The sequence below is a fragment of the Homo sapiens genome, chromosome 2 (genome assembly GCF_000001405.40).
Source record: "Homo sapiens chromosome 2, GRCh38.p14 Primary Assembly".
In the NCBI taxonomy this organism is placed as follows: Eukaryota; Metazoa; Chordata; class Mammalia; order Primates; family Hominidae; genus Homo; species Homo sapiens.
The window spans coordinates 138,264,588-138,336,676 of NC_000002.12; the positions used below are offsets into that span (position 1 = coordinate 138,264,588).

At 37.6% G+C, this 72,089-nt stretch overlaps 3 pseudogenes, besides 3 other annotated features; 2 read left to right on the forward strand and 1 right to left on the reverse strand.

The window, feature by feature from the left end:
• Positions 2,011-3,210: an enhancer, noted in NCBI's record as "P300/CBP strongly-dependent group 1 enhancer chr2:139024168-139025367 (GRCh37/hg19 assembly coordinates)". NCBI's record gives its function as "activates an origin of replication core promoter dependent on BRD2, BRD4, P300/CBP, MED14 and CDK7 cofactors, with strong dependence on P300/CBP, by STARR-seq in HCT116 cells {active_cell/tissue: HCT116}" and the evidence as "EXISTENCE:reporter gene assay evidence [ECO:0000049][PMID:35650434]".
• Positions 6,727-7,400: an enhancer, noted in NCBI's record as "OCT4-NANOG-H3K27ac hESC enhancer chr2:139028884-139029557 (GRCh37/hg19 assembly coordinates)". NCBI's record gives its function as "activates a minimal SCP1, AML or CMV promoter by ChIP-STARR-seq in naive H9 embryonic stem cells {active_cell/tissue: H9 hESC(naive)}" and the evidence as "EXISTENCE:reporter gene assay evidence [ECO:0000049][PMID:30033119]".
• Positions 13,935-14,960, forward strand: RPL15P5 (ribosomal protein L15 pseudogene 5; annotated as a pseudogene).
• Positions 22,542-24,293, reverse strand: YWHAEP5 (tyrosine 3-monooxygenase/tryptophan 5-monooxygenase activation protein epsilon pseudogene 5; annotated as a pseudogene).
• On the forward strand, positions 42,682-43,586 carry IDI1P1 (IDI1 pseudogene 1; annotated as a pseudogene).
• Positions 69,329-69,428: an enhancer, noted in NCBI's record as "active region_16593". NCBI's record gives its function as "activates an Ori minimal core promoter by ATAC-STARR-seq in GM12878 lymphoblastoid cells {active_cell/tissue: GM12878}" and the evidence as "EXISTENCE:reporter gene assay evidence [ECO:0000049][PMID:35858748]".

Below are 72,089 nucleotides of genomic sequence, written 5' to 3' on the forward strand. Positions count from 1 at the left end.
AGATATAGTAACCAAAGCAGCACATACTGGCATATAAACAGATATGCAGACCAAAGGAACAGAATGGAGACCCCAGAAATAAATCCATGCATCTACACTGAACTTATTTTTGACAAAGGTGCTAAGACCATACATTGGAGAAAGGACAGTGTCTTCAATAAATCGTGCTGGGAAATTGAATATTCACATGCAGAATAATGACACTAGATCCCTATCTCTCACCATATACAAAAATCAAATTAAAATAGAACAAATATTTAAATCTAAGACCTCAAACTATGAAACTACTACAAGAAGACATTGGGGAAAATCTCTAGGACATTGTTCTGGGCAAAGATTGCTCGAGTAACACCCCCAAAACACAGACAACCAAAGCAAAAATGGACAAACAGGATAAAATCAAGTCAGAAAGCTTCTGCATAGCAAAGAAAACAACCAGCACAATGAAGTGATAACTCACAGGACGGGAGAAAATATTTGCAAGCTATCTATCTGATGAGGGACTAATAACCAGAATATATAAGGAGCTCAAACAACTCAGTTGGAAAAAATCTAAAAATCTGATTTAAAAATGGGCAAAATATCTGAATAGACATTTCTTAAAAGAAGACATACGAATGGCAAACAGGTTTATGAAAAGGTGCTCAACATCATTGATCATCAGAGAAATGCAAATCAAAACTACAATGTGGCCTCATCATACCTCAGTTAAAATGGCTTTTATCAAAAAGACAGGCAATAACAAATGCCAGCAAGGATATGGAGAAAAGGGAACTCATCCACTGTTAGTGAGAATGTAAATATAGTACAACCACTATAGAGCACGGTTTGGAGGTTCCTCAAAAAACTAAAAATAGAGCTGCCATATGTTCTGCAATCCCACTGCTAGGTATGTACCCAAATAAAGGGAAATCATTATATCAAGGAGATATAATGCACTCTCATGTTTGTTGCAGCACTGTAAACAACAGCCAAGATTGGGAAGTAACCTAAATGTCCATCACTTAGGTACATACACACAATGGATTACTATTCAGCCATAAAAAAAGAATGAGATCCTGTCATTTGCAGCAACAGGGCTGGAATTGAAGGCCATCATGTTAAGTAAAATAAGCCAGGCACAGAAAGACAAACTTTGCATGTTCTCACTTTTTTCTGGGAGCTAAAAATTAAAACAATTGAACTCTTGTTGATAGAGAGTAGAATAACAGTTACCAGAGGCTGAGCAGGGTAGGGATAGGGGGAAGTGGGGATGGTTAATGAATACAAAAATATAGTTAGAATGATTAAGAACTAGTATTTGATAGCACAACAGGGAGACTACGGTCAACAGTAATTTACTGCATATTTTAAAATAACTAAAAGAGTGTAATTGGATTGTTTGTAACATAAAGAAAGGATAAATGTTTGAGGTGATGGATACCCTATTTACTCTGATGTGATTATTACACATTGCATGCCTTTATGAAAATACCTCATACATTCCACAAATATATACACCCACTATGTATCCAAAAAAATTTTTTTAAAAAATAAAATAACCTGGTACTTGACCAAACAGCTAGGTACCATAGCCTAGCCAAGTTGGCACATAATTAATCTGCAGATTTGGATTAAGACATTTTGCTCTAGAGAGATTACATTTGCTTCTGACAGTCTCTTGGGGACATTACACTAATCAGAGACCTACTTAAAACCAACTCAATTCTTAAGATGGTATGGACTATGCAAGATATTAAACTTCAGGTTGCAATTCCATGAGAAGCCTGGTATACTTCTGGTTGACCCTCACTCAGAGTATGTAGTTCTTTAAAATCCCAGCTCATTTTGCATAAAGTTGTCTCTTAAACCTCTTACTTCTGCCAGTCCTGGGCTTTGAATTTTTTCCCACTTGCCTTCCAAAATGATCAAACCCAATTTACAGGAGACACAAATGCAGGTCAAAAGTAGCTTTGGTGTTTCTTAAATTCTCTTCAATGTTTTAAAATAATATATTATTCAGGTTTTTTTGGTAAAGTTTTTGAGGGAGAAATTATTAAAATAATCTAGCCAAACATTGCTTCCAGAAGCTAAACCTAAAATTTTCCACTTTTCCAGTGCAACATGAAAGTTCAAACAAAACTTCCTCCTTATCAAAATATAATTAAAATATAAAAATCTGATGGAAAAATAAAAATTTTAAAGCAAGATTCTCCTTAAATTTTGTTTCTACAGAATGACAGTATCTTCATAGTGAAAGAAAAAAAAGAAAAGAGTGGTTTGTGGTCAAGTAAATTTGGCAAATGTTGCAATAAACTTTTTTTTCAGATTTCTCTGAACTTGATATAATATTTTTGCCTGTGTAAAGGAGAAGGGCATATTTTGCTGTGCTTTTTGAACTTATTTTACCATGAAATTTCTTCTTTACATGGAGCATCTCCAAGGACATGTGTTCCACAGCATATACTTAAAGTCGCTTGAAATTAATAGCTGTATTTTTCTCTTGTCCTAAGCTGGAGGTGCCTGCTCTTCCCTGCTGGGTTCTGCTCTATCCAGAATGGTGGCTAGAGTGCCATATTCAACAAGAGGGTGAGAAGCACAGAAAAGCTAGCAGGAGGGCTGTTCTGCATGTGCATAGGAGGTACAGGCGCAGGTTCACACCCAGGTGAAGAACTTTCCCAGGTCCTTGTGCTTCTCTGTACTCCCAGGCTTCTGGGACCTTGTGAGTCTTGTCAAAATCTGTGAGATTTTGCTCACCTCACACAGGCCCTGCACACTGTCCTCTGTGAGGGCCCGCGGTCTCACACCTACACTCAGGGTCAAGTAAAGACACTGTCTAGGAGCCCCGCTCCCAGTGAGCCCACCTAGAGAGCCCACTTTCACAGCACCAAACTTTTCACTGTTGGGTAGTTATGTGAGTTTCTTCTGAGATTCTCTACATTGCTGTTTTGGAAACTGCTTAATTATAAGTAATTCAGTCCCTAAATTTCATTTGATAGAGAACATATTTCACTGTTGAATCACAAATTGCATATGAATAAGTCATAGTCTGTTTCCTGCCTGCCCCATGATTTCATTATACATAAGTTTTATCACTGGGACCATTTCCAAAACATAAACCAAAGAGCTTTCATTATTAGTAGGACTGAGCATCATTTTGTGTTTTCTGGTCTTCTTTTTACTCATTGTAATTCTAAAGGCCATGTTAATCAATTTCTGAAACTCACTTAACCTGGTTCTAATTGATTAATGCATTTCCTCTCCATGTATTAGGCATTTTCTTTACTCTTGCTTTTCTTCTCAGAAAAATAAATGTGTATGTATGTGTGTGTGTCTATATACCTTGTAATCATTAATATGACTTGGAAAATGTTAAATTAACTAAAGTGAATGTGTAAAATAAGTTGGGTGAAAATATAACTTCATTGCAATATTGAGATTTTCTCTAGGGATGAGCAGGTCCCTCTGCTCAAGTCTCTAATTCCCCTTTTCACAGTTTAGTGATTCCATGCCTCTCCCACACATGGCTTAATTGGTGCAGTCTTTTGAACTTCTTGGAGTGATGTTATATTTAGTTGCCAATATTATTTCTGCTTTCTGTTCCCATGGTTTCTCAGTCAGGCAATCAGATCATCTGAAAATGCTACTTGGCCTTTGTTTCTGTATTTCCCAATTTTGTCTAAAGGTTTTGCTTATTTTTTCTGATCAGTCATAAATATTAGTGGGGACGGTGGCTTCTTTGTCTTTTTCCTAATGGCACTGAGACAGGAGTATGCCAGCACAGGCTGAGGTTCTTCTCTCTTTGAGATCTATCTGATAAATAATGTTACAGAATTATGCAAATGCTACCAGTTTTTGTGAGTCTTGAATCAACATAAAATACTGAATTTTAGAAAATACCTTTTTTTTGCATCTTTTCAGATGAGCATGTATTTTTCCTCCTCTGACATTGTAAATATTAAATCTTTATATTTTTTGAAAATACCACACTCTAGTCATGGCCAAGAAAACCAGCCCGGTTTTACGCTCCTTCTTTAGGAGACCTGATCAACAGAACCAAGTAGCATTTTAAGACCCACTTAGTTCCTAAATTAAAATTTGTAGAATTTAGAAATGATAGGTCCTACTTCCCAGGGGTATTTCTTCATTGAGTATAAGCTTTCAGTATGTAATGGATACGTTGTCTTAGTGCAAGAAAGTGTTTTTCTATTTGTATTTTGCTGGTTTATTTTTTAAATCATGATTAAATGTTGGATTATGTCAAATGCTTTTCTGTGTTTATCAAGATGAGCATTATTTTTGTCTTTTTCTATTAATATGATATTTTACAATGATTTATTCTTAGATGTTAAACCATCACTGCATTTGCAAAATAATTTCACAAGGTTGAGGTATGTGATTCATTTTATATATTACTTTATTCAGTTTTCTAGTGTTTTTAGAGAATGTCTGTGTCTGCACTCATCAGGAGATAACTGGTCTGTCGTCTTAATTTCTTAAGATACTTTTGTCTGGATTTTGTATCATGCTAATACTGGCCTCATGGAATAAACTGGGAAGTATTCTCTCTTGATAATGAAGGATTGAATTGTTAGTGAAGGACTGGTATTAATTCTTCATTAAATACTTAGTCAAATTCACAAGTTTTAAAAAATTAATTAGTACAAATTTTGGAGGACATGGCTGTAAATGTTTATGATAATTTATTTTCCTAATTTTATGCGCATCTAATTTTGTCACCTTTTAGCTGTTAAATGCCATCTGCTCTTTTTATATGATCATTGATTGTTATCTTTCTATAAATTACAAAATACTATTTGTTAAAAGATTAAAAGGCTGATAATAACACTATTCATGTATTATTGACTCTAAACTGATTTTTTTCTCTTTTCAGATTGAACTTTAAAGACCCTAAGAAGTCTTGATTAGATCGGATTTTAAGGTAAATGTTGCATACAACATCTCTTAATGGTCTTCTAAGAAGTCCCTATGGATTCTAGCAGGACTCCTATTTTGATATTCTGTTCTCTCCAAGGTAGTAGTAACATACAGATATGAACTCAAGGTGGGAAAAGAATGAGGTAAGTTAGTTTAGATAAGGTAAACGAGAGGAGACAAAAATTCAATGAGAGTTTTTGCAAGTTGAATTCTAAGTAAACTTTGTGAATCATTTGGATTGAAAATGTGGCCTTACTTCACTCTGTAGTTACCAGAATTAGCCCTAAAACAGCTCATTAGCACTACTTGACACTTTGTTAAATATTCCGTATAAATTCCTACTTTCATAGACAGGGTTTTCATTTTAATTAGTTTCCACTGGTGTAGCATTCTTTCCAGAAGGAATGTCATTGTGGTTTGGATTATGGATTGATTTATCAAGTAATGAAGGTTACTAACAAAAGACCATCCAGGCTTACATCATCTCTTTCCATACTTCTAATTCAGAACATCAAATAAGTTTAACTTTTCCATCTTATTTGCAATTATTTTCTTAAATTGTGTTTTGTCAAAAAGAAAAAAAAAAACTATGTTACTCATCCTTCTCTTACTTAACCTTGGATTACATTTCAAAATGATGATAATCAGCAAGCTGTAGAAAGTGGTATATTTATAGCAATATGGTAACCAACTTAATTAAGTAATATAAAAGATGTATTGAAATATCTGTGTTCTTTCTCTTGATTCAGATAATTTTCTTCATGATCTGAATTACAGATGGAATTACAGAAGGAATTACACGGCTTGATTACTTTTTAAAGTGATTATTGAGCTCTTCAGATATTTATTGGTTTCTCCGGATCAATTATCCACATTTATAAAGTGCTATATCTAATTGGCAATCTATTTCACTTACACTTTTTAAATTGCCCCATTGTTGGTCAAATCGTGTTTACCAGCACCAGACTCCATTATACAAAATAATTTTATTTCTAAGTAGTTTCCTTAAAGCTGTTTCTCTGATTATATATGACAACTTTGATAGACTACAGTCATCGTACAGACTGAAGCTGCCATAATCATTTTCTATATTATGGAATCAGTCTCTATTCTTTATAAATATGGATCATAGCAACCAGTTAAGACTTGTTTTGCTACAGCATGGTTTACATTGTAGGTAAACTCAAGTGAATAGCAAAACAATAATATTGAGAGTTCAATAGATAATGAAAACCTAGAAAATCCAGATTATTTAATAATAGAATCTTAGAATTAAATGAGATGACTTACGTTAGAATGAAATTATATAATCACATCAGTGATTATCTAGTACAGCTTCTAACTAAAGCAGAAATATCTTCTGGCATGTACTTGACAGGGGCTCATTATTTTTCATTTTTTATTTATTTATTGAGACAGGCTCTTCCTCTGTCACACAGGCTAGAGTGTAGTGACATGATCATGGCTCACTGCAGCCTTGACATCCTGGGCTCAAGCAATCCTCCCACTTCAGCTTCTGGAGTAGCTGGGACTACAGCTGGCTAGTTTTCCTATTTTTTGTAGAGACAGGGTCGCACTATGTTGCCTGGGCTGGTCTCAAGCCCGTGGCCTCAAGCAATTCTTCCACCTTGACTTCCCAAAATGCTGGGATTACAGGCGTGAGCCATCACATCTGGCCCCATTTTTCATTTAAACAAACTCGATGGTGTAAAAAATCACTTGCTTATAGGACATCTCATATCTTGAAGCATCAGAGAGGTATCACATCCACACAGGTGAACTGTAGCCTTCAGAGCCCGACAGTATATGTTCAAATTCCATTTCTACTGTTTCCTGACTGGAAAGATGGGCACATTTCATAACATCCTGGTACTTCGATTTTGTGATGTGTAAAGCGGATTTCTATAAACATTAAATTCGTGTGGTAGGAGTTATGAAGAAATTATTTTAGGCAGAGAGGAAAAGGGGTCCTTGGAATGTTTTTGTTTCTTTTTAAAGCAGCTCAAGAAACGTTTCTTATCTAGCAGAGAAGCCCTGGCTCTTAGGGGCGGCAACCTTTGATATGCAAATGCAGGCCATTAGAAACTGGGTCCACCCAACACGGTGATTCTCACCGTTGTCCTCTTGCCCTTGCCCCCACGTGTCCCTGGCAACATGGCTGCCCCCACATATCCCTAAGTATGGAGCCCTGCATTTGCATATTAAAAGGCTAGGGTGGAAAGGCCAATTTTTTCCCAGGCTACATGAATAACATGGCTGGTCAAACCAATCCCCTGAGTCCTATGCAAATCAGACACTGCCTCCTCCAGCCTCCTCATAAAACTGGCTGGTATCCTCGGCACATGGGCTCTCCTTTCTCGGCTTTGGAGCCCCTCACTCTGTCTCTGTACAGGGGAGTTTCTTTCTTCTTTCTTCTCCCTTCCTTCTTGCCTATTAAACTCTCTGCTCCTTAAAACCACTCCACATGTATCCATGTCATTTTATCTAATTCGACTCCAGACGAAAAACCCTGGTGTTCCTCCACTCACTGGAGCCGTATCATTAGTAAATATGAGTAAAGACACAGTTAATATTATATAAACACACAGAATACTCTCATGAATGCAATAATATTTGTTAGAAAATTATTTTATATGTAAACCTAAATCTGTCTCTCAGTACCTTCCACTCATTCCTTCTGGCTCTGACTCTAAAACCATGCTATGCAAAACGTATCCCTCTTCTGTATTTCCAGACTCAGTCTTCTGGGCCTTCTTTTCTTTAGGCAGAGTGTTACTAAAGGCCTAACATACATGAATACTGTCTTCAAGTCAGTGGAGTCCTAGACTAAGATTCACATGTTTCTTCGCTTTTTGGCTGATTCGCTGCAGCACTCTTTTTATTTTTTTCTTTTCAGTTTTACAGATCTTCAGCATATATCATATTTCTTCACAAACTTGATGTCTTTATTTTAACAAAAGTTTAACCACGAGTTTTAGGGTAAGAAAAGTATGCCATATATGCAATACATATGCACACACAAACACACACACATCACATACACATTGTTGCCTGTGTATCCCATAGAGTACACATTTCTGAAGCACTTTTTCCCTAGACCAGCTTCATCAAAATAAATAGTAAGTAACTTATCACTTCACTTTCAGAAAGCAGGGTTGTTTGCATTTCTTCAGTACTTCTACCAAGACTTCAAGAGGCCAGAGATACTGATCAGGCAGGAAATTACACAGAGGGAAAATAACATACATGAGTCCTAAAAATGTAGACTGTAAAGCATTCAATATGAAGGATGAAACCTACACTCTGTATCTACAGGTTCTTTAGTTTATGGATACAACTTGCTGTAATATGCCCTTTTTCCATTTGTTTATACAAGTTGATTCATATAATCTGTGTGCCTCAAATTTGCATAGAGACTTTGTTACTACTCTCCTATTAGCTGTAAGACTCTGTATCTAACCACCTCGGCAAAAATTGTGACAGTGAAAGTAATGTGACCTAATTTCATCTTGCTTGTGACCTTTAAGCTGCCCTTGCTCATTCCTGAGTGTAGGCCAAGCTAACTATGGGAGGAATTTAGTTTATAGCTTAACCTCAAAACAAAGATGATAATGTTACGGTGGGGCCGGGTGGGGTGGGGTGGGGCGGTGGGGGGAAGGAGAGGGGTCCTTGCTCCCAGAGCTCCCAAGATGGTGGTGGGCTGCTTCCAAGACGGTGGCAAGCCTTGTTTTTTCTGACCTGGGGTTCTTGGCCTCACGGATTCCAAGGAATGGAATCTTGGGCCATGCGGTGAGTGTTATAGCTCTATTAGAAGCCGTGGGTCACAGAAGAGAACCATTGAACCCAGAGACTAGTGTTCAGTTCAATTAGGATGAACCCGGGCACTCAGCTGTGCAGGAACAATGGCAAGCCTTTAGCCCAGTCAGGAGCAGCAATGGGCGCCTCCTGGATCAGGAGCACAGCAGACACCCTGCTGGATCCAGAGGGATGGAAATCAGCGGTGGGTCTGCGACATCGGCAAACAGCAGTGGTGGACGGCAAGCAAAAGCTCAGCTCCAGCCGTAACAAACACGGACCAGAAGAGAGTGCAGCTGCAAGATTTAATAGAGTGAAAACAGAGCTCCCATACAAAGGGAGGGGACCCAAAGAGGGTAGCTGTTGCCGGCTCGAATGCCTGGGTTTATATCCTGATCATTATCCCTCCAGCTTGCTCTCAGGCAATAGATGATTGGCTATTTCTTTACCTCCTGTTTTTGCCTAATTAGCTTTTTAGTGAGCTCTCTTTACCACCTGATTGGTGGGGTGTGAGCTAAGTTGCAAGTCCCGTGTTTAAAGGTGGATGTAGTCACCTTCCCAGCTAGGCTTAGGGATTCTTAGCCTAGGAAATCCAGCTAGTCCTGTCTTTCAATAACAGTCCCTTCCTAAAATAAACCCCTTCCTTCCTTGGGGATCAGACTTCCTTTGAAACTAACAAATTGGCCACAAGATTAGAAATTATGGCTCAGGAGTCATGCAGCCAGAGGCCACAAGATTCTTCACCTCCCCAGTTGCTCCCATAGGTAACATTGCTATTATAAAACCTAAGATTGGTGTTTGAGACATTTTTTCAGAGCCTGCATTGTGATGGACCAGCTGGCACCACCCAGGCTGGTAACCTGGTTTATCTGGTCTCAAAAGCTAAAGCTCCAACCCAGGAACTGACTCAGTACAAGAAGTCAAGCTCCTCTATAACTGCCCAAGGGGTTCACCTTGCCTGTTGCCTAGACGGAGCCAATTTATCAAGATAGGGGAATTGCAATAGAAAAAGAGTAATTCATGCAGAGCCCGCTGTGCAGGAGACCAGAATTTTATTATTACTCAAATCAGTCTCCCTGAGCATTCAGGGAGCAGAGTTTTTAAGGACAACTTAGTGGGTGGGGGAAACACAGTGAGCCAGGACTGCTGATTGGTCAGGGATGAAATCATAGGGAGACAAAGCTGTCTTCTTGCACTGAGTCAGTTCCTGGGTGGGGGCCACAAAATCAGATGAGCCACTTGATCAATCTGGGTGGTGCCAGGTGATCCATCAAGTGCAGGGTCTGCAAAATAGCTCAAGCACTGATCTTAGGAGCACTTTAGGGAGGGCCAGAATCATGTAGCCTCCAGCTTCATGAGTCATAAACCATAATTTCTAATCTTGTGGCTAATGTTAGCTCTACAAAGGCAATCTAGTCCCCAGGCAAGAAGGAAGTCTGCCCTGGGAAAGGGCTGTTACTGTCTTTGTCCTAAACTATAAGCTATAAACCAAGTTTCTCCCAAAGTAAGTTCAGCATACGCCCAGGAAAGAACACGGACAGCTTGGAGGTTAGAAACAGGATAGAGTTGATTAAGTTAGATCTATTTCACTGACTCAGCCATAATTTTGCAAATGTAGTTTCAGCTCCAACTCCCTGTGATTTCATCCCCAACCCAACTAATCAGTATTCCCCATTCCGTTGCCCTCTGCACACCAAACTATACTTAAAAATCCCTAGCCTCCAAATTTTTAGGGAGACTGATTTAAGCAATAATAAAATGCCTGTCCTTCAACTTAGGCAGTTCTGAGTTTACTAAACTCCTTCTCTATTGCAAAAGGCTGTTCTCAGTGCATCAGGTTTTCTGGGAAGCAGGCAAGATGAACACATCAGGTGATTACATATACAAGTTATTTAATTTCTTGCTGCCACTTCTGACAAATTATGTTTAGAAACAAGCCTTCTTACCTCATAGAACTTGGGTTATCATAAGCAAAAGAAACTTTGAAATTTTGAAATTGTAAGCAGACAGGGAAGGTCTCCAGGGATTATAGGAATTTAATCAACTTTAGCAATCAGCCTGTTTTACTGCCTTCTGCCCTGAAGTCTGTTTTTTTCCAAACCCTATGTGGAATGCAGTTACCTTGTTGATTGGAACCAGCTCCTGACAGACCCCAGCAACTTATAGATGAGTCTGAGTGAACTTCCCTTGTTACCATGCTGAAGTCTCCACCTGGGAGAAGCAGTAGCTTCATTACCTTAACATGCAACCTGTGAACTGGCATAATCACTGGCTGCTTCTGCACAACTGGAACCCCTCCTCTACATGTGGTGACGCACCCTCTCCCTATATATTGCCCCATATAATCCTCTTGTCACTTTCCCTCGAGGAGACAGTGCTTTGGAGAATACTCTCAGTGTTCTCCTTACTTGGGCCAGGTAATAAAACTCCTATTGATCAAAACCTTCATTCTTGTGGAGAGTTATTTGTTATCAGGCAAATAAACCCTGTTTTTTGGGGAAAAACAAAATTACTCTAAAACCATAAAGTAAAAAATAAAATAAAAAATTATCAAGACAATAGCTGTTAACAGTTCTGAGAAGATTCGCGAGATTCAGGGGTTTTTGAACTTTTTTTTTAATCATCTAGAATATTTGGGTATACCTAGTAGTTTCTTTCCACAGCATTCAAACACAGGATCTGGGAAAGTAACCTGTATCAGATTTGTTAGATTTTTCTCTAGCTCTCAGAGGGCAAGAACTAAGCCTTCTCGTCAGGGAACTTCCACAAAAGTAAATATTTGATCATGATAATTAAATAAATGTGTAACCCAAGAGTCAAAAACGTGAATCATCAGCATAATAGCTCTGTGCTGCTTCTACCTCTAGTCTGAGAAAATCCACCTTGAAATATTAAAATTGTAAGCAGACAGGGAAGGTCTGCTTACAATAAAAAAAAATTAGGATTTTTTTTATTACAAAAAGACTAATATTAAACTGTAGGAGCAAAAGGAATTTCCTTCCCTCCCTTTTCTGAAGGTTTGATAACTTTATTCTATAAACCAAACTTAAAATAGACAGATTAACAGGAGAAGGGCACACAAATATATTTATACATACATGAACATAGGAGCCTTGCAAACATGAAATTCAAAGGACAGAACAGATGGCTGAAGTTTTTACACCATCCTGAGGGGACAGAAAGATTAGGGGCTTGAGGCTTCTAGAGGAGGGAGGAGGTGGCATTCCAAGAGAATGATGGGAGGAAAGCATGGTGTGAAAACAAGTAATTCAGAATCTAAGCTGTTGGAACTTTCAGATATTTTGAGCCTTAAGGGAATGTGATTATGGGACCTGAGTCATGTGACAGGCAGTTGTAACGCAGGCAGCTGTAATCTTTGTTGTTTTGGTTATCAATTAGCCTTTTCTTTACCTACAGTGTTTTATAAAATGTGGTAAATGACAGAAGGTTGCCAGAGAAGACCCCTTCCCTGTTCACTGTTGATCTTCATTGTAGATTAACTTTCCTCTTTCCTCTCTTACACAAAGACTTCATTACTGTCACATTGTCTAAGATGGAACATTAAATATGCTTTTAAATTGGAAAGGATATGAAAACAAGCTGTTAAAAAAAAGTTAGTTGTAACTCATAAACGAGGCTTATATAGAAAATGTTATAATCCTACTAACTGTCCTTGTTTTCTGCTAATATAAGGAAGAACTTAACTTTTAACTTCAGAGCACTGACCCCATTTCTCAGGAGTCCATGTTTCTTGGATAGTTATTCTCAGCTTTTCACTTAAATAAACTTTTTAAAATTGGGTTCTGATCCTGTCAATTATTTCAGGTTGACAATGGCAAGCAAAGTTTTTCTTATTATGCAGATGAAAGCTCATTGGTAGCAGCTCTTGGTATAGATAGGAGCCTGAGGAAAAAGTTTTAGTCTCCTTTGTTTGTGAGTTAATCTTTTCTAGATGTGGATAAAGGCAGATAAGGGATGGGGCTCAGAGAAAGCCTGTTTGTATTCACTGTCAACTTCACTTATGTAGATTTCCTCTACAGTTGCAAATCTTCCTCACAAAAGGACAGCTTGTAAAAGGTATTCCTATGGTCTGCAGCCTCTCTGAATAGCCACATCAAAATATATTAAAGACATATATTTGAAAGTGGTGTATTTTGGTTTCCTTCAGAATCAAAACACATTAATATTTTTAGGATATAAGAGAATTGCCACTATGCAGTAATCCCTATAGTACTTTGGCAATGATAGGAATATTATTGCCTGTGATGCTACACCTTACTTTTGCTCTCTTTATCTTATGGCACTTGGTGAGCCTTCAGAAGGTTTAAATGAAAAATTGAAAGCAGATGGCCCTTTAAGAGAGACTTTATGTATTAAAAAAATTTTATTTATTTAAAAGAGACTATTGCTTCTGCTATTTCAAGCCACCTTGAAGGGAAGCCTGAACAGTCGATCAACCTGTTGATGGAATGCCAATTTTATTACCATAAAGTAGTGCCTCAGGAAAAACTAATCAGAACTTTCATGAGAAATGCCCCAGATACTCTAGGGTCTATAGTAGCAGAGATCCCTAAACCAATGTTATTTGTTGTGGTTCATTGGCAAGCATTATCTTTAATGAGCTGGGTGAAGGTTTCCAATGTTCTGTATGTGTTTTCACTATGAATGAGACAGGGTTTCACCATCACTTTTTCATCCAAAAGAGATTCATTCATGCCATAAACATACTAGGCACAGGTGATAGAATGGTGGATACATAGGCACAATCTCTCTTCCAGTGAAGTTTATGAAATAATAAAGTGGCAGTTCCCAAAGCTGGGTTCTGGATCAATAACTAAGTTGTTAGAAAAGAAATTTCTCAGGCCCCACTCCAGCCAGACTTCCTGAATCAGTAACTCTGAGGATGGTGCCCAGCAGTCTTTCTTTTTTCTTTCTTTCTTTTTTTTTTTTTTTTTTTGAAACAGAGTCTCACTCTGTTGCCATGCTGGAGTGCAGTGGTGCGATCTCGGCTCACTGCAACCTCCATCTCCAGGTTCAAGAGATTCTCCTGCCTCAGCCTCCCGAGTAGCTGGGACTGTAGGTGTGCACCACCACGACCAGTTAATTTTTGTATTTTTAGTAGAGACGAGGTTTCACCATGTTAGCCAGGATGGTCTTGATCTCTTGACCTCGTGATCCACCCGCCTAGGCCTCAGCAGTCTTTTTTTAAGAGCTTCCAGGTGGGGAGTAAGACTCTTTCCTTTCTGTCTGGTGGCAGCCATCAGGTAGGCCAAGATAGGTGCTTACAAGTACATCCAGGAGCTGTGGAGAAAGAAGCAGTCTGATGTCATGCACTTTCTTCTGAGGGTCCGCTGCTGGCAGTACCCTGCTCTCCACAGGGCTGGCACAGAGTGGCAGCTCTCTGCTCTCCACAGGGCTCCCCGCTCCACCCAGCCCGATAAAGCATGCCGACTGGGCTACAAAGCCAAGCAAGGTTACATTATATATAGGATTTGTGTTCGCCGTGGTGGCTGGAAATGCCCAGTTCCTAAGGCTGTAACTTAACGGCAAGCCTGTCCATCATGGAGTTAACTAGTTAAAGTTTGCCCAAAGTCTTCAGTCCGTTGCAGAGGAGCAAGCTGGACACCACTGTGGGGCTCTAAGAGTCCTGAATTCGTACTGGGTTGGTGAAGATTCCACATACAAATTTTTTGAGGTTATCCTCATTGATCCATTCCATAAAGCTATCAGAAGAAATCCTGACACCCAGTGGATCACCAAACCAGTCCACAAGCACAGGGAAATGCGTGGGCTGACATCTGCAGGCTGAAAGAGCCGCCGCCTTGGAAAGGGCCATAAGTTCCACCACACTATTGGTAGTTCTTGCTGCGCAGCTTGGAGAAGGTGCAATACTCTCCAGCTCCACCGTTACCACTAATATAAGTAAAGTTTGTAAAATTCATACCTAATAAACAATTTAGGGCAGTCATGTCTGCTTACAGGTGTTATTTGTTTGTTAAAACTAGTCTGCAGATTGTTTCATGAATGCTTTGTCAAATTATGAAAGTTAAAGTGCAATAATGTTTGAAGACTGTAAGTGATGGTGTATCTTATTTCTAATATGATAAACTTTTTGTTTTTGCTTTATCTTATTAGGGAGTTATATGTCAGTGGTGTTATGATAGGTTCAAAATAAATTCTTTAAAAGAGGAGTCAAAAAAAAAAAGCTTCCAGGTGATCTGAGACAGGTGCCACTGAAACAATGAAACTAGATATTGAACAAAACATTACAATGTTGTCAATGTAATTAGCAAGAAGAGGAAACCCTTACATCTAAAACACTGGTTTTCAACCACAGCTCTACATAGAAAGATCACTCAGGAAGCTTTAAAAGAATATCTAAGCTGAGAATTCAACCCCAGGGTTTTGCCTGGACTAAGAACTCAAGCATCATTATTCTTAAGAAGATCTCCAGGTGAATCTCATGTGTATCAAAGTTTGAAAAGCATTCAGCTTTGCAACTCAAACTGTGGTCCATGGTCCAGATGCATCATATCACCAGGAAGCTTGTTAGAACGGCAGAATCTCAGGCTCCATCCCAGACCCACTGAACCAGAACCAGCATTTTTAACAAGACCCCCAGGTGATTGCTATATGCATTAAGGCATGAAACACTGGTTTAAAGAGTTTGTGATTAATTCCTCTCTTCTGAGGCATCTGTGCCCCTAATATGAAGTAATAGCACACACATTATCTATCACAGCCTGAGTGTGGTGTGATGTGCCTAGGGCATCTTTGGTTTGTCATGAAACATTTTTTGTGGTTTGTTCAATGCCTGAGAAGAGTTCTCTGGGCATATAAAAATATTCCTATTAAAGATGTTTCTTTGGTTTCTAAACCAAAGAGGCATATAGTAATATGGTCCCATAGCCATTTGGGGGTGATTTTAAATAGAAAATTAGAGGGTTTCTTTACAAGCCTTACATGCAACTTGTAAGTCAAGGAATGTGTCTGGTATTTATCTCTATCTGGTAGTGCACTCTATTGTGTACTACCCAAGGATCAAGGTACTAACTAAGGCTAAGTTGTTGATTTCACTAGCTCTTTTAGTCATGCTTATTTTTATAGTAACCGTGCAAGCAAAATATTATTATGCCCATTTTTTCATAAGAAAACGGAGGTCCAGAGGATTACATTGCCTAAAGTCATTCAACTAATAGATGGCTAAGCAATAATTAATTCAAACTAAGCCACTGAGACCCCAAAGATCAAAATCTTTTCACTACTCCAACTAGATTGCTTTAATTCTGTAAGTTTTAGTGAAGCATCACATATATCCCCTCCTTTATACATCCTCTAAAATGTATAAAACGTTCCTCGTCTTCCTATGAATAAATGATAATTGATCGTAACTTTTCCAAACTATCTCTTGTCATCTGCTGTCATGCCAGATACCCTGCACTTGGTCCCAAGGTGTCATTCATCTAATTAAAATGCTTATTTTTGGAATAGTCAATTTTGAGTGTTAATAAACTATAGGCAAATTTGATGAGATATGGCATATTTTGGAATCAGATAAAGAACATTTATATGCCATTTCTGGTTCTTTCCTTATCTCTACCAAATTAATTCCATTATAAGCCTTGTCTGGCTACAGAATATTGAACTTTGGTTGTCTGTGTCTGTTTATAAATTAAAAGTATGACTTTAGAGTTTGCACATTATTCTGTACTTGATGTATATATGAAGAAAGCAGCAAAATTAAAGTAATAAAGCCTGTCTTTAAAAGGCATTTAGTTACTGTAGTTCTCTTTGGTGGAAAATGACCTTGGCTGCCTCTTTCATGCATCCTTGCATTTGGCTTAGGATGCATAATTCATACAGCAATCAATTAGCTGACTGTAGAGCCTGCAACAAGAGGGAATATTTCATATAAATCATTGCTGGCTAAATTGCTGAGACAATTAATAAAGTAGGAAATCTGTGGACATTAATTTGTAGGCAGCACAAGTTCATCAAAAGCAAATCAGTTTCCTACATATCTTGGAAAGAAATTGCACACAAAGAAAACACCAGATATCTTTTAGTCACCATTTATTAGGAAGGGTTTGATCAAGATTATATCATTTGTTGTTTTTATGAATGTGAACAAGTGCCTAACATAAGTGGCTCATTATGTTAGGTGGCTCATATATTTATTTGGCTTAGGGTACTCAATCAACAATGCCTTTGTATGAATTAAAATACAGCAATCAAATAAGTGTCCCTGCTTGTGCGGCATCTGTAATCTAGCACAGGGATCCTGAAAGTTAAATCTCTTGGAGGCCATGAGGGTTCACAGGGTGGCCAGCACATTTCTCCAAAATGCAAATCATCTCAGCATTCATTACTTGAGCTTCCAATGCTATTTCATCAATTACTTTTATGTGAATTCCACGTAATTTCAATAACTTCAATTTGCCTGTTTCATAGAAAGAAGTTTGCTTTTGACATGTATGCTGTCCTTTTTTATTTTTAAGATATTGCTAAAAAATATTTTCAAATCACATTAAGAACACAACAACATCTTTATAAATGACTGATTGCTCAGAGATGTCACATATGTGTTATTTTTATTAAATGAGAAATAAATGTAGTGGCCTTCATATACAGGTAAATGGTTATAATTTGGCTGCACATCAGAGTCACTGGAAGAACTTTTAAAACTTAGCTATGCCTGAGCCCGATCTCCTGTAGCTATTCATTCAATTAGTCTAGTCTAAGGCCGAGCAGTATTTTTTTAACTCCCAAGTTGAGTTGAATGTGCAGGCGAGTTTGGGGGACACATTTATTGATTGCATGGTATTGTATAGGGCAATGTGTCTCAAACTTGAAGCTGCATACACGTCACCTGCAATGTCTTGTTTACTTTTGGATTTTTATTCAGTAGGCTCAGGGTTAGAGCTGTGTGTCCACAACTCTAACTTTGGTTAACTTGAACTTTGGTTGTCTGTGTCATTCTGATTTTGCCGTAGGTGCTCCTGCTACTACCAGGCCATGCCATACCTGTTTGCAGGCTACTCTGACAGGCCTGATGACTGCCTCCTTTCCTTTGGCTCCCTTGTCTTTCATCCCAAGAGTATGCACCCTTCACCCACATGGTTTCTCTATTTCCTCTAAGTCAGTGGTTGCTTAGGCTGCCAGAAGCACTGGCCCTCATTCACATTACCTCCTCCCTACCGCAGAAAAGAGCTGGAAGTTTTTTGTTTTTTCTTTAAACAGAAGGCCTCTGGGCTTGGGTTACCATGCACACTAAAGTAGAGTACTGAAAATGAAGATTAAATGATGCCCTTGTACTGAAGGCTGATATTCTCCCAGCATTCCTCTTCCTTCATCAGCTACTCTAGTACTGGCAGCCAAGTCTTTACCCTGTAGGCAGGATGCTGGATGCATCTTCTCTGGGAGGCAGCACAAGAGAAAAGACCTAAAGAGATGAATATAAGGGGCTGCTCCAAAAAGCAACTAACCCAGATTTTCCTGCAGTGAATCTACAATCACCCAGTCCCACCTACCTGTTTATAGCTTCCTACAGCCTTTCCCACTACTCTTAAATCACAGGTTACAAAAGGATGGAGGGAGTCTTCTCATAAGAAAGATAAAAATTTTAATTTTAAAAACAAGAACAAAAATAAAAAAAAATTTGGAAGCAATAGACCATACAAAGAGGAAAAAAAATTTAAACAAAATTAAAATATTATCAATATTCCCAGAGATGGATATGACACCAAAATAACAGGAAACAAGAGCAAAAATGGACAAGTGGGACTAAACCAAAACAAAAAATGTTGTGTAGCAAAAGAAACAATCAAAGTGAAAAGGCAACCTAGAGAAAGGGGAAAAATATTTGCAAACTGTATCTGATAAGGGGTTAATATGTAAAATATATAAAGAACTCCTACAAACAAATAGCATGAAGAACAAATGACACAAGTTTTAAAATGGGCAATAGACTCACAGACTTGCAGAGTCATTTCTCCAAAGAAGACATACAAATGGCCAACAGGTATATGAAAAGATGCTCAACATCACTAATCATCAGAGAAATATAAATCAAAAACACAGGGAGATATCACCTCATACCTACTAGGGCAGCTATTATCAGAAAAACAAACTAGCAAATATTGGCAGGAATGTGGTGTAATTAGAATCCTTGTGAACTGCTGGCATCAGTGTCAAATGCTACAGCCACTGTGAAAAACAATAAATAATTTCCTCAAAAATTTAAAAATAGAGTAGTCCTATGATCTAGCAATCCCACTTGTGGTATATATCCAAATCAATTGAAAATAGGATCTCAAAGAGATATTAGCATTCCCATGTTTTTTGTAGCATTATTCACAATAGCCAATAGGTAGAAACAACTTAAATGTCCATTGACGGATGAATGGATTAAGAAAATAATACAACAAATTATTATTCAGCCTTAACAGTGAAGGAAGTCCTGTTATAGGCTACAACACAGATGATCCTTGAAGACATAATGCTAAGTGAAATGAGCCAGTAGCAGAAGGACAAATACAGCTGATTCCATTTATATGAAGTCTAAAGTATTCAAACTCATAGAAAAAAAGTAAAATGGTGGTTGCCAGAGGCTGGGAAGAGGGAGAAATGAGGAGTTGCTATTTGTAATGGATAATTTTATGTGTCAGCTTGAGTGGGCCACAGAGTGCCCAAGCCTGGCCACTGTCAGACTGGAACTTATATCCTCAGTTCTCCTGGCTCTCAAGCTTGTAGGATGCAGATCTTGGGACTTGTCAGCCTTCATAATCATGTGAACCAACTTCTTTTCATAGATCTCTTTATGTATATCTGTCATTTGGTGCTGTTTCTCTGGAGAATATCAACTAATATGCAATTTAATGTGTACAGAGTTTCAGTCATGCAAGATGAAAACCTTCTGGATATCTAGAATGTGCAGACAGTTAACACTACTGTATACTGAAAAGTTTGTTAAGAGGGTAAATTCCATGTTATGCGATTTTTCCATAAGAAAAAAAATCTCAGAAAGATACAAAAAGATGTAGTAATCATGAAATATGAATGGTTGGTTTTATTTTTTAAAGAAATACAGAGGTTAGAAAATAAAACCAAGGACATTTCTCAGGAAATAGAGCAAAATATGAAGGAGACAAAAGAGAAAGGATAAAAAAATTAGAGGATCAGTTAGGTAAGTCTAATATCTTACTAACTGGCATTCCAGAAGAGAAAACAATGATAGAAATGATGATATTATCTAAAAAATAGAAAATTTTCCAGAACTAACTGACTTATGTTTCCAAATTGAAAATATACTCCAAGTGCCCCACCCCTTGTATTATGAATGAAAATAGGCTCATGCCAAGAGAACCATCATGAAATTTCAGAACACTGGGCAAAGAGGAGACTCCAAGCTTGCAGGGGATGGTGCAGAGGGGGGAAATGATATATAAATATTCAGGGTTGGGCACAGTGACTCACATCTGTAATCCCAGCACTGTGGGAGGCTGAGGCAGGAGATCACCTGAGGTCAGAAGTTCTAGACCAACCTGGGCAACATGGTGAAACTCTGCCTCTACTAAAAATACAAAAATTAGCTGGGCGTGGTGGTACGTGCCTGTGGTCCCAGCTACTCAGGAGGCTGAGGCAACAGAATCACTTGAACCCAGAAGGCGGGGGTTGAAGTGAGCCAAGAACATGCCACTGCACTCCAGCTTGGGCAACAGAACAAGACTCCATCTCAGAAAAAATAAAATAAAATGAATTTTCAACTTGAATCAAGAAAGTAGCCATATTCCTTTCCCTTGCTAACAAAAACACAACCTTTATATCAAATGACTTTGGACTTCTAAACAGTTTCATTAGAAGCAGGATAATGATAGAAAAATGCTACAAAAATTACAAAGAAAAATGTTTTCCAGTTGCATTAGCTTTCTGTGGCTGTTGCAACAGAAGTATGCTCAACAAGTTGAGTATCCCCAATCCAAAAATCCAAAATCCAACATGCTCCAAACTTTGAAACTTTTTGAGCACTGATGTGATGCTCAAAGGTCATGCTTAAAGGGAATTCTCACTGAAGTATCTCATATTTTTTTATTTTCAGATTAGGAATATTCAACCAGTATGTATATTCAAATATTCCAAAATTTGAAAAAATCCCACATCCAAAACACTCCTAATCCCAGGGATTTCAAATAAGGGATACTCAACCTATAGCACAAACTGGGCGGCTTAAAACACCAGAAATTTATTCTTTAAAAGTTCTGGAGCCCAGAGGTCTGAAATAAATTGCAGGGCTATGCTCCACCCCAGGGAAAATCTGTTTCTTGCTACTTTCAGCTTCTGGTGGCTGCCCATATTCCTTGGCTTGTGGCTACATCCATCCAATCTCTGCCTCTGTGGTCACATTGTTTTCTCCTCTTCTGTCTGCATCAAATGTCCCTCTGCCTCTCTCTTACAGGGATTACGTGATTGCATTTAGGGACCACCATTATAATCCAGGGTAATCTCCCCATCTCAAGAGCCTTCACTTAATCACATATACAAAGACCTTTTCCTTATAAGGCACTATCTTCAGGTTCTAGGGATTAGGATCTGATATATTTGGGTGGTCACTAGTCAGTCTACAACATCAGCTAAGCTCTCAATGGTAAAGATAGGAGTATTTCTAATCTGCCAGTCTCAAAGACATTTGCTTCCTAATCACTCTTCTCAGGAAACTTCACAAGGATGGGTTCCATTTAGCAAGAAAGAGAAACACCAGGGATACAGAAACAGCAAATCCAACACAAAGGGAGGTGACAGGATTTCCGGTATACAGTAAGAGCAAGGGCCAGAATAAGTTTTGTGTACCAGCCAGGACAACCAGTACAGATGCGTGCTCTGGAGAAGGCATCTGAACAAGTTGGAGCTAATAGAAAACAGGAGATTGATGACTAGCAGAGAGTTTGGGGTATAATACATACATAACTTCAAGTAAAATAACTAATACAAAATTGGTATTATCCATAAGCATTGGCAAAAATGAAGGAAAATTTTCCTACCACAATCCTAAGTAGATGTTCAAAATAAAGTCTAACTCACCCCAGCATATTGTATGTTCTTTTTAATCAAATAGATAGCATTGGTATATAAGAAGTAAACACTGCAATTATTAGCTTCTTCTCCTAGAAATAATACAAAATGCGTAACTGAGACAAAGACTATGTAAAAAGTGAATAATCATAGTACCCAGGGTTTTTTTCATTAATGAAACCAGTAAAAATATAGAGTAGATTGATATTTCTGACTGCTTTTTACAAAGTTTGAATATTCTAAGATAAGAAAGTAGACAAAGGAGACAAAGAGAAATTTAGATGAACACACAGATAAAGGAGAGAAGTCTCTCCTAGTTTGCCACATGTAGGAAATAAATACTGATGTCTTCAATATTTCTTTTATATATATATATTTATTATACTTGAAGTTCTAGGGTACATGTGCACAACGTGCAGGTTTGTTACATATGTACACATGCACCATGTTGGTGTGCTGCACCCATTAACTCGTCATTTACATTACGTATATCTCCTAATGCTGTCCCTCTCCCCTCTTCCCACCCCACAACAGGCCCTGGTGTGTGATGTTCCCCTTCCTGTGTCCAAGTGTTCTCATTGTTCAATCCCCACCTATGAGTGAGAACATGCAGTGTTTGGTTTTTTGTCCTTGCGATAGTTTGCTGAGAATGATGGTTTCCAGCTTCATCCATGTCCCAGAAAGGACATGAACTCATCCTTTTTTATGGCTGCATAGTATTCCATGGTGTATATGTGCCACATTTTCTTTGTTTTTTTTTTTTTGGCATTTTTAATTTAGGTTTGTTTTATTTAAGTTTAATGCTAATTCCATGCTGTGTTTCAGTAAGAACAATAAAGATTCTGTATCTGTGGTTCCAGTCAGATATCCAGGAGTACAAATTAGCTTCAAGTTACACATACTGAATAAAAGAGATTGAGCGAGCGAAGGAGGGGAGGAATGAGGGGAAGGAGGTAGTGGGAGGGGGAAGGAGAAGAAACAAAGAATTGAACAGGCATGCAGGCTTTTCCATACCACCTTCAACGCTAACCTGCTTCAGTGGGAGAGTAAAGTAGGCAAGAATGAGCAGCCATGGATGGTTGAACTGTTATCGGCACCATGCTTTTCAGCAACATTTCAGCACAGTTTGAAACATTTTTTACAGCAAAACCATTACAACTCCCTCCCCAAACGACCTGTAACCATCTCAGGCTAACACCCAATTACTTTCAAACATTGGTATAAAATACAGTTTAAACAATTAGAAAAATGAAAACTGATACCACTTATGCCTCTATAGTGTGATTAACCTCTCTTAGATGCTTGCATTACCTAGAAGTCTAATGGCTTTCAAATGTAATTTCCATTTCTAATGGTGATCTTGCCACATCTGGCACAGAGACAACACAGTAATGCTGAAAAAGCCTCCATGCAGTCCTGTTAGTGTCTTAAAGAACCTAAAAGCTGGGACCAGTAAAATCCACAGAAATTCACTCTTGCCTTTAAGAACTTTTGAAAACTGTTTTTTTAAAAAAAAAAAAAAACAGGGAAGGAACCTAAATTCTGAGACCAAATGTAAAAGTCAGATTTGGTGGTTCTCAGTGACAATGGGGAGTTTCCAAGGGGTGGGATGGGGAGGAGGGGGTGGTCAGAGATGGTTTCTCTTGTTGGCTTATGTCTCCCTGATTTTTGTCTTCCACGTCCTGCAGCACTTCTTTATTCTGCTCTTCACCATCACCCTGCATATCTGAAGTCCATAGTGTCAGATTATCACGTAACAACTGCATGATAAGTTTACAGTCCTTATAGCTTTCTTCACTCAGCGTATCCAGTTCTACAACTGCATCATTGAAAGCTGCTTTTGCCAACCTGCAAGCACGGTCAGGGGAATTAAGAATTTCGTAGTAGAATATGGAAAAATTGAGAGCAAGACCTAAGCGAATAGGATGCGCTGGTGGAAGTTCTGTCATTGCAATATCACTAGCAGCTTTATAAGCCACTATGCTGTTCTTCGCAGCCTCCTTCCTGTCATTTCCTGTGGCAAATTCTGCCAGATACCTGTGGTAGTACCATTTCGTTTTATAATAGAAAACCTTGGACTCGCCAGTGTTAGCTGCTGCAATCAGATGTTTGTCCAGTACATCCAGAATGTCACAACAGATTAACTTTAGCTCAGTCTCAACCATTTGCTGATATTCCCGAATCATTTCTAGCTTGTTTTCTCCTCCCTTGTTTTCTTCTTTCTGTTCAATGCTGCTGATTATTCTCCAGGAGGTTCTTCTAGCTCCAATCACATTCTCATATGCAACAGATAGGAGGTTTCTTTCTTCATCTGTCAGCTCCACATCCATCCCTGCTACTTTCTTCATTGACTCCACCATTTCATCGTATCACTCAGCCTGCTCGGCCAGCTTCGCCTGGTACACCAGATCCTCTCGATCATCCACAGCAGCAGTGGCTCCAGCAGGGTCTGCGTGACTGATGGAAGTGGATAGTGTCTCTAACTCTCTCAGCCTCTCGCTCCGCGTCCAGGCCTATATGCCACATTTTCTTAATCCAGTCTATCATTGTTGGACATTTGGGTTGGTTCCAAGTCTTTGCTATTGTGAGTAGTGCCGCAATAAACACACGTGTGCGTGTGTCTTTATAGCAGCATGATTTATATTCCTTTGGGTATATACCCAGTAATGGGATATCTGGGTCAAATGGTATTTCTAGTTCTAGATCCCTGAGGAATCGCCACACTGACTTCCACAATGGTTGAACTAGTTTACAGTCCCAACAACAGTTTAAAAGTGTTCCTATTTCTCCCCATCCTCTCCAGCACCTGTTGTTTCCTGACTTTTTAATGATCGCCATTCTAACTGGTATGAGATGATATCTCATTGCGGTTTTGATTTGCATTTCTCTGATGGCCAGTGTTGATGAGCATTTTTTCATGTGTCTGTTGGTTGCATAAATGTCTTCTTTTGAGAAGGGTCTGTTCATATCCTTCCGCCACTTGTTGATGGGGTTGTTTGTTTTTTTCTTGTAAATTTGTTTGAGTTCTTTGTAGATTCTGGATATTAGCCCTTTGTCAGATGAGTAGATTGCAAACATTTTCTCCCATTCTGTAGGTTGCCTGTTCACTCTGATGGTAGTTTCTTTTGCTGTGCAGAAGCTCTTCAGTTTAATTAGATCCCATTTGTCAATTTTGGCTTTTGTTGCCATTGCTTTTGGTGTTTTAGACATGAAGTCCTTGCCCATGCCTATGCCCTGAATGGTATTGCCTAGGTTTTCATCTAGGGTTTTTATTGTTTTAGGTATAACATTTAAGTCTTTAATCCATCTTGAATTAATTTTTGTATAAGGTGTAAGGAAGGGATCCAGTTTCACCTTTCTACATATGGCTAGCCAGTTTTCCCAGCACCATTTGTTGAATAGGGAATCCTTTCCCCATTTCTTCTTTTTGTCAGGTTTGTCAAAGATCAGATGGTTGTAGATGTGTGGTATTATTTCTGAGGGCTCTGTTCTGTTCCATTGGTCTATATCTCTGTTTTGGAAGCAGTACCATGCTGCTTTGGTTACTGTAGCCTTATAGTATAGTTTGAAGTCAGGTAGCGTGATGCCTCCAGCTTTGTTCTTTTGGCTTAGGATTGACTTGGCAATGCAGGCTCTTTTTTCTTTCCATACGAACTTTAAAGTAGTTTTTTCCAATTCTGTGAAGAAAGTCATTGGTAGCTTGATGCGGATGGCATTGAATCTATAAATTACCTTGGGCAGTATGGCCATTTTCACGATACTGATTCTTCCTATCCATGAGCATGGAATGTTCTTTCATTTGTTTGTGTCCTCTTTTATTTCTTTGAGCAGTGGTTTGTAGTTCTCCTTGAAGAGGTCCTTCACATCCCTTGTAAGTTGGATTCCTAGGTATTTTATTCTCTTTGAAGCAAAACTACCATCAGAGAATACTATAAACACCTCTACCAAATAAACTAGAAAATCTAGAAGAAATGGATAAATTCCTTGACACATACACCCTCCCAAGACTAAACCAGGAAGAAGTTGAATCTCTGAATAGACCAATAACAGTTTCTGAAATTGAGGCAATAATTAATAGCTTACCAAGCAAAAAAAGTCCAGGACCAGACAGATTCACAGTTGAATTCTACCAGAGGTACAAGGAGGAGCTGGTACCATTCCTTCTGAAACTATTCCAATCAATAGAAAAAGAGGGAATCCTCCCTAACTCATTTTATGAGGCCAGCATCATCGTGATACCAAAGCCTGGCAGAGACACAACAAAAAAAGAGAATTTTAAACCAATATCCCTGATGAACATCGATGTAAAAATCCTCAATAAAATACTGGCAAACCGAATCCAGCAGCACATCAAAAAACTTATCCACCATGATCAAGTGGGCTTCATTCCTGGGATGCAAGGCTGGTTCAACATATGCAAATCAATAAACGTAATCCAGCATATAAACAGAACCAAAGACAAAAACCACATGATTATCTCAATAGATGCAGAAAAGGCCTTCGACAAAATTCAACAGCCCTTCATGCTAAAAACTCTCAATAAATTAGGTATTGATGGGACGTATCTCAAAATAATAAGAGCTATTTATGACAAACCCACAGCCAATATCATACTGAAAGGGCAAAAACTGGAAGCATTCCCTTTGAAAACTGGCACAAGACAGGGATGCTCTCTCTCACCACTCTTATTCAACACAGTGTTGGAAGTTCTGGCCAGGGCAATCAGGCAGGAGAAAGAAATAAAGGGTATACAATTAGGAAAAGAGGAAGTCAAATTGTCCCTGTTTGCAGATGACATGATTGTATGTCTAGAAAACCCCATTGTCTCAGCCCAAAATCTCCCTAAGATGATAAGCCACTTCAGCAAAGTCTCAGGATACAAAATCAATGTGCAAAAATCACAAGCATTCTTATACACCAATAACAGACAAACAGAGAGCCAAATCATGAGTGAACTCCCATTCACAATTGATGTCTTCAATATTTCTTACTGCCCCTTGCCTTGCTATCCTCTTTCAAGACTCTCCGTTAAGGAGCAATGCTTTTTTGACAATGGTGGGGGTTGAAAGATGTGAAACGGTTAAAGCAAAACTGCCGCTACTCCTGCTGACCCACTCCGCAAAATCCCTAAATTCAGAAAGTGCATTCAATCCAGGCCACGATAGCTCATTTCTAATATTTCACTTTCCCTTAAGAGAAATATGTATCAAAAGAAAATGAATCTAGCCTTTTGACTAAAGCTGCCTTCACTGACACTGAGAGTTTGTATTGCCTCTCTTTTGGTGCCCCAGAGATTTCAATATGCAGCGTTCCACATTAAGAATCAGAATGAATGAGAGGAACACCTTCTTTTATTTGTTTTCTTTTGCTTGTAAAGAAAAAGAAGAGTGATTGTGAAAATGGAAATGGAGAGGAGAAACAGAGGGATGACTCACCTGCAGACATGTTCCTGAGGGAGGTCATCTGGAGGAAAAATTCATATGGGTGTTGTGGATCCGGAAATGGACTTGTTTAAACTCTCAATGTGCATGGTACACCTTCTTGCACATCCAAGGACCCATGTACCTCAGTTGGAAGCTTGGTGGTTTGGAGAAAGTTCCTGGTTCAACAAAGGTTAGGAAGCGGGGAGGTTTCAAGACCTGGAAGTGGAATCTAGACTACAGGGAGCCGGGAAAGAGTAGAAGGAGAGGAAGCTGGGAGTAGACAGTTGCAAAACCCTCTCAGTTCTCTTAGGCCATACTAAGAATGTTGGTCTTTACCCTAAATCAGTGGGAATCCCTTGAAGTAAATAAAGGTAGAACAAGATCAGATTGACATCTTAAAACAGAATAAAATATGGACTTCATTAGGAAGTACAGGCAGAAGGGAATAATTAAGAGGCTTTTAATTATGGGAGTCAGTCCAGGGAAGAATAGTGGAAGTGGTAATGGAGAGAATCAGACAGGCTTAACAGATATTTAGAGAATATAATTGATAGAAATGGATGAATTATTGGATATTGGAAAGATGAAGACGAAGGTGTCCAAAAACGATTTCTGGGTTTCTAGTTTGCAGGTCTCGAGAATTTTTCATTATTATTATTTTTTTTTCTGAAAAACCTATAATTGATATAATGGGAAATAAAAAATAAATTTTTAAAAAGAATAAACAAAAATCTTCAAAAATAGTATCTATATTTAATATCATGTTTACAATGTGATCATAGATAAGATAATAATTTTTAAATGAGAAGACTGATATTTGATAACCTGCAAAATGTATTTTTAAAAAACCAGGTGTTACACTCTAAGTATCTTGCTTTTGAAATATAACATTGGCGACTAGTTGTGGTGGCTCACGCCTGTAATCCCAGCACTTTGGGAGGCTGAGGGGGGTGGATCACTTGAGGTCAGGAGTTCGAGACCAGCCTGGCCAACATGGTGAAATCCTGTCTCTACTAAAATACAAAAATTAGCTTGACTTGGTGGCACGTGCCTGTAATAACAGCTACTCGGGAGGCTGAGGCAGGAGAATCGCTTGAACCTGGGAGGCAGAGGTTGCAGTGAGCTGAGATTGCAGCACTGAACTCCAGCCTGGGTGACAGAGTGAGACTCCATCTCAAAAAATTTAAAATTTAAAATATAAAAATCAAAAGCAAGATAACATTGGCTATATCTCAAATGGCACCAATGCCATTATCCTTCCACTACAACCCTCATAGCAAGACCATTTCTTCAGTGAATAGTAGGCCTCCCAGCGTAAAAAATCAGCTCTGAATGCGTAGAGAAAGTAACTAAATTCAACATCAGTGTTATTTTTTGACCTATGCAACTGTCACCATATGAAACTGAAAATAATATGTATTATCAAATTCTCTACTTTCTTGCATAGTTCATGTGATCCAAAGAATCAAATACCACATTGCTGAAAACACACCATCAATTCTCATGTGGTTATTTTGCAATTCAGTTTCTTTTTCTCTACTTTTACGTAACACATAAAATTTTCATATAGTTGAAATGAACTGTGCAGAGGAAAAGGTAAATGCCAGCAGGCATCTAAATATTGTAGCATCTGTTATATTTTACACTCTGTAATCACAAATTTTATAAGGCTTCATTGCATTTGAGGTTGGATTCTTCACAAATTATTGAAGATTGATAGCTGCAGTAATTGTCATTACACTTATATTTTATTATATCGAATTACATAAACTTCTACCTTTTTGTGATATTTTTCTAGAGAACAATTCATGATGTCTGCTTTGTATTTTCTTGTAAATGTGTAAAATTTATATGATGTGAAATTAGCATCTTCCAATTAAGGTATCCCAAATTTGGAGGGTGTGTGTATGTGTGTGTGTGTGTATGTGTGTATGTGCACATGTGCTAGTATATGTGTGCCCAGATTTGAACATGTGTGTGCATGAGTGCATGTGTGTAGCATTGCTAATTATGAAAAAGCCTTTTCTAGATAATTAAAAACAATGCCTTTCTTTTAAGTTTTAGACCTCTAAGTTAACATGATCTTTTTCTCTCTTTTTAACCACTTATTAGAGTTCATCTCATCTGCTTACTTTCAAGGTTAACAGTTATTAAGCATCTACTGTGCACTTGGTACTATTCTAGTATTACTATGGAAATAAACTCTTGTAAAACCTCATTTAACTTAAAAAAGACCCATATGTGATAGGTAAAATTAACTTCATTTTATAGACAAGGAGAAGTCTCAGAGAAAGCTACTAACTTTGCCCAGTGCTATTTAATCAGGTCTCTAACATTGGTCTACCTCAGGGCCACTGCATCTAGTCGCCCATGTTGTGTATCGCACAACTCCAGGAATGCCACTCACAGAGCCTATTATATATATGGCACCCCTTGGAGCTTTCCAGTGCTACAACCCTAAATCTGTCTTGAAAATCTAATATATTTTTTACTGCACTATTTTACCACCTCACTAACTCATTCATATTAAAGTAGCAGGAGTAGAATATAGTTGGGTAAAAAAAATAAGAAGAGTCAAGTTTCACATTGCACTTCTTGAAAACACCACAAATGTTTCTCCATAATTATTTTACATTATTCAATCCTTAAAGCAACAACTCTCTCATATTTCCATTCTTATACAAAAAAGTAATTTATGATCATGTGTAAATAACCTAAGTACAAGCTAAACTATCATTATGGACTGCCTTCATATACTATGTACTGTGAAAGTTTTTATTATGACGGCATGAACAAACTAGCCTGAAATGATCTTTTGACACTCAGAATGAGTCATGTATTGATACGCAGGCTGGCACTCATTTGAGCAGGAAGTATGCCTCCCAAGCATCTTAATCTACTTATAAACTTCTACCTTAATTCAAAATTGTACATCTCTAAATGATTATACCGTACATAGAGTATGCTTTCCAAAGAAAAGACGTATTAAAATAGTGAACATCTGCAGAGACATGGTTAAATGAGCAAAGACAATTTGAAAGCATTTGCTGTCCTAATTCCTAGCAAGTTGACAGACAATGCCCCAAAACTCTCTATTGGATCCAGAATAAACTAATAAGCTAATCAGAGCATAACAAGCCTTTGCTAAGTGATTTCATAAGAGAACTGTAAGTATGTTTAAGCAGCACTCATGGGCATTTCTCACTAAACTTGCAAACTCATTCTGAGAAATATTGTTAAATATTGTAAATCCATGGAGTATACTATTCTCACTAGTGATTAGGGCTCTAGGGTACAGAGTAAAATGAAGAGGTATATAATTTCCCCCTGTGAACTCACAATGAAGTTCTTTCTAAGTGTCTCCTCAAAACTTCTGATCTTTAAGCTGTAGCATTGAGGTACCATTTACCTAGTTATTAATGAGGACTCTTCAGGGACTTATGACCATGAACAATTTGGTCATAGCTCTCTTAAAATGTTAAAAGTTCTTTTCTTAGGAAAAATCCTTTAGTTCAAGAATTTGTTGAATATCAAGTTTATGAGGCAAATCTAGAAAATTCTGTAGGAATACGGCAATTTGCTAATCAAAGTTATTATGTCATGCCTAAGGGAGCTTGTAATTCATGAAGCTGTCAGGATTCATAGCAATCAGTAAACAGAAAATTATTCTCATAAATAAATATTAATAATTAAGAAATATAAAAAGTGGTTTTCAAAATATCTAGTGACTGCACAAGCATTTGAGTTACTTTCATCTCCTTTGAGTGTTTTATTTCTCTTACGAGAATTATAAGCTGTATCAGTATCATGACCAAATATAAGAAAACCTTCTAGATCAAATTAACAATAGCAGATATAGTCTATTGCTGTATAGACAAAATAAGAATCACAGTAGAACAATTCTAAATAAATTATGGCTCTCTGTGTTCTCTAAATTAATAAAATGAAAATTTTAAAAATTTAGAAAAACCTATCAAGGTATTCCAATCCCCCTCCTCCTCTTCCTTTTTCTTCTTTCATTTTAGTTTTAAATTCAAGTTATAATCCAAGAAGAAATATGTATTTCTTGCTGTCCATTTTCATGCTGCTGATAAAGACATACCTTAGAGTGGGCAATTTACACAAGAAAGACGTAAGATTTGGACTTACAGTTCCACATGGCCGAGGCCTCACAATCATGGTGGAAAGCAAGGAGGAGCAAGTCATATCTTTGTGGATGGCAGCAGGCAAAGAGAGAGCTTGTGTAGGAAAACTCCCGCTTATAATAACCATCAGATCTTGTGATACTTACTCACTATCATGAAAATAGCATGGGAAAGACCTGCCTGCATGATTCAATTACCTCCCACCAGGTCCCTGCCACAACACGTGGGAATTTAAGATGAGATTTGGGTGGGGACATAGCCAAAACATATCAAAATATAAACCTTTTTTCCCTCTACAATTATATAGAACTTAATTTCATAGCTTTTTTACATTTTAATTATTCAAAACTCAGAATGGTAAAAAGGTATTAAGACTTTTTGCTGTTAATAAATTAGTAAATATTGTAGATTTCAAACTTTTTCTTTATGTTTATTCTTCCTTATTTAAGGAAAAAGGAGAAAAATAGATCATATCATGTGAGAAAGAAAGAAAGAAAAAAAAACCCTAAACCTCTCCCTAAACATGAAAGTTTTCTTCAAAAGATAGAAAACTCCCTTAGAAGTATATTCAAGCAGTCACAGTCAGAGTTGTGTCCACTTCTTCCCACTGGTACTTTATACAATATGTCTTTTTGAATTTTCTTAAAATGATTCTAATGTTATTATTTCTCAATGTTCTATCTTTGAATCATCAGAGAGCCTTTTCATCTGAACTATTTCATGACTGCAAATATTTAGAGAGTAAATTCATTTCAAGCCCATGGATATCACTTTTCATGCTGAAAAATCATCCAAAGCATGTCCAAGTTAATTTATTTTCCTGTTTTTGACACAAGGTGCCCATCTCTATGAGGAAACTTGACTAATGACCAATTTACAGAGTTTATGCTGTAACAGCCCATACTGCCTTTATATTTTGCCTCTTTCCAAAGGATGGAAGAATCTAAAAAAATAACCCATCGTAGAGACAAGTACATTTTATAGCAGAAAGGTATACCTCACTGGTATTAAAAATCATGTCTAAAACCTGTAACTTTGTTCCATCTGGTGAAACAACCTTACGTTCTTCTCCACAGGCCAGTGATCACTTTGCTGCAAGCTCGGGAAGGATATTTCTTACGAATGTGATAAACTTTCTCTTCACTATTGACTCTTCTCTCTCTCCCTTATCTGATAATGCACAGAGAGGCTTCCTTAACCTATACATACACATAAATGAACATGTCCATATGGTTTGCAGGGAGAACTAGGCAATTTGGATGCACCTGAAATACAGACCAATTCAGCATGTCCAATATTCATTCCAATAACGTCATATTCTCATCATTGCACCAACTTCCCTTTCCAAAAACCTTTTACTGTTATTAGTGTTACCATCTTATCAACCAGAGAGTGAGCACCACAGGGAGGAGGTAGCATGTTTACTGTGTTCACCACTGGAATCCCAGCAGTCAGCACAGAACACTGTTGCCTTACACACAGATGATCCTCAACAAAGTATTGAATGGCAGACCAATTTTCTTAGTCACTGAGACTTAAAACCTTATCAACATAGCAGTCAAGGTTAGATAGCAAGACTAGTGACCCTACCATCAAAAGGCCTGGTTTCTATTTTAGAGTCTAACATTATATAAATGCTTGACTTCAGGCAAACTGCTTACCCTCAATAGAGCTGAAAATTTGGGGCATAGGAGAATGGAGGCAGTCAAGCAACTAAATAGTTCATTAAGAGAATTAATTCATTGAAATATTCAAAAATATTCATTGACTATAAGATTTATTCTCTTCCTAAATGTTCCATATATAGGCAATAAGTCAATATAGTTTACCTTCAAAATGTTATTTGTATCTATCTGTTTTTCCCTGTTCCTGTTGCTAATCTCCTGAGAGCTGGCTTGTACCACCTCAGGTGTGAATTAACAAATTCTCCATAGCATAGCAGAAGAATTTTCCTTAAGCTTCTTTAGGCATGATGATTTTGCAATGCTAGCATGCACAAGAACCTGGGATGCTTGTTATAAAGACCCATTCCCAAGACACATCTCCACAGACTTTGATGGGGCATGCCCAGGATTCTCCAGCTGCAGCAGGTAGTCTGCAGAGGACATCCTGAGAAACTTCTTTTTTTTTTTTTTTTTTTTTGAGATGGCGTCTCGCTCTGTTGCCCAGTCCAGAGTGCAGTGGCACAATCTTGGCTCCCTGCAACTTCCACCTCCTGGGTTTCAAGAGATTTTTCTGTCTCAGCCTCACGAGTAGCTGGGATTAGAGGTGTGCGCCACCATGCCTGGCTGATTTTTGTATTGTTAGTAGAGGTGAGGTTTCACTATATTGACCAGGCTGGTCTCGAACTCCTGTTCTCAGGTGACCCACCTGCCCTGGCCTTCCGAAGTGCTGGGATTACAGGCGTAAGCCACCGCGCCAGACGCAGAGAAGTTTCTTGACTGCAGTGACTAGTAAATAGGCTTAAAAAGGCACCCTCAAAAATATGAATATTTATAATCAAATTATGTGAATGTACATTACGTGATGAAGCCTCCATTAAAAATTCCTAAACTACCAAATTTGAAGAGCTTCCAGGTTGGTGAACACATCCCTGTGCTGGGATGCACACATCCCAGGGGACACTGCAACTCCACAGCGACAGAAGCTCCTGAACATGAGACTCTTCTAGACCTCACACCATGTGTCTCTTCACCTGACTGCTCATCTGTATCCTTTCTCATTTCCTTTATAAAACTAGTAAACATCAGCAAATGTTGAGTTTTGTGAGTCCTTTCAATAAATTATTAAACTTTGATGGGGGAAAGGTTGTGAGAATTTTTGGCTTTGTAGCCAAGTTGGACAGAAGTGTGGATACCCTACGAGTTCATTATTTGCTACTCGGGTCTGAAGGGCCTTGTAGGACTGAGCCCTTAAACCGGTAGTTAATGTCAGAATTGAATTAAATTATAGAACATCAAACTGACATCCAGAGAGTTGGGAAATGGTGACTGCAGGGGGGAAAATCCCTATACATTGGGTGTGAGAGGTTTTGTGAATAGAGAAACAGTTTTCCTTTCATTATATTGCCCCCTACTACTAGAATGAGTGCTTCTAGAACACATTCTATGTGGAAGAATAGAAATAAAACATCCAGAACATGTTGGAAAAACAGGAGTCAGCATGTGACAAGGAGACGGAAAGAGGTTCTATGAGAGAAATAGCCCACAAGCAATTATTTCTCATGTTCCAAATGACACCTGAAACTCTTGCGAGAAAATCTATTAAGACCGAAAATGTGTCACTATGCAACAAAGCAGCAGTAACACATAGCACAGGAAATATCCTCTCACAAGCAAAATGCAAAATAAGCTGACAGCAACAAGTAAGCTGGTAAGAATATATATTTCATAAGGATCATAGAAGCTACAGCAATTTGAATACATTTTTTCAATCACTTACAGATATTTTAAGGAGCCACATCCTATAGAATCCCAGCTTTTCAGTTATAGTAATCAAAGGAGCAAAATATTCTCGAGTGCCTACCTAATATCTGCAGAACGATGGGTCAGGCACCGTGAAGGAAGAAGAACCAAACAATCTGCTTTGCAGGAGTTTACCATCTGAAGAAAAAATTAGAAAAGTCAGAATGTTTAAAAAATATAAGAGCACACTTAATGGTAAGCAATATACTAACACACAGCACTGTGTAGTGACATACGAAAGCATTTGATTGAATGAAGGATTGATTGAAGTGATTCTTGGTCATTAGCTCACTCTCTCCTCTTCCCACATGAACCCTTGGATACTGATTCATTGTGGTTTACTTAATTAATTTTTAAAATGTACAGTATGTAAGACTACTCATGCTTTTCCATTCATCATACTTTCATCATCAATATGCTAACAACTCTTTTATCTCATTTTATCTTTATTTTAGTATATTGCCCCTTTTATAGTTCTCCCTCCTTTTCACCCTTCCAACCTTCCATCTAAGTGGTTATTTAAATGCATTGGTTCCTTGAAAATTAGAGTGTATTTTATATGTGCTTTTAATTTGCATAAATGATAGTGTTAGTATCTTGTTTCTTGCTATTTTCATTCTTGCTAGTGTTTTTGAGATTAGATTATTCCATGCTGTCAAATGTAAATCTGGCTCATTGTTGCTAATGGTTCATAGTAGTCCAACATTCTGACATATACATACACCTCCTTTTACTTGGCCATTCCATCAGTTTTCCTGCTACCACAAGCAACGCTGTGAAAATCCTGCACAAAGTCCTACGATTTTTCATGAGCTGAATTGTAGCATCAAGACATGCTTATTTTACTAGGTAATTTTGGCTTTTCTCCAGCATCACTGTAGCATTTTAGATTCTTACTAGCTGTGCGTGTGGATCCCCCTTCCTCTCGACATGTTTACCTGCTTTCTAATTTCTGCTAATTTGGTGATTATAAAGTAATATTTTATTGTTTTAATTTTTATTTATGTACTTAGCAGTGAGTTTGAGAATCAGTTTACACACGTATTACCATTCACATGAATTTCCATTCAACTACTGTACTTATTTTTATAAACTTTCAGTCCTTTTATTCCTGAATTGCATGTGTTTTTTAATGTATTTTAAATATTAAACAGTTCTCAATCTTGTAAATTCCATGCTAAAGCTTCCTATAATGTGTTTTATTGGATATAAAACTCTTCTTTTGATTGCAGTCAAATTCCCTAATCAAGTTCCTGTTTATTTTTGTTATTTTGTTTCTTTACTGTTATTTTTATGCCTGTGCTTTTATGGATTTTTTTTTTAAAAAATAACCTTTTCTAGCTCAAGATTGAACATGCCATTCTCCTACATTCCTTTCCTCCTCTTCCTCTTCTTCTTTTTTTAATACCCAGATTTGTCAAATGTCTGTTTTGCCAAGAAAGGCAATTAAAAATTCAACTTCATCACTGACTTTCATCATTGTATAAAATAAATGAATATTTTAACACCAAATTACAAGGAGAAAATTTCACAATAATGATAGTCACTTACAGGTGAATAAATTTTATACTTTGAAAAACTTTCCATATCTGATTTTTTTCTTCTCAGTTCATAGCACACTAGTTTATGAACCAACAATTGGGACCCACTGAATTAAGACATTCTCCACCTTAGAGCAGAGATGTGGGTCAAGGGACCCTGCCTAAGAATGAATGGAAGCCAAACAACTTTGATCAAGTGGATCTCTGGTACTCTGCCAGGGATTGGCTCAAAGTAAACTCCAGGTAGCCACTGATGTGTTTTCTGACACTACAAATTAGATCTGTCTCTTCTTGGGTTATATATACATGGAATCACAGTCTATTTACTCTGTGGTGTCTGGGCTTTTCTGCACAGAATATTTTTGAGCGTCATCTATGTTTTTAGTGTATTGGTAATTTACTGTTTTTATTGCTGAGTAGTATACCACTGAATGAATATACCACACAGAATTTATCCATTCACCTGTTGATGAACATTTAGGCTGCTTCCACTTTTAGGGCCATTATAAACAAAGCTACTGTGAGCAGTTTGTACAAGTCTTTGTATAGACTTAGGTTTTCATTTCTCTTGGGTAAACAGAAGTTGACTTTCTGGGTTATATCATAAGGGTATGTTTTACCTTTTCTTGTGCCTTCTTTGTTGAGTGACCCTAAATATTTACAGTTCTTGTTATTTGGAGAAATATTTTGTTAACCATTATTTTTCATTGTTAATTAGTGATTTGGATTTTTTAAGTGGATTTTGTACCAGCAAATGGACGGACTATTTCATAGTTATAGTAATTTGTCTGCAAGTTTGATTTTGTGTTATGCCTAGGAGTTACAGACATAGACTATTAGTACCACGTGATGCAGATATAATTGGGGGAAAATCTTATTTGTAGAAAAGTAGTAGGACATTCACAATCTTGAGAACTCCCGTTATTCCCTAGTTTAGGCACTGCAAATTTGGATTGCATGGGCCATGACCAGTGTTCCAACAGAAAAAGACCTTGCTCCCTGCAATACTCTACACGTTGATAGAGACAAAGGGCAACGAACCATTCTATCACTATATTTAAAAGGAAGCTCTGATAGAGGCAGTCATGTTTTTAGAAAGGGGGCCTCTGAAAATCAGCAACTGGATCAGTCTGTTCCTGCATTGAGCTGGCTCAGACCTGCTCAGTCAGCTCTCAAAAGGTCAGCTATGCAAACTGCCTCCACAGAGAAAAGAAAATACATATCCAGAGACACCCAGATGTGTACTCCCCAGTTTGCTATGAAGCTAACCTGGAAATAACAGTAATTTTAATTCTTTCTCTCTGTTCTTTCATACCTGTGACTTGTTTTTCTTGTTTTATGTTTGCCAGTTCCAAAAGTATATGGAACATAGCAGTGCTATCATATATATACAATATTATTTCTAAACTTAAGAAAAATTCATATAAATATACCACATTATATATTTATTCTACCTTTTTTAGTAATATTTTTTGATGTCAGGCTAAGAAAGTTTCCTACCAACCCTACCTTACTAAGAATGCCTTCTGGTATATTTACTGAAATAGTTATGAGATTCTTTTTCCAAAGAGCCATGAACTATCTTGTACATGTGTCAAAATATTCTTTGGTTCCTGGTACAAACCCTACTTGATCATGATATACTTTAAATAAGCAATTAAATATATAAAAAAGAAGTAAATAAAGAAAAATAAAGTCTCAGATTTGTTAAGCTCAACACTTTAAAAGGAGTCTCACATTTTTGTTTACATGTGAAGTCAGCCTATATTTTTGTATACTTGAATTACCATTTTCTGGTTTAAAGACCAGGGTTAGTGAAGGATTAAGTAAAATATAACTATTGTTTCACTGCTGTTTTAAAACAAGTAGACAGATACAAAAAGTAATCTACCTAAAAAGGCTTTTCTGATAAACAGAACCAAATTAGAAGACAGCGAAGAACAGGTTAGCTTAACATGTCAACTCTCATTACAAGAAAAAAAGGAGAGAAAAATCTAGCTTTTATATAAGCTCAACTTAAATAACAATAATTACAGTAATAATACAATGCTTCTACACTCTTGGAAGAAAACCAACTGTTATAAAACATACCTCAAAGAAAGGACTGCACAGGCATAAAGAGAGCCTAAGTTCCCTAACTTATTCCCATATTATAGTGACCTGATAACAGAAAAACTTGGAAGTATTGGCCTAATATGTTCTGAAGGTCGTTGGAGCATGCCGAAGTAGGTTCTTAGAGAAAAACTTCATAGAATAAAAAGAGAGAATAATGTAAACATGTTTCTTTTAAATTTTATATAAAAATTTAAATATTAACCTGCATATTTTAAAACACCTTAAGTATTATACTATATGATAGTCAATCCCTCCACTGACTCTAGTCAGAGTCAGTGAAGGATATAAACCAGGTAATTGTATAGTGTTGCCTTAGCTGTTCCACCAACTAATTGGCCTCCTTGCTTGGAAAAGAAAAAAGAGTCTGTGAAGTGAGTTGTGATGGAAGAAATCCAGACAGCCTGAAGCTCAGAATGTTCTTTCTGCTTTTTTTAAAACCCAGGAAGATTGGCCCTACCGGGAGGCAGCAGGAAAAGAAGTCAAAACTTATACCAGTTTCACTGAGAGCGGTCCAGTTTTCCTTTTCTACTTCGTGTTTTGGATTAACTTATTTATGATAGGAAGTTTCTGTACCTTGAACATTTCACAGTACTCCCTTTTCAACTGCTGATCCATTGCCTTTTTGTGGGCAAAAAAGAGAAATGAGGAAGCAGGTTTTTAGCTAACATTTCAATTTTCTCTAGTAGTTATTAGAATATTCAAGTATTGTCATTATTCTCATGCAAAATTTGTGCTTTCATAAATAAATCCTTCAAGATTTTCAAGTTGAGAGAAAGTTAGTGATTATAGCCTCATGATTCTTATTCTTTGTTATACCTGTGCGAAATCCTCTTTCTATATGCATTTTGTAGTATTTACATCTTCTGTCTTTTCTCTTGATCAGGTTTACTAGACGTTGTACGTCTTATTATACTCAAAGAACTGAGTTTTTGTTTTATTAAACCTCTCTACTGGATTTTTGTTATTCTCTGTTTTTAAATTTTGTACCTATGTAATTATTATTTCTGTCCTTATACGTTTGGCTTTACTCTGATGAACCTTTTTGTAGCTTTGTGATTTGAATATTAATCCCATTTATTTTTTGTTCTGCTTGTTTTGTGATGTATTTAAATCTATACATGTCTCTTTAAGTAAAACCGGATATTCATCCTGCAAATATTGGCCTATAGTCAAATAGTATGTACATTAGCTCTAAGAATTCCATAATTTCTCTTATGATTTTTAAATAAAAGCCATTTAGCAAAATGTTACTTAGTATTCAGCCATATGAGATGGTTTGAGCTTTTTCTTGGACTTATTTCTAACTGTATTGCATTTTAATATGAGTCTACATGGTATTAAAGAATTAGATTATACTGAGGCCTTCCTCTGTGGCCAGTATCTGGTCCATTTGTGTAACTGTTCTTTGTCCGTAAAAAGAATGTCTATCTTCTGTTTGAGTCTACAAACTTCTATGTATCTATTCATTTAAGCTCAATAATTACGTATATTTTTGATCTGCTTGATTTAACAGTTTCTGAGGTTTATGTGTTAAATTCCCCAATTAGAATTGTTGATTTATCTATTTTTCTCCATAGAGCTACTGGTTATTGTTCTGAATACATAGTATTAGGTATGTAAATGTTCATGATTATTATTCCTATTATTCCTATTACAAGTGCCCTCATTGTCCTTTATGATTTTTTTTTGCCTTAAATTCGATATTAAAACCATTAATCTGACTGTTTGGGGGGGAAGGTTGCATTCACCTACTATATCTTAAGCTGTTTTTTTCATTATTACTCTAATTATATTTCTTTGTTTTAAATATCACTTTTAGGTAAATATTGCTTTTTAAATCATACTCAGAAATATCTCTTAATCTTTGAGATAATCTTGAGTTAATAAACATTTATTATAACACTAATCGCTAAATACATATTTCTGCATTTTATTTTGTATTTACTACTTATTCTCTTTTATTTTTTTCTCATTTCAACTTGCCTCTGATCTTTTCCTTCTCCCTCCTACCATTCATCTCTGTCAGGTTAGTACCATTCTGTAATTTTATTTGTGGATTGTTCTTTATTTATTTGTGTTGTAGTCATTTTTTATTTAGAAAATAAACCTTACCAAATTATATGTTCCCACCTTCTGTGTTCATCTTTTTTCTTACTGGATGATTAGTTTGAAATGGTCTGGGTGGAGATATCATAAAACCAATTAATAATGACTTACATTTTTTTTTCTCATCTAAAAAGATGTTTTGAGTTTAAGAGGCTGCTGGCAATAGCTCATCAGTTTAACAATATCAGGGTCAACATTTCTGCTATTCTTTTTTCGCTTCCTCTTTGTTGCAAAGTGGCTCCCATACCTCTTGCCATCACTTCTGTGTTCAATTCTTCCCCTTTTACCAGTTGAAACTTTCCAAGAAGCTCCACAGCAGGCACATGCTTATCTCTCATTAGCCAGGACTCCTTTGTATGTCCTCCTCTAGTTGCAAGAGAAGTTCATAAAATGAGTATTTGCTTTGCCAAATTCTATAATGTATATAATTTACTTTAACAAGAAGGAGGAAAGAGATATGTTTAGCCAACAAAAATGTCTTCCACAGGTACTTCCTCCAGTGTCTCACTACCATGTGCCTACATTTGGGTTTGCTTGGTGGCTCTTAATGAGCCCTTTCAATAAGCTCTTAAACCTTTCTGTGATTTACAGAAGTATTAAGGCATTATTTCTCTCCTTTCATCTGCTTTTTCTTCATCTGTGGCTTTTTTTTTATTATACCTTAAGTCTTAGGGTACATGTGCACAACATGCAGGTTTGTTACATATGTATACATGTGCCATGTTGGTGTACTGCACCCATTAACTCGTCATTTAACATTAGGTATATCTGAGGCTTTTTAAGTCAGATACTGACACATTAATTTCACTCTCTGTATCTTTTAACTTTTCTCATTTTTCCAAATCCTTATTTTTTACCCTTGTCTTCCAGAAGAGTCCCCTAACAAGATATTCCCACTTGCTGTGGCACATTTCAGCTGTATTAATTCTGTGATTCAATTCATCCACTGACTTACGGTGATAATTACAGGTTTTACATCCATTATTTTCTAAGGGTTCTTCTTCATGAATTCTTGTTACTGTTTCTTTTTACCATTAGCCTCAGTTATTTCTCTGAGAATATCTTGGGTTTTCTTGTTTTTGTTGTTGTTGTTACTTTATCTCTTTAAAGCAGTTTTAGGTTCCTAAGAAATTAAGAGGAAGGTTCAGAGATTTCCCGTGGGCTCCTTCCCCCGACACACACACCATTCCTCACCAGAGTGGTATATGTGTTAAAATTGATGACTTACATTGATAAATTATTATCAACCAGGGTTCAGAGTTTACATGACAGTCCACTCTTGATGTTGTAGATTCTATGGGTCTGGACAAATATATACTGACGTGTGTTCATCAATGTAGTATATAATACACAGCAATTTCACTGCCCTAAAATTCTTCTGTGTGTTACCTATTCAACCCTCCCTCCAGGCCCTGGCCACCACTGATCTTTTTACTGTTTCCATAGTTCTACCCTTTTCAGAAGTTTTACCTGTTCCATATGCTTATTGGCATCTGTATATCTTCTTTGGTGAGGTATCTGTTAAGGTCTTTTGCCCATTTTTTAATTAGCAAATGTGACTGTACTGCCTCTAATCCTGATTTCTCTACTCTCAACTGGTGATGTTGGTCTCTTTTCTTACCCTAGTTCCTTTATCTATACAAATGTCAGTACGCTACCTCTTTTTTGATATTGTGAAACTGAAAGATAGTATGTGCATAAGCATCTGCTACATAGAAGGAAATCGATACTAGTTTCCCTTTCTTCCATTCAATCAAAATCCTGCCCCATCAAATATTATTTCTTCACTGAAGCCGTTTTCTATCATTGGAATCTTTACTCTCTTCTTCTGATTAGGAAATCTTAGATATTTCAGAACTCATTTTTATCAAATAAAAATGTGTTACAACTTTAAATGATCTTAGAAATCTGGTAGGCTTCACTTATTTTAGTAACATGCATGATCAATGACTAGGTCAAAAGCAGAGTAGAAATAGAACCCAAGTATTAACTCAGTCCACTGCACTATGCATAATTCAATAATAAATTGCATTCTTTCTTTTCAAAAGACTGCTGCTTAATGTCACTTGTGTTGCCTCCACAACCAAGCTATAAATTCATCAGGATAGGGTGTCCATGGCCAAAGGCCACTCAGGACAGATCAGACATTGTGTAATGATGCCTGAAATAAACACTGACCACCTCAACGAGCAACAGGTTCAACTCCTGGCAGAGATGTGTACACTTATTGATGAAAATGACAATAAAATTGGGGCTGAGAACATTGAGAAAGGGTTATTGCATTGAGCTTTTAGTGTCTTCTTATTCAACACTGAAAATAAGCTTCTGCTACAGCAAAGATCAGATGCTAAGATTACCTTTCCAAGTTGTTTTACTAATACTTGTTGTAGTTATCTATTAAGTAAACCAGGTGAACTTGAGGAAAATGATGGCCTTGGAGTGAGGAGAGCAGCACAGAGGCAGCTGAAAGCTGAGCTAGGAATTCCCTTGGAAGAGGTTCCTCCAGAAGAAATTAATTATTTAACACTAATTCACTACAAAGCTCAGTCGGATGGTATCTGAGGTGAACATGAAATTGATTACATTTTGTTTGTGAGGAAGAATGTAACTTTGAATCCAGATCCCAGTGAGATTAAAAGCTATTGTTATGTGTCAAAAGAAGAACTAAAAGAACTTGGGGAAAAAAGCAGCCAATTGTGAAATTAAGATAACGTCATGGTTTCAAATTATTGCAGAGGCTTTTCTCTTTAAATGGTGGGATAACTTAAATCATTTGAATCAGTTTGTTGACCATGAGAAAATATACAGAATGTGAATATGTAGGTGAATGATTACTGAAAAATTTCTCTACTTAACAAATTTAGAATGACTTTTTTCATTTAAATTTAGTTTACTATCATCAATGTATTATATACACTGATACTTTACAACTTGTGTGGAAAAAAATAACTTATAATTTTGTATCACACACCTTGTATATGTGTTCTGCTTCTAAACGACATTTATGAGAGATTATTGTGAAATGAGTGAGAGCAAATAAAAATTTAACCTGTGCAGACACACATGCTTATGGCAAATTTGAACAAATGAGTGAAGCCCCGTGTTTTTAGTAAGCTGTGATAAACATTTCCGGAGCACTCGCAGAGCACTGTTATTTTCCAGGTGCTTTATGTATCGTTAAATTTTTATCATAGTTCAGAAAAATGTGCAAAGGAAACTATTGCTTAGCTCCTTCAAAACAGTCCTAATTAACTTCATATTAACAGATTAAACTAGCATAGCAGGTTCAAGGGAAATTAAATGATATGGACCCTAATTTGTATCATTCTGAGTTGATGGTGTGGTTTATCCATTCTGGAAATATGTTGATACTTCAAGTCAGCCATTGCTTTTGATAAGAGATATTGATTAGGTTAAACCTTCTTTTAAGTAGTATTTGCCAATTAGCACAGTCTGTTTTCAGAATTAAAGTGGGCACAGAGGTGTTCATAAAATGGGAATTGAGTCTCACTCGACAAGAGTTGCTTAACCTTTGGGCTGCATAAAATCTTTGTGGTGGGGGTCCGTCCTGTGCATTATAGGATGGTGAACAGCATCCCTGGACTGCGCACTGGATGCTGTTAGCACCCCTCTCCCATGACACCCACAATTATACCAACTGTTGCCAGATGCCCCTGGGGGGCAGAGTCAACCCCCAACTGAGAACCACTGTCCTACAGAGCAGGCAATATTGCAGGGAGAAAAAAATAACAATGACAAAGGCCAGTGTTCATGTTAAATGGATTGAGATTATGGAATGTGTATATTAATGTTAAAAATTATATCTTGATCAATGTACTTTTATAAACTTGCCATAGATATCTCAAATTTGAAATCTCATAATGGCTTTATTATTCTTAAATGCTGTATGATAATGAAAAAAATAAAAATTTACTTCTTACAAAGTTAAAACAATTCATCAGGATATTCATTCATTCATTCATTATTTTATCTATCAATTAGTTATTGATCATGAACATAAACCAGGCATTATTCTGAATGAATATACGAGAATGAAAAACAAATAAAGCAGGTATCAAGTTTTATACATATCCAATTATAGCACGAATCACATACTGAGCACATTATTACTCAATACTTACTTGTTTGATTGACCTGAACAGACAATCGCATATAGCGATAACTAAATAAGCAGTAATTTATTATTTGGATTTCAGTGTGAAAAAGACAATTAGTTTTTCCTCCAATGTCTAGTACTTTAGTCTCTGGATTAAGCTACTTTTTTTTCTTTCAGAATAATTTCTCTCCCAAGAGATATCTTCAAGATTTAAGCAACTTCATTGATAAGTTCTCAACAAGACATGTCCAGACATCTGAATCCCAGAAATTAGATAGCTTGAAATGAAGCTTGGGATTCTTGATAAATATGAAAAACAGAAAAAGTCACTTAAAGGGGCAAGAATATGTAAAAAGGTTTCCATATCTCATATCATGTAAGAAATGTGCTGAAAATGATAAATATTGTTCACTAAAAATGATTATAATTCAAGATGCTATCAGGGAAACAGATTTAATTGTATTTGTCTTAGACAAATTAGTTTTGGTTAAATGAATCTCCGGTGGATTGGACCAGGAAAGGTAGTAGGAAGCTTCTTTATTGTAAGGACCTCAATGAACTTCAGGTATTTGGAAAACTGAGGTGGCAGAAAAATCTGGTATTTGTGTCCTGCCCAGGTGAGCAGTGCCTGGTAAAAGAAGTACCTGTGTACTTTCTAAGAGCAGGACAATCTGCTGAATCATGAAAACTCCGAAGACAATTTTTTTCTTTTTTAATCCTGAGGGGGATAAAGGGAGACAGAGTTGTACAATAGAAAGATTCCAGGATTGAAAACATATAGTGTGCACCCATTGTGTAGTAGGTATCTCCAGAGACTATCTAAATTCTGGTTCTACTTCTGGGACTTAATGTCTTCACCTGTAAATTGTGGTGTCTGGTTCATCATAGAAGCTCAGTAGCTGTAGCTACTACTACTATCACCATTATCATTACCACCACCAATGAAAAAGATGAAAGAGACTAAAGTGAAGCTATTTAGAATAGTGGCTACTTAAAGATTAAAAGTTATCTTGCACAGGTGAAGAGGTATGTATCATTACTTGCCTAAGATTTTTTTTAAGTTATTAATTATCAAAGCCAGAATTCTCAAAGTCCAAGGTCCATACACTGGATGCAATGTTGTGCATCTTTTCCTGGAGCCACAGGATAGGAGTTTTGCCAATGTGTTGACAAGGGCCTCTGACATTACAGCATCCCACAGTCATATATTGCAGACCAGGCATTTTACTACTTTATGAGCAGAATCTGCTTCAATACAGCAGCAGCTGAATTTGCAGTTCACAAAGAAGACTGGAACAAACATAGCCTGCAATGTTTATTTTATGTTCATATTATTTACCAAGAGAAACCATGCTCAGTTGTCCCAAAATGAGATGACATTGACAAGTTCTTACATTCAGCATTTAATGAGTAAATCCACAGTCTATGTGAATCCCATTGTCTTGAAAGTGAGGGAAATAAAACCACCAAGGGCCTCATTGACTTCAGAATTATGAGAAGTCCCTGACTATATTACAGACTATTTATCCAAATAAATTTCTGATTATTCCACAATATGTCAATTCCAAGTGCCTACACACATGCTTCAGTTGCTCCTTGGGGGCCATTTTTCTACATAGAACGTGTTCCTGGAAAATACAGAACGTGATGAGAGAGCCTTGCTAAGCTGAGCAAGATGGGTGTGTGGGTGGGCAGCTATTCTTCAGGCATTTGGGAAATTCTGAACGTAGAGCCTGAGCCACTTAAAAACTGTAGACCAATAATGCACGTGTGGCTGTCAGTGGAGGCCTGGTATGATAGAATTAAGCAGCAGCACTAAGGAAATCTGAGCATGTTCATTTGGGCATTTTTGAAGCACCTCAGACTAAGTGAGTTAAATGGTGATTATTGCTTTGCTTGGAAATATGAACTGAGCAGCTCTATTTTTATTTAAAAATTTTTTATGACAAAGGTTATATGGGTTTATTGTATACAAAGAAATATAAACAAAAAAGATGAAAACTAAACTAAAGCCACTAATCAGTATGATCATTTTTACATATGCATATCCAGATTTTTTGTATTTATTCATTCAATTTATTTAAATATTACCTATAAGCCAGGCATATCTCTAAGTACTAGAAATGCAGGGAAGATAATATTTTTATCCATAGGTGATATGTATACATATTTTTAACAAAAATTGCACTCATACAGAGTACATACATTTAACCTTACCTTTTGTCAGTCAACAATGTCATGTAAATTCACGTAAAGACATAAACTTAAAAATGTAATTTCAGTGGCTATGATTACATTGAATGGCCATGCAGTAGCTTATTTAACCAATATTTCTTTTTTTTGCATTGGAACTAGTTTCTAATTTTCCCCTATTAAAAATATCCTGATCAAGATGTTTGTAAAAACTGTCCACATTGTATTGGATAAATAATTAAATGTGGGTTTTATGGATCAAGAGAATGGGTCAAAAACATGGCAGTCATGTTTTTAAGGTTTCAAACAGGTTCCAAATGTCCTCCAAAAATATTTATCCAAGTTGTGTAATTCCTAAAAGGACATGCAAGTGCCTATTTCCTCACAACCTTGACAATCTTAATAATGTAATAAAAAACTAGATTTTATGAAAAGAGAGTATCTTATTTAGTTGTATTTTCCCTGTTTTTGATTACTAATTGAACAGTTTTTCATAAGCATATTGCCTATTTGTATTTATTACTTTTCTGTTTTCTACTGATTTTTTAAAATTTTCTAATATAAGTTGTTAGCAGTCTTGGGGTGTTTGGGATAAATAATTTATGCTTATTTCCTTTAAGAAATTAATACTTCAGATTGGAGAATAAAACTACTGAAGAGTTTAAGAAATAAGCTGACAAAGTACAGAATCTTCATACCCAAGTTCATATCGTAAAATGTCCAGGACAACAATAAGTCAATGCCAAACTGAAGTGCATAGAAGGCTGAGATAATCCATGGGGCGTGGCTTCCCAAGTTTGCAAAAAGAAGGGGCTGGGCCGCCTGATACAGGGGAACATGCTGGCTGGGACTGGTTGTCCAGCAACGCAGCTCCCCTCTGTTCCAGGCTTCTTAGCAGAGGTGGCCAATGAAGGTCTCTGGAACTCCATTCTCTCATTTCTAACACAGAGGTAGACAAGATGCTGCTTTTCCCTCTAAAATTCTAGGGAGCCACATACAGAAGAGGTTACCGAAGAGAACAGAAAAAAAAAGGGATGAAGCATCAGAGTCGGAGAAACACAGATAACATAGAGAGAGGCATTCCAGATAGAAATGCAGTGTGCCATCACGTAGAAATGTGGAAGAGCGTGGGACACAGCAAAGAGTTGGGTGTGAGCTGAGAGGAGCAGGAGATGAGACTATGGAGAAAGGCAGCACCTGATGATGAAGGACCACGGAAGGAAGATAGGATGATATGGCTTTAGACTTCATTCTGTAGTTAAGAAAGGAATTACTGAAGAGTTTTAAGTGAGCGAGTCATAAAAAGAGATTTAAGGAATTATTTTTTAACTATCTAAAACCAAACCAAACAAAACAAACTTTGGCAGTGATACGAGATCTGATTAGAAGCCTGGAGGAAGGGCTCCCAAGTCAGAGGCTGTCTATTGCAAAGTCAGTAGAGAAATAACGTGGGTCTGAACTAAGGCAGTGGCACAAACTGCAAATGATACTAAAGACTGAAACTTCCCCTAAAGCGAATAAGATTTTCTAGAAAGATAATGCTAATAAGAATAATAGGGGAAAAAGAATAGGGCAAAATTTTAATAGCGATATTAACTCCTTAACATTGCCATTGATCAAAATTGACAAAGTGTGCCCTCTCATTTCATATTAGTTATATGCTCAACCAATTTTCTTTAAGCTAACCATAGCTGAGATTATCAGTAGGTATTTTTAACAGCCATATGCGGGGGGCATTTTCACAGTGCATAAAGTGCTAACATGAGTGCTATAAAACCACTGATTACTGTGAAGTTCTTCTAGCCAAGATCACTGCCTCTGCTTCAGGAAAGAACTGAGTAGTTGGGGGAGATGACTATGACAGGAAGGATCTGAGCATTCCTTTAGCCCAGGATCCAAATCCACTGAAATCTTAAGAGAACCAAATTCTTGGCCCACCTCCTGCTAACAGATATGGTTTCCTAGAGGGCCTGGTGGGTCTCCCTCCACAGATACTAGGCAAATTCACATCTTTGGGTTAGAGGGTCAACTGTGCTATGACTAGTTGTTTCTGGCCTATTTCCAAAAAAAAGACCTACTGAGAATCATTCCTGGTGCTGGTTTAGAACTGGCTCAAATCTTCTTCCCTCAATTCTCCACTTCACACCTACACTCCTGACCAAAATTTCTGCTTAGAATATGCCTACAGAGACATTACTTTGATCCTAGCTTCTTAATCAAGTCATTAAAGCAAAAAGTCCCAAACAATCTCAGTAAGAATAAGCTGTTTATGTGATTGAATTCATTTAGGTACCACTACTACCTGTGAAGAAGGTCCAAATATTATCCTGATTTTACAGATGAGAAACTGAGGTCCAAAGAAGCTAGTGAGATTGGCCAAGGTATCACGTCTAGTAAAGAGTAATACCTAGGAGATTTACCCAGGTTGGGCTCCAGGGCCTTGGTGATACTTCCACACTGTGGAACAGAGATGTTGTTCTTTTTCAAATGGTCACCATACCTAGAGTTGAACTGATAATTTAAAAGAAGGAATTTGCCAAGATGAATTGTAATCCTATTTTAGAAGTGGTCATTTTCAACATCTCAGAATCCTCATGGTCCAGGTGGCCTCGGGTGCCCAACATATTATAGAGACCTTTTCTGAGACAAACAGAATTCAGGGTCACTGGCTTTCAAGAAAGGGAGCAACACTTATCTTTTTAAGGAGATCTTTAAATTCAGATATACATGAGATTTCATTCTGAATAGAATAATTGTATAATGTCCTAAGAGATCAGTTTATTTTATTGATTTAAGCAGGAATTAAGTATTTAGGTGACAGTTATTTATTGAGCGCTTTTCAGATGAAAGTCAGTTGCTATTGACATTTCTTTCTAAATACTAATGCAGTAGAGCCACAAAATGAGAACTCACAAAAGAGTTGTGGATGGGACACATATTTGGATAAAGGATCTTTATAATTGGAGGAAGGAAAGCTTAAATACATACACATGTGCTCCTAAGGACTTTTTGGTGAAACATAGTGATCTATCACACACAACAGCTAAGATATACATACATACATATACGTGCACATACACGTTACTACTAGGATGATGGATTAGTCTGTTTTTCATGCTGCTGATAAAGACAAACCTGAGACTGGGAAGAAAAAGAGGTTTAATTGGACTTACAGTTCCAAGTGGCTGGGGAAGTTCTCACAATCATGGCAGAGGGCTAAAGGCACTTCTTATTTGGCAGCAGCAAGAGAGAATGAGGAAGAAGCAAAAGTGGAAACCCCTGATAAACCCATCAGATCTTGTGAAACTTAATTCACTATCACGACAATGGCATGGGAAAGACCCGCTGCCATGATTCAATTACCTCCCCTTGGGTCCCTCCCACAACATGTGGGAATTCTGGGAGATAAAATTCAGGTTAAGAATTAGGTGGGAACACAGGCAAACCATGTCATTCTGCCCCTGGCCCCTCCACATCTCATGTCCTCACATTTCAAAACCAATCATGCCTTCAAAGCAGTCCCCCAAAGTCTTAACTCATTTTAACATTAACCCAAAACTCCACAGTTTAAAGTCTCATCTGAGACAAGGCACGTCCCTTCTGCCTATGAGCCTGTAAAATCAAAAGCAAGCTAGTTACTTTCTAAATACAATGGGGGTACAGGTATTGGGTAAATACAGCTGTTCAACTGGGAGAAATTGGCCAAAACAAAGGGGTTACAGGCCCCATGAAAGTCCAAAATCCAGCAGGGCAGTCAAATTTTAAAGCTCCAAAATGATCTCCTTTGACTCCAGGTCTCACATCCAGGTCATGCTGATGCAAGAGGTGGGTTCCCATGGTCTTGGGCAGCTCTGCCCCCATGGCTTTGCAGGGTACAGCCTCCCTGCTGGCTGCTTTCACGGCTGGCATTGACTGTCTGTGGCTTTTCCAGGCACATGGTGCAAGCTGTCAGTAGATCTACCATTCTGGGGTCTGGAGGACTGTGGCCCTCTTCTCACAACTCCACTAAACAGTGCCCCAGGAGGGACTCTGTGTGGGGGCTCTGACCCCACATTTCCCTTCTGCACTGCCCTAGCAGAGTTCTCCATGAGGGCCCCTGCCCCTGCAGCAAATTTTTGCCTGGGTATCCAGGCGTTTCCATACATCTTCTGAAATCTAGGCAGAGATTCCCAAAACTCAGTTGTTGATTTCTGTGTAGCCACAGGCTCAACACCATGTGGAAGCTGCCAAGTCTTGGGGTTTCCACCCTCTGAAGCCACAGCCTGAGCTCTATGTTGCCCCTTTCAGCCACAGCTGGAGTGGCTGGGACACAGGGCACCAAGTCCCTAGGCACACAGCATTGGGACCTGGGGCCCAGCCCACAAAACCACTTTATCCTCCTGGGCCTCCAGGCCTGTGATGGGAGGGGCTCCCATGAAGGTCTCTGACATGGTTTGGAGACATTTTCCCCATGGTCTTGGGGATTAACATTAGGCTCCTTGCTACTTATGCAAATTTCTGCAGCCAGCTTGAATTTTTCCTCAGAAAATGGGTTTTTCTTTTCTACTGCATTATCAGGCTATGAATTTTCTGAACTTTTATGCTCTGTTTCTCTTTTAAAACTGAATACTTTTAACAGCAGCCAAGTCACCTTTTGAATGCTTTGCTGCTTAGAAATTTCTTCTGCCAGATACCCTAAATTATCTCCCTCAAGTTCAAAGTTCCATAAATCTCTAGGGCAGGGGCAAAATACCACCAGTCTCTTTGCTAAAACATAGCAAGAGTCACCTGTGCACCAGTTCCCAACAAGTTCCTCATCTCCATCTGAGACCACCTCAGCCTGGACATTATTGTTCATATCACTATCAGCATTTTTGTCAAAGCCATTCATCAAGTCTCTAGGAGGTTCCAAACTTTCCGACATTTTCCTGTCTTCTTCTGAGCACTCCAAATTGTTCCAACCTCTGCCTGTGACCCAGTTCCAAAGTAGCTTCCAAATTTTTGAGTATCTTTTCAGCAACATCCCACTCTACTGTACCAATTTACTGTATTCATCCATTTTCATGCTGCTGATAAAGACATACCCGAGACTGGGAAGAAAAAGAGGTTTGATTGGACTTACAGTTCTACGTGGCTGGGGAGGCCTCAGAATCATGGCAAGAGGGAAAAGCCATGTCTTACATGGCAGCAGCAAGAGAAAATGAGAAAGAAGCAAAAGTGGAAATCCCTGATAAATCCATCAGATCTCATGAGACTTATTCACTGTCATGAGAATAGCACGGGAAAGACCAGCCTCCATAATTCAATTACTCCTTCCACAACATATGGGAATTCTGGGAGGTACAATCCAACTTGAGATTTGGGTGGGGATACAACCAAACCATATCAGATGACAACCTATTTGCCCATCTCCTTAATGGAAATTTAATGCTTCCACTCTAGTTTATTGTGATAACATAGATCTAAAATATATCCCCCAATACAAAACCTTACATAACATATGGGTTCAATGATTACTGATTTAAATATTTGCTTTGAATTTGAATAAGACTTGGAATCTTTAAAAAATAAAACTACTGTGATTTTAAGAATTATGCTATATGGGATATAAAAAAAGCAAAAACATTATTTCGATGAACCCTTTCTAGCATACATACACCTTACATCAAGAAGAACTATTTGCTCAGAAAGTGGTAATTTCCATTTTAAATGAATCTGAGATTTCAACTATTTTTAGTGGTACAAAATTTTTACAACCTTTGACTCAGTACCTCCTACTAAACACATCCTTTCAAAAGCACGGAATGTTGAAGGTCTGTCTATATTATTCAAACCAGCAATTAGATCCAGATGTTACTGCACTTTATATTTAGATACCACATTTCAATATCTAAAAAAGAAAGAATGCTTATGAAGGACAGAGAGAATAATTTATAAATGCAATTAAAGCATATTGTTTAGACTCCTTCTCACTAATTTACCTGATTGCAAAGTAAAATTAAAAGAATTCATATTTAAATGTAAAATTGGGCCAATGAGTAATGAAATTTTTCAAACTGTGTGTACAAGGAAAAGAATACCAAGTATACAATGGTTGTGTCACATACAGTCTGTCGATTTTATAGCTTTGCTATAATATCTTCCAGCTTTTTTGTAAGGCAGTCAAATTCTAGATAGTATGATGGATACATTTATATTAATTTTAAAGAAAATATATGGAATGATTATTAAAGAGCAACTTGAAACTAACTACATGTTATATATAGTAGCAAAGCTGCTAATAGAGATCTATAAATCTTGCTGATGTGATATGCTTTCTTGGCTTGGAATGTTCTTCATTTAGGGAAATAATAGAATGGAAATGCTATGTTCCAGCTAATGCTACTTGAAAAACCATAGTATATATATGGAAACTGGATATAGGTATATCATACAAAATATAACTTATTCTTAAGTTTGGTTGACCAGGCTAAGAAAGAAATAGAATGGCTAGGTAGCCCTCCCCTTTAATGATCAAATGATCTAAGTACTTGTTTAAATTGAGCCAATATGCTATGGCATTTTTGTGGCAGTGGGTATTCTTAATTATAGCTTTGGCTTTGGGTAATAATAAGTGGGTTGGCCTTTTCTAAGGGTATACCAATGGCTGGTAGCATAGAGGTAGTCTGCATTACTTGCCACTAGCAGAGGAGCCTGCAATGGGTTAATAGCTGGATGCCACGAGAGCTGTACAGGGTTGAGAACTGGAACCAACAATCAGGTGAGAAGTTGCTAAACTAGTGAGTAGTGAATGACCATTGATTCTTGCAGCTCTGTGCCAGAAAGACACCATTGTATCCAAATAATTGCCAGAATACAAGGCTAACAATACTCTCTGGTCTCTAATTAATTGTTCATGATTCAAGTGATTAACATATGCTACCATGTTCTTTAATGTTACTGTTCAGGTTATTACAGCACACAAACTTAAGGGTAAACAGGAATAATTCACTCTTTCATTCACAATATTAGGTATCCACTTTATACTGGTCACTAATATGTATGCTGAAGCTTTTATATTAATTAGAATTAGTTTCCTCTGTGATCTCAAAAATATGAAAATAATTATAGCTCAAATAATAACAGATACTATTTACATAGGGCTTATGACATGCCAGATACTATCCTAAGCATTTTACATACATTATCTCATTTAACCCTCGCAGCAACTTCATGAGTTAGGCATTTTTATTAGCCCATTTTGTAACTGAGCATATAAAGGCACGACTTGTTAATTTGCTCAAGGTCACACAGCTAGTAAGAAATAGAGCAAAGACTCAATCAAACCAATCTGGTTTCAGAGTTCATTCTTAACCATAGTACATATTCTGCCCATGTATAATTCCAGGTAAGCAGGGTAGGCCAAGTTGATATTGTGAAAACACAGCCACCAAAGCCAAAGTTTCCATTATCTTGCTGTTATGCTATTTCTATATCTGCCAGTTTCTAAAATGCAAATTTCTACATCCTGTTCCAAAATGGCTATGCTAGCACCAACCATTATCTTTATTCCAGCAAGCAGGAAGAACTATTTTCTTTTAAGGATTCTTCCCAGAGGCTTCCTTCACAAGCAAATTAAGCTTGTGCATCTCATTGATCAAAATTTAGTCATATGATTGTAAGGGAGTCCAAGATGTATAGTCTTTGTTCTAAGTGATCCACACCCAGTTGTTATTTGATAAGCTGATACTGACGAAAAAGGGAAGAGCGGCATTCTCCGTCAAAATATTGAAAAAACAGCCCTAAAACAACTGCTGTTTTCAGAATATTTCTATTATTGCCCCTAGTATATTTTTCATTCTACATCATGTTCTGTTTGAATCTAGATGCCTTTGGGGTCATTGGTAGACTGTGATTCTGTCGGCTTTTCCTCATGTGATCACTGATAAGAAGACAGCACCTGTGTCTAAGACATGTTAGCAAACCGGAAAACAGTTACACTCCTCATACCACAGATCACCACTAGTTCCCTCTATCCTTTTGGTAAAAAACTGATTGAGTGAGTTTTCATTATAATAAAGTATCTCTATTTATCAGATCAGGAAAAAGAGTTTGTATTGTTACAATTATTATATTTGTATACATGTTAATTCTAGGACATTTGCAAAAGTCAAAACAAGAAAAAACGTTATTGCTTAAGAATGCAGAAAGACAAGGCACAATGACTCACTTCTGTCATCCCAGCACTTTGGGAGGCCAAGGCAGGAGGATACCTTAAGCCCAGGAGTTTGAGACCAGCCTGGGAAATGTAGTGAGATCCTGTATCTACAAAAAAATTTAAAAATTATCCAGGCATGGTGGTGTGCACCTGTAGTTCCTGCTACTAGGGAGGCTGAGGTGAGAGGATTGCTCAAGCCCAGGAGGTCCAGGCTGCAGTGAGCCATGATTGCATCACTGCAATCCAGCTTGGGCAACAGAGTGAGACTCTGTCTGAAAAAAAAAAAAAAAAGAATTCAGAAAGAATATACAAGACGGGGTATTTATCAGAGGCATGTTAAAAAATACCCATGACACTGTATCAATGCATAAAGGAAATGCTGTTGGTTTGGAATGTTATGAAGATTTACGGTCCTTCCTCCTTCAAAAATGTATTCTTTTCAGTGTTCTGGAGTGCCTTTTCATCAGTCACACCAGGGTGATACCCACTAGTCAATATAATTCCTGTTTCATACACTGCGGAACAATCAAGGAAAAGTTCTTGTAATAGGTGCTGCTCTCTTGTTCACAACTTGTAGTTTGCTCATTAGTTAATGACTGTTCTTTGTACAGGAGACTTATTTTTTCTCTTTTCTGAAGTCTCTAATTACATTCTTTTAGAAGTTGAAAGGTGATGAGTAGGAGTTGTTGATACCATAAAATAGAATACCAAAGTCCCATAATTCCATGTTGCTGGAAATAGTTTAAATTAATAGCAGGAAGCACTGTTCCCTCTTCCGTCCAAGAATATTAAAAAAAGGTGTTATCCTCAAAGGAGGTAGGGAATATGTAGATTAGTTTGTAAACACCAGATGCTGACCTGGAGACAATAGTAACTTTAGGGCATATATGAAATGCACAATTTATTTTCTGGTACCCTTCTCTGATTTCTGAACCCTTCCATTTTCTGCTGTCCTCTGCCTTCATATTCTCTCACAAGCTGTCTTACGTATCCACACTCCTGTTAAAAGGAGTGTTTAGTTTTGTGTTTTTACTAAAGCAAGACTCTTAGGAAAGTAGTTTTCAAAAAGAAGAATCCAAAGAATGCCTGTTCCAATGGAAACTTTTAGAGTTCTAGCACTTACAAAGGCCAGGCATGGTGGCTCATGCCTGTAATCCCAGCACTTTGGGAGGCCAAGGCGGGAGGATCACTTGAGGCCAGGAGTTTGGGAATTCTAGTACTTACAAATAGAGGGAATTCTGAGTGACTATGCACTCCTGGTGTCATCTTCAATTTCTTCGTGAGCTAAGTGCTCCCATACTTGGCTTCCATGAGAATCACCTGGCTACACAGCCAGATTTGAAACCACTGACAATCTAGCACATATCCCATGAAAGATAAGGCTGCCCTTCCTTATAAAATGAATAGAGTTGACAGAAGATTTGGATGTTCTTTGAATCTACAAAGAACATGGTACTGAATTTTTTCATATGAAACTCTATGTGTTAAGTTGCCTATTATTAATTATCCAAAGAACAAGAACACAAAATGAATAGAATTCCTTTGTTCAATACTGTCTAATAATGATCAAGGTTCATAATAATAATCTTAAGGTACCATAAGAGAGCAGTCCTCAATCTTCTTGACACCAGTGTCCAGTTTTATGGAAGACAACTTTACCACAAACTAGCTGTGGGGGGATAGTTTGAAGATGATTCAAGCGCATTACCTTTATTGTGCACTTTATTTCTATTATTATTACATTGTAATATATAATGAAATAATTATACAACTCATCAGAATGTAGAATCAGTGGGAGCCCTGAGCTTGTTTTTCTGCAACTGGACTGTCCCATCTGGGGGTGATGGGAGACAGTGACAAATCATCAGGCATTAGATTCTCATAAGGAACATCCAACCTACCTTTTTCACATGTGCAGTTCACAGTAGCATTTGTGCTCCTATGAGAATCTAATGCTGCCACTTATCTGACAGGAGGTGGAGCTTAGGCAGTAATGTGAGCCATGGGGAGCAGCTGTAAATACAGATGAAGCTTTGCTTGCTCACCTGCCGCTCACCTCCTGTTGTGTGGCCTGGTTTCTAATAGGCCACAGACTGATACTAGTAATTTTTAATTCAGTAACATTTTATGTAGACCTTTTATGTATTCTAGTTCTTTGGAAGTTGGCATTTTATATGTACTGCGGTGACTTCATTTATCAGAATAATAACATAAATAACTCAGCACCCAATCATGCTGAATAAAGGCAAGTGTGCTGGTTAGGCTAATGCAAAGCAATTGATACATGGCCTAAAAATGTTGAGCTCTACAAAAATTCGAAAGACCACAAAGCACAATAGGAAAGGGTATGGGCTTTGAACTCAGCAGACATGGGTGCAAATTTGTATTCACCAACTCATTAGCCATGTGAAAACAAGCTAGCCTCTTTCTTCAGTCTGACTCCTGTCTGCAAAACATAAATACACCTTTCTCTCAGGGTTGGCCAGCAAATTCAATGAGATAATGTTTGCAGAGTGCCTGATACAAAGTCAACATTTAATACATGATAAATATTACTATTTGTGGGGGACAGAAATGAGAAAATCAGAAGCTTCAAGGTACACCTTAGAGACCTAAAATTGAGGTTATCACTGGGCTTTTTAATACCAAGTCTTGGCCACAGCACGACAACTCTGAAGGAGATCTTGAATGTGGCCTAAAAAGTTCAGGTGTTTTTGATGGACGTTGTCAGCAAACATCACTGAAATTCTCAGCACTTGAGGACTTTCAGCCTGAACTTGAGGGCTGCTTTATCAGTTTCCCTTATCCTTCACCTAAACATTCCCTTTTGTGAAGAAAGTCTTCCCTACTTCCCAGGAGTTAAACACCACTCCATTTCCTGTGCTTAATCAGAATACCGTTGGAAGTTAGCTCAGAAGAAGGGCAGTTTGTTCCTCCCACTTTAAGCCAATGAGAAATAGTATCAGCAGACCCATTTTATTTTATTTCGTTTTATTTTATTTATTTATTTATGTATTTATTTTTGAGACAGAGTTCCACTTTTGTTGCCCAGGCTGGAGCGCAATATCGCGATATTGGCTCACCGCAACCTCCACCTCCCGGGTTCAAGTGATTCTTCTGCCACAGCCTCCCGAGTAGCTGGGATTACAGGCATAAGTCACCACACTCGGCTAATTTAGTATTTTTAGTAGAGATGGGGTTTCTCCTTGTTGGTCAGGCTGGTCTCGAACTCCCAACCTCAGGTGATCTGCCCATCTCGGCCTCCCAAAGTGCTGGGATTATAGGCGTGAGCCACCGTGCCCTGCCTTTATTTTGAAATATAATTTCCCTCTTGCACATCTTAACCAATTCTGACGGCCAAATAATGAAGGTATTAATACTTCATAGGAGCCTCAGTTTCCCCATTCTTCCAATAAAGTTTGTAATCCCTACCTAAGAAGACATAAACTTCAATCATGCACCACTGACTCTAAGTGAGACTCAGAAAAGGAAGGATGGTGTCAGAAAATTAAGCAGTCATGGAATCTGTAAAGGTCGTTAAATGACTTGTAATAAGGTGGTAAGCATCACCTCTAAAATTTTAAGTCACATTTCCTACCCAACACAAAACACAACTATGACTATGGATGAAAAGATCCCCATCTTGCAAATCAAGAAAGTAAGGCCACCTAATATAAGTGAACCAGGGAAAAGTTCAGTTCCTCATGGCAGAAGCATCTTGATAAAAACGAAGCTGCCTATAGTTCTACAAGCCTTTCCTTTAGCAGCTCATATGCAGGGCTGGTCTCCAATACACACAAAGATATAAAGGCTAATGCAGAGATAATTATGAAGCCCCTAAATGGTTACGAATAGATTTCTACAGGATATGTCCAGAACTCTTGTTTTACCACCCACACCTTCTCCCTACCTTAGTCTTCCCCAACTTGGTAAATGACACCACCTTTCAGTTTCAGTCTGAATATAAGAGACTGTCTTTGACTCCTATATTTTTCTCACATCCTATATCTAATGGATCAGCATATCTGAGGGTTTCATCAGCAAATCAAATCTGAGGGTTCTAGATTCAAAACATAATCAGAATCACACCACTTCACATTCTACTACTGCTGCCACGCTGTCCAAGCCTATGGTGGTGGTTTGGATAATCTCACATGGATTATTGCAGCTACTGCTTACCTGGTCTCTCTGCTAGGATCCTTGCCTCCCTGCAGTTCATCCTCTGCACAGCATACAAAATGGCAAGCTGCTGGAGGGGTTTTCTCCCCAGCTCCACCCTCAGCTTTCAGCCATCCCTGTGCCTATGCCTCAGAGAGCATCTCTCCACACTCCTGCCCCTCTCCCCAAGGTGGACCATTGTTGCTTATTACCTGGGAAAGGGGTTGGGAATTTCTCTGTTGTCATTGCCCAACTTTAGTCTTAGGTGAATCCTGTGTTGCTGGATTCTAGAGGTGGTGTTTAGTGATGCTGTCTTCTTACCTATGACAGCCAAACTCTGCTCTGTGTCTTAGGTGAGTCTTCTGCAAGACAGTATTTCCTGCCCTGTCCAGCAGTAGGAGCCCTTAAATAGGCTTGACCCAGGATACTTTCCTATTCCTCCCCCAAAGTCAGAGGGCATTTCTTTCGCCCTCTCTCTGGCAGCAGCAGTGGTCTTCACCTGTACCTGGGACAACAGGATTTGCTGCCTTTCCCTCAGTGACCTCAGACAGGCTTTTGTTCTATAGGAGAGAAAGATTCTGTCCAGCGGAATTTTCCAGTCCTTTCATCTGCCTTCTATTCTTCTAATCTTTTTGTGGGATGTCCCACGGAGAAGAGCCTATAAGTGGGTGCAAACACTGCTGTCTATGCCCCAAGGGCATATGTATGGCAGCCCTCATTCTGCCCACACTCTGCCCATAGGTGAGCCAGTGTTTGCCTTTCAGGTCCTTGGAGGCACCTGTCTTATCTTAAATTTCAGACTGTTGGCTGCCCTGTGAATTCACCAGATGGGGCTGACAAAAGTTTAGGTCTAGTGGTCTATCTGTCTTTTTTTATTGTTGGGCTGGGAGCTACTCTTTCTAGCTTCCTACATCCTAGGCCAAAGTAGCCTCCCCCAAAACTAGATTTTTGCAATAGTCTTACTTTTAGCTTCCCTGTCATCTTTCTCTCTCCCATCTCAGATTATGCTTTCCAACACTTGTTTCATTATGTTTTCCTCTAACACAAATTCTTTATTTCCTAGCAGATTAATTCCAATGTTATAAGCTGACATTCAGAAGATCATACTTTTTAGTGCTTGGAAGGCCCTTAAGAGTCGTTTACAGACCAACTACCTTTCTAATCTTCTCTCTTTTTACCTTCAGTTCAAACCCTTCCTCTTTTAGACACAGTCTCTTAGTGTCTCAACCCACAAACATCCATTGGACACTTGATTATTATGTATCACATTAGGTACACTGGATTCAGAAATGAATCAAATACAGACCTTCCTCCCATGAAGCTACAGCTTAATGCACATTTTGCTCATTTCTACTTTTACCTTAGCTCATTCTGTGCCATTGAGCAATAGGCCTGCCATACCATATCCTCCGTTCTGTAACTGGTTCTTCATGCAAACCTTAGTCCAAGCATCATGATCTCATAATGTCTTCTTTAACTATTTCAGTCTCATTCTTATTTCCCTTCCTTGTGTTCTAAGGTACTTCATTTGTATCTTTCTTCTATCCCTAATTAAATTATAAGTCCCATGAATAAATGGACCAAATTTTAGCAAAACTTCATGTTCTACCATATTAGTTTCTGACCCTTTAGGTACTCAATTCATACTTGTAAATGATGTTATATGTCATAGTCATTAGAAACATCACCTGGGGTCAGACAAACCTGTGTTCAATTTCAGACTTATTTGTCATTTGAGGGAGGCTTTTTAACCACAGTTTTATTTTCCTCATTTGAACAATGATGAATACAAGGTTGTTGTCAGGATAAATGAGATTTGTATATAAAGTGCCTGACAGGTAGTAAGGTACAGTAAAGAGGAGACAGAGTATATCAGCCCTAAATTCTGGGTGCAGCAAAGCACCCATATGCAGCCACAGGCTGATTTTACCCAGGTACAGAGGGTCTTAAAGCTCACCTACAGGAACTTAAAACCATGAAGGCTTCATTAGTAGTTAGTGCAGAAAGTATTGCTGACCCTTTGCCTGGCTTTGCAGTCACAATCATAACACAAGTAGAAATACCATCAGCAGCGTGGTGAAACACAAGAATCTCAACCTATCTGCCTAAGTGAAAAACGCCACTACAACACTAGTTTAAAATATTTAAATAAAGTGCACATTTCTTCAAAAATTCTGGTTCAGAGGGAACCGAAAGTAAGCAACTTGATCAGAAGCCTGCAGCAGAAATCCTGTCTCTTTAGATAGTGGAAAGGGAATATTTAATTGCAAAATATGTAAGTTCTTTTTTTTTTTTCCTTTTAAAGATAGTCTTTAGAGAGCAGCATGCAACATACCAGTAACATTGCCACTAGGTCTAACAGAAGTCAACACTGAGGTTCACTGGAAACGGCGCTAACCCTAAGTTGATGGCCTTCATCTTTCTCTTGAAGAATACTCTAAATTATGAGGAATAAATAAATAATGGAAGGAAGGAAGAAAAGAAGGAAGGCAGGAAGGAAGGAAGGGAGGAAGGCAGGGAGGGAGGGAGGGAGGGAAGGAGGGAAAGAAAGACAAAGAAGAAAGGAGAAAGGAAGAAAGAAAGACAGATGAAAGAGAAAGAAAGAGAGAGAGAGGGAGGGAGGGAGGGAAAGAAGGAAGGAAGGAAGGAAGGAAGGAGAAAAGAAAGGAAAGGAAAGGAAAAGAAAAGAAAAAAGAAAAGAAAAGAAAAGAAAAGAAAAAAGGCCGTCCAAATGGGTTCACTTGTTAATTCTATCGTACATTTGAGAAAGAAATTATACTAATTCTCTACAATCTTTTCCAGAAGATAGAAGCCAAGGAAATACTTTCTAATTCACTCTATTAAGCCAGTATTACCCTAATACCCAAAGCAAAGACATTACAAGAAAGAAAAACTATACAACAATATTTCTCATGAACAAAATAGAAAAATCCCCAACAAAATACTAACAACTTAAGTCTAACATGTATAAAAACACTTTATACCACAACCAAGTGACACTTATTCTAGGTATACAAGGCTGGTTCAACTTTAAAAAATCAGTTAATACAATTAATCACATCAATAGGATAAAGGAGAAAAATCATATGATCATATAAATAGATGCAGAGAAAGCATTTGACAAAGTCCAACACACATTCATGATAAAAATTTTCAGCAAACATGGAATAGAGGAGAAATTCCTCAACTTGATAAAGAATATCTGGGGAAAAAAAGAACACCTAGCAGCTAACATCATACTTAATGGTAAGAAACCATATGCTTTCCCACTATGTTAAGGGACAAGATGAGGATGTTTCCTTAGTACTCCTATTCAACATTATACTGGAAGCCCTAGCTAATGCAATAAGACAACAACAACAAACATAAAAGATATACAGACTAAGAAAGAAGGAAAAAAAATCATTGTTTTCAGATAACATGATTTTCTATGTAGAAAATCTCAAAGAGTAAAAAATATATTTTGTAAAAAGACTCTGGAAACTAACAAGCAATTATAGCAAGCTTACAGGATACAAGGTTAGGTCAATTGTTTTCCTATGTACCAGCAAATGAACACCTGGAATTTAAAATTAAAAACACAATACTATTTATATTAGCACCAAAATAAAAGAAATCCTTAAGTATAAATATAACAAAATATGTATAATATCTATATGAGGAAACTACAAAACTGATAAAATAAATCAAAGGAGAACTGAATAAATGAAGAGATATTCTGTTTATGAATCGAGAAAGCTCAACATTGTTAAGTGGTCAATGCTTCCCAATTTCATGTACAAATTCAATGAAATTCCAATCAAAACCTTACCAAGTTATTTTGCAGATATCAACAATTGATTTCAAAGTTTACATTGAGAGACAAAAGACCCCAAATAGCCAGCACAATATTGAAGAAGAATAAAGTTGGAGGACTGATAGCTACTCAATTTCAAAGCTTATTAAGCTTATTATAAAGCTACAGTAATCAAGACAGTGAGGTAATAGTGAAAGGACAGACAAACAGATCAATGGAATTGAATAGATAAGCAAGAAATGCTCATGTTTGATAAATGTACAAAGGCAATTCAATGGAAAAAGAATAGTCTTTTTAACAAAGAGTGCTGGAACAACTGAAAATCAACATGCAAAAAAAATACTAATTGTAGACGTAGACCTTACACTTTTCACAAAAATTAACTCAAAATGTATCACATCCCTAGGTGTAAAATGCAAAACTATAAAACTCCAGGATGATAAAAGAAAATCCAGATGACCTTAGGTTTGGCAAAGACTTTTTAGATAAAAATCCAAAACATGATTCATAAAAGAAAACATTAAGAAATCAGACTTCAGTGAAATTCAAAACTTCTGCTCTGCAATAGATACTGTCAAGACAATGGAAAGACAAACCACAGACTAGGAGAAAATATTTCCAAAAGCCATATTTAATGAAGGGCTTTAACCCAAAAACATACAAAGAACTATTAAAACTCAACAGTAAAACAAATAAACAAACCAACCAGTTTAAAAAATGGCCAAGGCTGGGTGCGATGGCTCATGCCTGTAATCCCAGTACTATGGGAGGCCAAGGCGGGAGGTTCAAGAGGTCAGGAGTTCGAGACCAGTCTGGCCAATATGGTGAAATCCCGTCTCTACCAAAAATACAAAAATTGGCCAGGTGTGGTGGTGCACAGCTGTAGTCCCAGCTACACGGGAGGCTGAGGCAGAATAATCGCTTGAACCCAGGAGGCAGAGGTTGCAGTGAGCTGAGATCAAACCACTGCACTCCAGCCTGGGCAACAGAGAGAGACTCCGTCTCAAAAAATAATAATAATAAATAAATAAAAATAAAATAAAATAAAAATAGCCAAAATATCTGAATAGAATCCCCACCAAAAAAGAGGAAAAGATGTTCCACATCATACGTTATTAGGAAAATGCTAATCAAAATGACAATGGCTAAACTTCAAAACACACATGACACCAAATGTTAACCAGGAGCAACAGGAACTCTCATTGTTTGTTGGCGTGACTGCAAAACAGTACAGCCACTCTGAAAGACAGTTTGACAATTTCTTACAAAATTAAACATACTCTTACACAAAATCCAGCAATAGCATTCCTTAATATTTACCTAAATGAGTTGAAAACTTATATCCACATAAAAAGTTGCATGTGAATGATTATAGTAGATTTATTCATAATTGGCAAAACTTGGAAGAAACCAACATATCATTCAGTAGGTGAATGGATAAATGAATTATGGGTACAGTCACACAATAGAATATAATTCAGAACTAAAAAAAACAAAATGAGGTATCAAGCCTTTAAAAGTGTGGCAGAACCTTAAATTCATATTGCTGAGTGAAAGAAGCCAATCTCAAAAGGTACATACTGTATGATTCTAACTATATGACATTCTGGTATAGGCAAAACTATGGAGACAGCAAAAAGATCAATGTTTCCAGAGGTTGGGTAGGGGGAGACATGAATAGCTGTAGCACAGAGGGGTTTTAGAGCAGTGAAACTACTCTGTATGATACTATAATGACAGATTCATGTCATTGTATAGCTGTCAGACTGGTATAATGTACAACACCAAGAGTGAATCCTAATGTAAACTATGTACTCTGGTTGATAATGATGCGTCAATATTGGTTCATTGATTGTAACAAATGTACCGCTCTGGTGCCCCGAGTTGTTAGTGGGGAAGATTGGGGTGGGGGATGAAATGTAGAAACTCTCTACTTTCTCCTCAGTTTTTCTGTAAGCCTAAGAGTCATGTAAAAAAATAAAGACTATTCATTTTTAAATACATAAATAAAGCAAAGAGAAAAAAGAATGAGAGTAGACAGGAGATTTATGGTTCTGTCTGTAAAATCAAATGGAGGGTCAAAGAAGAAAAACTGGGAAGAAATCCAGCAGTCAGGAGCATGAGAAGCACAAAAGAGACTAAAGAGTCAGCGATTTCAAATAAGGTCAAGCAGTTAGCACAGGTCATTCTTGCAGAAACCTCTGTGGCATTGCTGCCCACTTCAAGAATGACAGAGAAGACCTCTGACCTCTGGGAAGAAAACCAGAGTGAGGAGCATTTAAGTAGCAATTGAAGACAAGCTTATATAAATAAGAAGGTATTTATCTAAGCCAATTTGTAGTATTCACTTAAAAATTCCTTTGTAATATGTAAATGTAGGTAATTAGTGGTTAACATGTATCTAGTTTTTTAATAGTTGTGATTAAGTGATTTTATTAAAGATACTATAATTTTCTTTCTCATAAGCATTGGATATCTTAACCCTCTGTTTATCTCTTGGACTTACGCTAACCTTACAAGGGCCATTTGGGAGAATGTTACCAAAATTGCAGGAAAGCATTTTGTTTGAGGTGCCCGAACTAGTTTCTTGCAACTAGCCCTAGCATATTTTAATTTAGATTTCTTTATTTTGTCTTTTATCCAACAGAGAAACATTGTGCATCCAGTTTTCTAAGCTCTGAGCTTCACCAGTTATTCCTCTGCCTGTTCTGCCTGTAGCTAAACCCTCCAGCTTGCCGTCTAATAGTAACTTCATTACATTTAAGAAAACCCTGAGATTGAAGATGGCTAGTTGCAAGAAGATTTATCTGTTTATCTGAATAGTAATAAGCAAATCTGACATTGAATCCATCTCCTGACTTGCTTAAAGAATAACATAATAGATTCTGATGCCGGCAGTATAAAGCTTTCAGTTAAACCTATTCACATTGTGTGTGTGAGCACACGTGTGTATGGTCGTGTGTGTATGTGCATGAGCTTTCATGTATATTCTACAATGGGCACACAAATAGATCAATCCCTACTGATCTTTATCACAGGCCTGGGAAGGTATGAGACCAGCCTCATTCTGATAGGGTAAGTTTGGGTGATGAAAGCTTCAGAGTGAATCAGGAACCTTGGTCCCAAAGGTCTGGCTAAGAGCTATAATGTGAATGGGAATGGCTAGCAAGAGAGGGAGGAAAGCAGGGAGTGTGAAAATTTAGTGCATATAGAAAAGAGAATTAGGGGACAATACAGTGTCCAGTTTCATCCAAAATCTCTGTGCGATCACAGAACTTGTAAAATCTCTCAGAGTCATCAGGAGGAAGTAACACAATATCAGGACAACACTGGCAGTAAGATGTTACATGCCGAGAGGAAGACCATGTAGGAATCCAAGCCGATTAGAAAGGAATACTGGCAGATGCCCCAAGTCAGGGTGGAGGGCTTGCAGGGAAGTATTTGTGGGACCATCCATAGGAGCATTAAGAGGGTGGTGCAGAGTCTTTAAGGAAACTGGAGGTCTTGGTCTGCTAGGTAACATTAAATATGACTTAGAAGAGGTGCCAGGGAAGCTTCTCTGAAAGCAAACCTTAGGACAGCCTTTTCAGGTCAAAGCTCATGTTTACACAAGGCAATAATGAATGCTCTTTTTTTTTTACATGTCTTTCTGTAGAAATATATTTTTATTTCTTTTGCATAAATAGCTAGGAGTGGAAATAATGGATTGCATTGTAAGTGCTTATTTAATTTTGCAACAATGCCAAGCCATCGGCTTCAGGAGCAGCATCACTTTTCACTATTATTAAAAGAGCACAAGGGTTCCAGTGGCTCCATTTCCTCACCAACACCTGCCATTGCCAGTCTTTCCAATTTTAGCCATTTTAGTGGTGTGAAGAGGCATCTCATCATGGTTTTAATTTGGATTTCTCTAATGACTAATGATGTTGAGCACCTTTCCATGTGCTTATTGGCCAGTTGCATTGGGATTCCTCTAATTATAGTAATATCCACCTGTAAGAGATAGAAACTCATGTAGGGGGTGGAAACCTGTTTCTTTTCTTTCTTTTTTAAAGCCTCTTAGAACTTGTTTTATTTTTTATTTTTCAATTAATTTTTTTTATTTTCATAGTTTATTGGGAAACAGGTGGTGTTTGGTTACATAAGTTATTTAGTATTCATGAGATTCATGAGATTTTGGTGTACCCACCACCTGAGCAGTATACACTGCACACAATTTGTAGTCTTTTATCCCTGGCCCCCTTCCCACCCTTTACCCCTAAGTTCCCAAAGTCCATTGTGTCATTCTTAGGCCTTTGCATTCTCATAGCTTAGCTCCCACTTATGAGTGAGAACATATGATGTTTGGTTTTCCATTCCTGAGTTACTTCACTTAGAATAACACTCTCCAATTTCATCCAGGTCACTGTGAATGCAATTAATTCATTCATTTTTATGGCCGAGTAGTATTCCATCATTCATATTTATCACAGTTTCTTTATCCACTCGTTGGTTGATGGGCATTTGGGTTGATTCCACATTTTTGCAGTTGCGAATTGTGCTGCTATAAACATGCATGTTCAAGTATATGTTTTGTATAATGACTTCTTTTCTTCTGGGTAGAAACCCAGTCGTGAAATTGCTAGATTAAATGGTAGTTCTACTTTTAGTTCTTTAAGGAATATCTACTGTTTTCCATAGTGATTGTACTAGTTTATATTCCCATCAGCAGTATAGAAGTGTTCCCTGTTCACCGCATCCACACCAACATCTATTGTTTTTTGATTTTTTAATTTATTTTTTGATTATGGCCATGCTTGCAGGAGTGTAAGGTGGTATTGCATTGTGATTTTGATTTGCATTTCCCTAATCATTAGTGATGTTGACCTAATACTCAACATCCAAGTATAAGAATCTAAGTATAAGAAAGGCCACCTCACCAACAGGTACAACACCTCTTGCCTTCTGTATCTCTGCTTTATCTAAAGTCTGAACCCAGGAAGAGTCAGAATTAATTAAAAGGCTAACTATATAAAGAACAATATTTTGACAATTAGCAAGACTTGAATAAGGTCTATAGATTAGATAATAATACTGTATCAAAGTTAATTTTCCAACTTTAATAATTGCACTGTGGTTTTATAAGAGAAAATCTTTGTCTTAAGCGATATGCACCAAAGTATTTAGGGATAAAGAGGTACCATATTTGCAACTTTTAAATGTTTATTAAAAATATATGAGGTGGGAGAGACAAGGAAAAGGAGAATGATGAAACAAATGTGGCAAAATATTAACAGTCAAGGCACCTAGGTAAAGGTTATGCAGAAGTTCCGTGTTTCTTGCAACTACTCTAAGTTTGAGGTAATTTCAAAACATAAAGTTATTATAAAAAGTCTTTGTCAACAACAAAAAAGATATAAATAGAGCTATTCTTATTTGTAGAATGGAGGCTTCTTAAGCTTTAGGACCCAAGTGATGTTGAAAATGTGGCATGCTCACTGCAAAATACACTCTACCTCCCACCCAGCATCCTTAATTTTATGGCTATCATTTCTAGAGGTTAAATTTTTTTCAGAAATCTCTGTGAAAAGGTAAACATGTCTTATTTGGAAGGGTACTGCCTTAATCTCTTCTCATTGTCTAAGTGAAAGAAAGCATGACTCTAAGGAATTTTTTTCTCTCTGGCTTTTTTGAGACTAACCCAACCAAAAGCCTTGTCCCTCTTTTCATGAATGTAGATTTTGCTTTCATTAGTTGTATAAAATCACATTAAACTCCCTCTGGGAGAACAGTAACATTTAATGTCAAAATAATTTCTTTTGACTGATATATCATGTTTCTAGAAAAAGGCTCAAAAATTTTGTTTGTGATTCTCAGCAGACAATAATACTTATAGTCTGGTGTATTAGCCACAGTCATTTTTTGTGCTAAGTCCAGTAGGGATTTGGTATTGGATTCCTACTTAAGTGAAAATCACGATGCTGATTTTTTTGAATCATTTGCTTTGTGTTTCACATTTTAATGTAACACATTTATTGAGACTTTATCCAATGGTAAGAAATTCACAGATAAAAATATTACACATATCCTATAGGTGCTTGCAGAAAGACCCTTTCATTTTCACTCCAGTATTCCAGCCTGAGTCTGGAAAATAAAAACCTCTATCACTTCATAATTTCTACCCACTCTTGAAAGGATGGTTGACATCTCATTGGTGGAGCTGAAAAACAGTTGAGCCTGTTCAACTTGGGGCCTTTCTCCTTTCTCTATTCAGATTAACTAGGGTGAGTGCATTCTTCTCTGTTCCTATTTCAGGGAGCAACCACCCATAGGTCCGGAGTTAGACTCACTTGCTAGAGGCAGTTCTGAAGGTCCATCTCATTCTCTGTTTGAAGACTCAGAGATATAAAGCAACAGTCCTCAGTGATTATATCTGCTCTGGAAAGACCACTATAGCCTTTCCAATAATAAAAACAATAGTCCATTAACTATCTTTCTGATTCTTTTATAATTTACATAAATTTGTTCAGAACTCCAAAGAGGAAGAGTGCTATTTACTGGCCCCTTAAAATAACAACATTCTTATAGCTTAGTTTTTCTACTTTCATATTTGTGGTCTTTCTTTTTGTGAATTCACACTGCACTGACTGAGGTTTAAAGGCAACTTAGATTTCTACTAGGAATTGGTAATTAATAAAACTTCTACTTTTATTCCAAAACAAACTAAGTATTCATTATCTGATGAGTATGTGTTTATTACCGGGCATTAGTGGCCATTAGGAAATGCAGTCCTTTCATTTCAGAAGGCTTCGTTTGAACTTCACAAATCACATTACAAACTCTGTCAACACCTTCAACTTTCTGATGAAGTCAATAAATAGAGAAACTGGACTGGGACAGGACCTAGCCCGGCTTGGAAGGTCAGATGCAAAGTGGAGCAGCCTGGGTCTGGAAGAGACTCAATCACTGCAGGCAGCAGAGCCAGAGGAGCTGACCCAGCAACCAAAACTGTCTCCCTCCAGGAGGCTAGTGGCTATTAGGAGAGTTCCTTCTTTATTCTTTTGAAATTTGTATTATGATAAAGAGAGATAAAGTCTGAGAATGTTGCCAATCTAAAGGGAACAAAACAAATAAACAAGAAGTCAATCCAGTGAACTGAATTCTGGTCATACCATTAGACTTCTAAATCAAGCTGTGATCCTTGGTGTTTTTGTTAGGAGAGCCATTAAATACACTATCTTAAGGAAGTCATGGTAGGCTTTCTCCAATTTGTGCTTGAATAAATATTAGCTGATCGAGAAAATCTACTTATGCTTTTCAATTTTCTTTACTTTAGGCATAAGGTAAATGCTGTAATGGTATATCATTCAGTTTGAAACAGAAAAATAAAAATTATACTAAGTGTTTAAACCAGAGGAAACAATACAGGGAATCAATCCCCCACGTGATGAAAGAGCTAAAAGATGACCAGGGGATGGTGAGGCAACCTACAAATGAGCAGCAGCAGGCAGCCTGGAGGAGGCTGTTCACTAGAGCCCAAAGGCCAGGGTTGTCTGACAGAATTTGAAATACAGCAGATCCATCAATGAAATCCAGAGCCATGGAGAGACTCAGACACTGAGAGGGATGCTGCCTGAGTCACACAGATGGGGGAAAGACCCTGGCTCTTCCCCTTCACTCTCCCTCTGACCTTCTGTCTGTGACTCCCTTTGGCTAAACCCATGTAATCAGCTGATACAGGGAGGGCCCAAAAACACAGCCTGCAAGGATTGCTCTCCCTGCAAGCCCTCATCTAGTGATACTAAGTAAAGCAAGAAGGGATCTGAAAGCAAACAAGCTAAAACTCTGCACAAGCAGTGTTTGTAAATTAGCAAATATCCCATCTTGAAAGTGTTAAATGTTTATTCCAGTGCTTTCTAACCAGAAGAATGGAGGATACAAGAAGTATTTGCTCACCATGTCCATTCTGTTCCTCATTTCTTCCTCCCAAACCATAAGGAATAAAGAAAATGGGTGTTTTTTTTTTTTAAAGATCTCCAAATAATTCAGATTACACTTTTATTGTTCCTCATTCCTTCATCTTTCTTACCTGGAAACAAGGCTCTACCTCAAGTCAAAATTCAAAATGGTATGCTTAAATGGTAATATTCTTAATGATTTTCCCTTCTTTCCTACTTTAAAATTGGGAGGAACAAAACACTCTAACAAATGAACAAACCACAAAAAAATGTTTTCTATTCTAGGAATTCCAAGACCACTAAACCAACATTAATTCTTAATTATAGGTTCAAATATGAGAATTTATAAAACTAAAAGGAGACAAAATTTAAAGAAAACACAGTGGCTTTATGTGATACATCAAAACCTTTTTAAGTATGACTTTTAGTATGAGTTAAATGGATTTCTGTTTTAGAAAGTAAAAATGACACTCTGCCTGACCTCTCAGTCCATAATAGCATTCCTTGGCACCATCTATAATGATTTTGTCCCAACTCTACCTATAATACTATAAAGTGGAGGCAGCAGAACCTAGGTCTGAAACTAGGGAATAATTAGTTCTATCCATGAGTGGAGATTTTATGAGTTCAGTAAATGAGGAGTGTCTGGTTGAGTACTTAGGAGGAAAGGGGGAATTTGATGTAGTGAAGTCATAATATACTACATATCCGGAACCTTCTCAGGAATCTAAAGGTCATCTGCCTTTCAGTCCCCAAGAAATACAACCCTGCAGAAACCTCCCTGGCCATTTACAACCTGCCTGGCTCAGCTTTCCCTCAGGGCCTGAAGGATTGCCCCATCTGCCAACTCAGGCAGCCAGACTATCCTGAGGCCTTTTCTAAATCCTTGATATACGATCTCACCTGTCCTGCATGGAATATGAGGCTAAAATATTATCAGAGAATGTGCCCAGGCTGCAGCAGTCAGATTTAACCCCTGTTCTGGGAGGTGATATTTGGGAAGGTAATTAAGGACTGAATAATAGGCTTCCTCATATGACCATGAGAGTCACCTCTGAGAATTTAGAAACCTAAAGTCCAGTGTGATGAGACGCAATCAGGGACAGGAGAGAGTTTCAGACATTAAGGGGCTCTGACA